This window comes from Perognathus longimembris, chromosome 11 (genome assembly GCF_023159225.1).
Source record: "Perognathus longimembris pacificus isolate PPM17 chromosome 11, ASM2315922v1, whole genome shotgun sequence".
Lineage (NCBI taxonomy): Eukaryota > Metazoa > Chordata > Mammalia > Rodentia > Heteromyidae > Perognathus > Perognathus longimembris.
In genome coordinates this window covers 43406372-43459023 of record NC_063171.1, presented here as the reverse complement: position 1 = coordinate 43459023, position 52652 = coordinate 43406372, and the positions used below count along the sequence as shown (strand labels likewise).

At 43.8% G+C, this 52652-nt stretch overlaps 2 protein-coding genes across 7 annotated transcripts in view; both read left to right on the top strand.

The window, feature by feature from the left end:
• Positions 1-300: 300 nt before the first annotated feature.
• Positions 301-42388, top strand: Pip5k1a (phosphatidylinositol-4-phosphate 5-kinase type 1 alpha). 5 transcript variants are annotated; one of them, XM_048356575.1, is made up of 16 exons: positions 301-786; positions 11085-11123; positions 18746-18783; positions 23263-23343; positions 26034-26164; positions 26704-26821; positions 26972-27124; positions 28427-28726; positions 32432-32637; positions 34206-34289; positions 35095-35143; positions 36835-36919; positions 38104-38250; positions 38447-38618; positions 40257-40302; positions 40769-42388. In XM_048356575.1, the coding sequence occupies exons 1-16, from the start codon at positions 705-707 to the stop codon at positions 40769-40771; spliced, it is 1734 nt and encodes a 577-aa protein (XP_048212532.1). In that variant the 5' UTR covers positions 301-704; the 3' UTR covers positions 40772-42388. The 5 variants fall into 5 exon arrangements, with proteins under 5 accessions (XP_048212532.1, XP_048212535.1, XP_048212533.1 ...); XM_048356577.1 differs by lacking the exons at positions 301-786; positions 11085-11123 and adding exons at positions 1208-1520; positions 17074-17077; XM_048356578.1 differs by lacking the exon at positions 38104-38250.
• Positions 42389-48448: 6060 nt separating this feature from the next.
• Psmd4 (proteasome 26S subunit ubiquitin receptor, non-ATPase 4) overlaps positions 48449-52652 on the top strand; it is a 6370-nt gene continuing 2166 nt past the window's right edge. For both annotated transcript variants that reach the window (XM_048356581.1, XM_048356580.1), the window contains exons 1-3: positions 48449-48558; positions 50886-51026; positions 52283-52397. In XM_048356581.1, coding sequence (XP_048212538.1) covers positions 48533-48558; positions 50886-51026; positions 52283-52397 — 282 coding nt within the window. In that variant the 5' untranslated portion in view covers positions 48449-48532. The remainder of the gene's footprint in view (positions 48559-50885; positions 51027-52282; positions 52398-52652) is intronic.

The following is a 52652-nucleotide window of genomic DNA, read 5'->3' as shown; positions in this document are numbered from 1 at the left end:
CTCTTAGCTTTGGAGTTCTTTCCCGGCGGGTCAAAGTGTGAAGGAACCGGCTCGCTCAAAAGGCCGCAATGAGAATGACCTGTCGAGCCACCGTAGGGGAGGTCCGCCCAGCGCAAGGCTTCCGCCCGGGGATTCGTTAGGACCCGAGCGACCCGCGTCACGTGACCAACGGCAGCCTGCGGATTGGCTCCGTTTTTGCTCCAGTGGCGTGAAAGGAACCATGAGAAGGAGGGGCGCATGCGCAGTGCGGGGGATTTCCTTAGCCACCTGGAGCGGAGCGGTGGGGTTGGGCAATAAACTGGTGGTGACTAGGAAGGAGGGGGAGGGGGGCTCGCTTCTCTTGGACTTCGGGTGCTTCATTTTTCCTTTCGGTGGGATTAAGATCCGACGCCGGTTTAGGGAAGCCAGTTTGAGCCCTAACACCGTTCTGAAAGGAGAGAACAGCTTGTGTGGGGAGCGGTTCAAGTTGCGGAGGGAGTGCGAGCCGGGAGCTCCCCCCCCCATCCCGGCGAATGGTGCGGCCCTGAGCGGGTCCCGGAGCCAGCCCGACGTGTCTAGGAGAGGCCCCGGAGGGGGCGGGAGGGTGGCCCGCGGGACGCGGGTTCTGTGAGGAGACGCGGGGAACCTTGGATTCCGAGAAGAGGAAGAGCGCGAGTGAACGGGAGCGAGCCCGCTGAGAGGGAGGGAGGGAGGGGGCTGCCAAGATGGCGTCAGCCTCCTCAGGGCCGTCGTCGGCCGGGTTTCCAGCCTTTGATCCTGGGGTTCCCACCGGCACCTCGACCTCAGGTAGGTCTGCCAGGGGTGGTGGCGGGCAGCGGGCCGGTGAGAACACTCCGCGGGGGGAGGGGGCTCTGGACCTGAGGGGGCACCTGTGGGACCGACCGACCGGCCGAGGGGGTTCGGATAACGAGCTGGGTGGGAAAAGACTGTAGGCTCTCATCAAACCGCAGGGATTCCTGAGCAGGCAGGGGGTTGGCGGCGAAAGAGGAAACGGTCAAAATACAGTCGTCGAGGAGACTGGGGTTGAGGACCTCGAGGGGGAAGGATGGAGAACGAAGGTTGTCGGGGGGGGGGACGGAAACGAGGGGGCAGAGACAGTAAATGGAGGCTCGGTTGAGAGGAACTACGTGGTGTGAGGGGCAGGTAGAGGAGTTCACTGGGGAGTTCCAGGTGTTGAAATCATGGGACCTGAAGGTATCGAGGAGTTACGGGGTGCTTTTGAGGGTTGAGAGTGGGGATTGTTGGAGCGGTTTTTCCGTTCAGAGACTCCCCCAACTGCGTCATGCTTTCTCGCTTGGCCCCCTCCTCCCACGCGCGGGGGTTGGGTGGGGGCGCGAGGGCGCGCACATGCACACACACTTGTAACAGCTCCTTGGATGACTGGGGAGGGGGGCGGGCGGAGGTCTCTATACTGCACAGCTTTGGAAAGCAAGGGAAGTTTCAAGAGCGAACCTAAGGAACGTGGGGGGAGTTAAGGCCCTAATACTCTTAAAACAAATTAAATGGAGCCTGGACTGGTAGTGCTCCTCTCCCCCCCCGCCCCCCCCCAGGGCAGTGATGTTTGGAGTTAGGTATCAGGAAGAATGATTGGGGTGGCGAGGGTTCTAATTGCTGTGGCTGAATATTACATAATACGAAATAAACTGGAAGGAACGTTTAAGAAATTGGAACTTGGAGAATGGAGCCAGGGAATATAGAGCGCTCAGGATAGCTCAGAATTGGAAACTAATGAAGATTAGGGGAGGGTTGAAGAGGCCTACAAGAAAAGCAACAGATTGTGTGTAGGAGGGAAAATGCGAGTTGGAGTGTGTGAGTCAGAAACTGTTCTAGAGCTTCTGTCAGAAATATCTGGGGATCCACGATCCCTGTTGGCTTTACACTGTGAATAGGAGATGTTGGATGCTTTACTTGAGATTTTGACATTTCCTTAGGTCTGGGATTGCAATCTTGCCGTTTTGAATTGGCTTAATAAAGAGTTCTGCCTTGAGCCCTCCAGATTAGATGAGAAAATACGTAGTCATAGATACCTTCTTCATAAGCCACAGTTTTATTTATGTACATCTATTTTTAGTTTCTTGGAGAGATGATTTTTGCCTTTCCTATAAAAAGCATTAGAGGGGCAGGAGGTGGCATGTGTTTATAACCCCAGCAATCAGGATATCTGAAGGGCAGGAACACCATGGGTTCAAGACTAGTCTGAGCTACCTAGGAAGTCCCTGACTCAAAAAAATAAAAAGTAGTAGGCCAGAACAAATCATGTTTCATTCTAAGCATGAACCAAGGAAAAGTACAAGTGACAGTTTTGTTTTTAATACAGTAGCTTCTTAATTTGAAACCTTCTCTCCATTGTTCTTAACCCAGAAAGAAGAATGGTTGTGTGTGTTCCTTAAGCAAGTTTCTCAACTGTCAACTCAGTCCCTCCATTAGAAATCAGGTTAATTGTCCTGAGTATGGTGATACAGGTCTGTAATCCCACAACTCAGGAGGCAGAGACAGGAGGATTATGAATTACAGGCCACTCTAGGCTACATAGTAAGACCCTGTCTTAAAAACAAACAAAAACCCAAGCAAGCCAGATCACAAAAACAAGGGCTAAGTGTAAGAGCTCTGCATATCATGTACCAGGCCCTGAGTTTAATCCCTACCACTATACCACCAAAAACACCACTGGAAGTAAATCTTAAAAGCAGTATGTTTATAACCTGGAGTTGGGTTCAGCCTTCATCTTATGGAAGTAAGTCTCTTTTTCACTTATTAACACAGCTTTGTCTTTTTCTATCTTTGCTTCTTGTCCAAATAACCCTAATATCTATTTTAGATGCTTCTTTTGGATGTTATTGTTTGACATTTTTGCAGGTTTAAATTTTCTGGCAGATCTTAGGTGTAGCAGTTAATACAGATTGTGTAAATGTTTTTCTGTTTTCACTTGAATATCAAATATTAGGCTTCAGTGGACTTTACAGGGGCTTACATGTAAAATCAAGGTATAAAAATGTCTTAAAGGTAAATGATCTTAGATTACTTTTTTGTTTTTAAGCTTTTCTTTCTCACCTCTTTTTCTTTGGCACATACATATGGAAACAGTTGGGTTAAGAAATATTCTGGTCATAAATATACCTGAAAGCATTTTGGCATTTTTGTCTGCGTCTATGTGTTCACCTAAGTTCAGGTTTGGTGAATTTAATAGAAAATTTCCTTTCAAGGATATGTTTTTGAAAAGAATAAAATATTTGGTTGAGATTCAGAAAAAGACTTAAGAAATGGTTTTGTGATCAGAGAAGAATAATTCTCTGGGTGGTATCAGAAGGATTAGGAAGTTGAGAAGTGTAAATTATGGTTTATGATTTCCTAACTTGTTAAAGGTGTGTTTGTGTTTCAGCCATCCTAAAACCAATGTATTAGATGTTTAGCTGAACTCCACCTAAGTTTTGGTGAAACTCTGAAATCCTAAGGACAAGGTTTCCTAGTAATGTTGAAAATGGGTATAAAATAAGACTGTCATGTTTCAGGGACAGATTGGTGAGCATAATTTTAGATAAACAATTCATAATCTTTAGAGGTTCATATCTTGGTTTTCAAGAGAATAGTTTTTGAGAATAGTTTTTCCCTGCCAGTAATAAATGCCTTATGTAGATTGTTTTACCAGCCAGAGCTGGTCTTTTATACTGGTGACAAGTGAAATAAAGAGCAGCACAAAAATCATCAGCTCTAAGTGATGTTAACATCTTTTCCCAGTGGAATAGTTGCCATGTTTGGATCTGGGGGAGGTAATTTTAAGTGAATATCATTTTAACAGTAGCTATCATCTTGTGCTTGCCCTTATGCTTTGGTTATTAGTAAAATGTGATGTATTTTGCTCTCTGGTCTCAACTGTTGGTATGTAAAGAGAATTTATTCCCTTTTTTAAAGCTCCATCTTTATTATTTGGATAATAGCACCACTTAATAAAAATCAACCCTGAGATATTGTTGACAGTGTGGCCTCTGTCCAGTCAATGTTCAGAGAGCCAGTTGCCCTATCTTTAACTTACTTTTTTTCTGTTATTATAAAGTTGATGTATGGAAGGTTACAGTATGTAAGTCAGGTAAAGAGTACTTACTTTTTAGACAGTGTCACCCCTTCCCTCTTTGATCTCTCCCAGTTTTTCCCTCCTGTCCCCACCCACAAGTTGTATAGTTTATTTTCAACATACTGTCTACCGAGTACCACTACTGCATTTAATTTAACTTCTTATAAACCATCAGTAGCTGGAAATTCAAGTCTACTTTTTACTAGAAAAGTTTCTGTTTTTGAGTCTTTATTTGAAGTTAGTGGAGAGGTTGGAAAGGAAGTTAAGATGCTAAGATATATACTGTTTCCCTGAAATAAGAGCTGTGTGATAAAATCCCATGTGACTCCCTGAAGGAAAAGCACTTGAAACCTTAGATGATCATGAACTGTAGCTTCTTCTGCTTCATACCAGAAAATATTGAAGTCACCCTTCACTTGTATGATTTTTGCCAGGAACACAAATGATTTTGGGGTAGCTTTCCTGACGTTTCCCTCTTGGATGCTGAGCACACAGGACTGGAGCATATTTGTTTATAAAGTGGGGAAGTCTCATGACTGGCTTTGTTGTTCCTTAGCAAAGCCCCGCTAATAAACTATGCTATAGTCTGGTAACTTCAGTGGTTGGAGTTATTGTTGGTTTGGGGGAGGAAGTGTTAGCTGGAAGCCATTTGTAAGGGTTATCTGTATCCCTTAAATTCTTTCACACTAGTGAAATATTACACCAATTTAGAGTTCTAATTGAGCTTAGAGTTGAAATCTGAAAATGTAAAGTAGAACAATACAGTGTTATATAGTCAGAATATCAGCAGATACCATTTGAATTATACTTTGTAAGTAGAGATTTTTCTTTTTGCTCTATACTGCAGGGTTGTAACCTCCCCCTTTTTCTTATTTCTATCCTTGATAAGGGTCTCATGGACTTTTCTCCCCAATCTAGTTTTGAATTGTGGTCCTCAGGTCTCAGCCTCCTGTGTAGCTAAAATTATAGTTACGAGTCACTGGTGTCCAACTTTTTCTTTCTTTTTTTTTCCTTTACTGAGTCTTGCTCTCAGGGCCTCTTGCTCTTACTCAGTTGTTGTTGTTGTTTTGTCAGTCATGGGGCTTGAACTCAGCTCCTAGGTGCTGTCTTTGAGCTTTTTTGCTCAAGGCTCTGCCACTTGGAGCCATAGCTCTACTTCTGGTTTTCTAATGGTTAATTGGACATAAGAGTCCGACAGGGGAGTTTTCAGCCAGGCTGGCTTAGGACTGTGATCTTCAGATCTCAGCCTCCTGAATAGCTAGGATTACAGTGATGAGCCAGTTTTTTTTTTTTTTTTTTGCCAGCCCTGGGGCTTGAACTCAGGGCTCGAGTACTGCCCCTGGCTTTTTGCTCAAGGCTAGCACTCTATCCCTTGAGCCACAGCGCCACTTCCGGCCTTTTCTGTATATGTGGTGCTGAGGAATGGAACCCAGGGCTTCATGTATAGGAGGCAAGCACTTTACCACTAGGCCATATTTCCAGCCCCGTTTGTTTTTTCACTCATAGCTGGTGCTCTATCACTTGAACCGTGCCTCCAGTTCCCGTTTCTGCCTATTATATCATTAACGTTGAACTTTTTTTTTTTGGTTAAAATATGTGCATTATAATTCAGCCAAACTCATGGCTTATTCAAAATAGAGTCAGAGTTGGACAGATTTGGGTAAATAGAGCCAGAACTGGGAGGTGGTAGTCTGACAAAAATCTGAAATGAGCGGACACTGGTGGCTCACACCTATAATCCTAGCTACCCAGGAGGCTGAGATCTGAGAATTGAAGTTTGAATCCAGCCCTGGCAGAAAGTCTGTGAAACTCTTTCTCCAGTAAACTACTCAGAAAAGGCTGGAAGTGGTGCTGTGGTTCAAGTAATAGAGCACTAGCGTTGAGTATAAATAGGTTCAGGGATAGTGCCCAGGCCCTGAGTTCAAGCCCCAGGATTTGCAAAAAAAAAAAAAAAAAAAAAAAAAAGAAAGAAAAAAAGAAATGCCTCTTGGTCATGAGTGACATATTCAGGAGAGACTCTGGTCTTTTTAAGGAAGGACTTTTTTTTTTTCAACAACTTCAAATAAAGTTATTGATGTCAAGGAATATCTGTTTGAGGCCTGAGAATCATGAAATTTGCTCTCATGGATTTCGAAGCCAGAATTAACTAGAAAGAGTTATTTTAATTTAGTTCCCTTATTTACCAGTTTAGGAAACTGAAGTTACAAGGGATGGTTATTGGGTAGAGATATTGCACAAAGGCTGTACGTTATTAAGGTAGATCTGAATAGATTTGTGACTCATTTCTTGCTGCTGGCTCTTAGCTAAGATGACCTCAGGACTGTAGGTTAGACTGTTTTTGAGCTTTTCTTTTTAAACACAAAACAGTTTCCTGCTAGGAAACAAGATTTGGCTCTTCTCTGAAATGTGTTTGATTTAAATTGGCTTATTTATGTCACTCCTGAGGATATGGTCATGGTATCATTTTCATTGGAGACAAGGCTTTGTGTTTGGTTGCCCAAGCTGATTGACCTTGAACTCAGTATCCTCCTGTCTCAAGTCTCTTGAGTGTTGGGATTTAGGTATGCACTACCATACTCACTGGTATAGGTGTTGTTATTATTATTATTGTTGCCAGTCCTGGGCCTGAACTCAGGACCTGAGTACTGTTCCTTGCTTTTTTTTGCTCAAGGCTGGCACTCTGCCACTTGAGCCACAGCGTCACTTCTGGCCATTTTCTATATATGTGGTGCTAAGGAATCGAACCCAGGGCTTCATGTATTCGAGGCAAGCACTCTTGCCACTAGGCCATATTCCCAGCCCATAGGTGTTATTTTGTATTTATATTTTTAAAATATTGTCTCATTGGGCTTTATGTTCAGAGATACTTGTTACGTGGTGCATTTTTGAGTATTTTCATTTGGAGAACATCCTGTGCCTTCTACTTATTGGGGTATGGTTGAATGATTTTCAGCATTTCCAAGTTAACTAGGACCAGAGAAATGCACTCAAATAGCACAGCACACGACGAGCTTGATTTTTTTTTTTTTTTTTTTTGCCAGTCCTGGGGCTTGAACTCTGGGCCTGGACATTGTCCCTGAGCTCCTTTTGCTCAAGGATAGCACTCTACCACTTGAGGCACAGCACCACTTCTGGCTTTTTCTGTTTATGTGGTGCTGAGGAATCAAACCCAGGGCTTCATTCCTGCTAGGCAAGCACTCTACCACCAAGCCACTTTCCCAGCTGCTTTTCCTTTTTTTAAACAATACTGAAGGGGCTGGGAATATGGCCTAGTGGTAAAGTGCTCGCCTGGTATACATGAAGCCCTGGGTTTGATTTCTCAGCACCACATATATAGAAAAAAGCCGGAAGTGGCTCTGTGGCTCAAGAGGTAGAGTGCTAGCCTTGAGCAAAAAGAAGCCAGGGACAGTGCTCAGGCCCTGAGTCCACGCCCCAGGACTGGCAGCAAAAACAAAACAAACAAACAAACAAATAATACTGGAGTTTGAACTCAGCACCTGTGCTTGCCAGCCATGTGTACTACCACTTTAACCACACCCCAGCTTTGTTATTTTTGAGTTGTATCTCATGTAACAATCTGCTGGCCTGACCCCAGTCATCATATTTATGCCTCTTTCTCAGCTGGGGTAATATGTATGCATCTATGCTCAACTTTTTATTAGTTGAGAAGAGTGTCTTGTGAACGTTTTGTCCTGGCTGGCTACAAACCTCAGTCCTCTCTATTTCTGCCTTCCCAGTAGCTAGGATTATAGGCATGAGCCACCAAAACTGACTTTTTTTTCTTTATTTTTTTGAGACAAACTATCACTATGTAGACCAGGTTATCCTAGAGCTCATAATCCTGCCTCTCCTTCCTGAGTGCTGGGATTATAGGTTTGGGCTAACTTGATTTTGTTTTTTGTTTTTGCCAGTACAGGGCTGAACTCAGCCTGAGCACTGTCCCTGAGCTTCTTTTTTTTTTTTTTTTTTTTTGCCAGTCCTGGGCCTTGGACTCAGGGCCTGAGCACTGCCCCTGGCTTCTTTTTGCTCAAGGCTAGCACTCTGCCACTTGAGCTGCAGCGCCACTTCTGGCCATTTTCTGTATATGTGGTGCTGGGGAATCGAACCGAGGGCTTCATGTATAAGAGGCAAGCGCTCTTGCCACTAGGCCATATCCCCAGCCCCGCTGAGCTTCTTTGCTCAAGGACAGTGCTCTACCATTTGAGCCACAGTGCTACTTCTGGCTTTTTCTGTTTATGTGGTACTGAGGAATCAAACCCAGGGCTTCATGCATGCTAGGCAAGCAGTCTACCACTAAGCCACCTTCCCAGCCCCTGTAGGTGGTTTTCCTTTAAAAAAGCAACAACAACAACAAAACCTCTGGCTTTCGTTTTTTTGTGTTTTTTTTTTTTTTTTTTTTTTTTTTTGGCCAGTCCTGGGCTTGAACTCACAGCCTGGGCACTGTCCCTGAGCCTCTCTGTGCTCAAGGCAAGTGCTCTCCCACTTGAGCCACAGTGCCACTTGGGCTTTTTCTGTTTATGTGGTACTGAGGAATTGAATCTAGGGCTTTATGCTTGCTAGGCAAACACTATCACTAAGCCACATTCCCCGCCATGGTTTGTAATCTTATCAAAAAAGCTCAGTTAGTAATTTGCTTTAAAAAAGGCTGCTTAATCTCTGTGCTATGTAGGGATTATTGATACATGTATGTAGTAGTATTGGTAGATCTTTACATTGAGCCTCTGAGATTGCTTCTCTCTGACCTGTTCAGGCAAAACTCTAGTTGTCTGAGAGGAATGCACATCCGGCTAGCCTCTGGCGTCCCCAAATTATATGTGTACTTCAAACATTGAAGTCAGTGACACACTGCCTCTTAGTTTTTCTCATCTGGTGAATGATGTCATCTCATCTCCTACGGAAATGCTTCTGCTCTGAAAGTTTAGGGAGAGGCTCTGCTATTAAAACCAACTTTTGTCCCACAGGCTGGGGGTTGGTGGGAATGGCAGGACCCAACTCATTTCAGAGCTATTCACTCTCTGAAAATATCTTTTTTTAAATTGTCTCTTCTCTTAAGGCTGGCTCATTTCCCATCTGAAATTTTTCTTTTCATGTTTCTCTGGATTATATTGGTAATTTTTTTTCTTCTTTGATATTTTTCGAATACCTCTCAATAGTGAATTTTAGTCTCTAGTGACTTAGTAATAGCAAGCAGATTTATGGACAGTCTCAGTGGTGTTTTGTCAAGGGACTAGCAACCTGCCCTTCCAGTACCCTTTTCTCTACAAACAAGATAGGGTGGGGCCAAGGACCAAAATGGAATACTTCCATAAGACTGGTACAGAGTTGCCCAGAAAAAACTTTCTATGACACAGTACGATGATTCAACTTTGTCTTTTAACAAGAATCGGGGCTGGGAATATGGCCTAGTGGCAAGAGTGCTTGCCTCCTACACATGAAGCTCTCGGTTCGATTCCCCAGCACCACATATATGGAAAACAGCCAGAAGGGGCGCTGTGGCTCAGGTGGCAGAGTGCTAGCCTTGAGCCGGAAGAAGCCAGGGAAGGTGCTCAGGCCCTGAGTCCAAGGCCCAGGACTGGCCAAAAAAAAAAAAAAAAGAATCGACTGGTTCAGTGGCTCTGAGATTATTTTAGTAGCGTTAATTTCCTAGTTTATTTTCATAATTTATTTTTTATTTGTGCTGTTCCAGCAGCTTGAACTCAGGGCCTAGGTGCTATGTCCCTTTGTTTTCATACTCAAGGCTAGTGCTGTACTACTTGAGCCACAACTCTACTTCTGGCTTTTTGGCATTTTACTTTTGCTGGTCTTGGGGCTTGAACTCTGGGCCTGAACACTCTCTATGAGCTTTTGTGCTCAAGGCTAGTGTTCTAACACTTGAACCACAGCTCCATTTCCAGCTTTTTTGAAAGGTGGTTAATTGGAAATACAAATCTCATAGATTTTCCTGCCTGTATTGGCTTCAGTCACCAGCGCCCAGCTACTTTCATAATTTAAAGGCTAGCTTAAAATTTTTTTTTCAAGTTTTAACATCCATAAGTTAGGCCAAAATTAGGTATTCCTGTTTTGCTGGAGATCATTGATACTCAGAGGGATATGGCTCTATTTTTTTAGAAGAATCTCTTATCATCTGCCTTTTTGTTTGGTCAGTCGTGGTGCTTGAACTCTGGGCCTGTGCACTGTCCCTTAGCTCTTAAGTCCAAGGCTAGCACTCTACCACTTGAGCCACAGTGCCACTTCTTGTTGGATGGGGTGGTTAATTTGAGATGAGTCTCACAGACTTTCCTGCCCCTGCTGGCTTTGAACTGCCCATCCTGAAATCTCAGCCTCCTGAGTAGCTAGAATATAGGTATGAGCCATCACTTGGGAAATTTGAGGATCGAGGGTCAAAGTCAGCCTAGGCAGGAAAGTCTGTGAGAATCTTAACTTCACTTAAAAGCTAGAAGTGGAACTGTAGCTCCAAAGGTAGAGAGCCAGTCTTGTACAATAAAGCTTGGGGACAGCTCTCAGGCTTTGAATTCAGGCTCCAGTATTGGCACGTAATAAGTTTTAAGAAAGAAAAAAAAAAAGTAAAATTTCAAGTAATGGTATTATATTATTTATACATTTACAAGTATAGTATTCCATTTTAAAATACACTTTGACTAATATCACCAATCCCCTTTTGTTCACTTAGGTTCTTCTCAATAATGGTACTTATTAATATATACTGGCTATACATATAATAATACTGTAAATATTCTATGTATTTATATAAGCCTCTATTAGATTCAATTCACTTGATAGTGAAAAATGTTTTAGGTACAAATCTGTTTATGACTACTGGAATACTGTGCTAGAGCTACTCTTTCTTTTTTTGGATGTTTACCTAAAGATAATAAAAAAAGAATTATACATTTCATAGTATGGTGCTAGAGATGGAGTACCATACTGTGTGCCTGTGTGCTTTTAATATACTTACTCTGCTAAAAGCAAGTAGAATGATAGAAGTAAGTGATAACTCTCTGTTTTTCCTCATTAGGTTTCAAGTATCTGTGCTGTGGGGTCAACCGTAAGAGAGGTAGATCTGATGTGTATCTGTGCTGAAGAAGCATGAGCTCCTCGCAGTAACTGACAGCCAGCTCCTCCTCCTTTTATGAATACACATTTTTTTGTAGTGGTCTTCTCAGAAGACTGTACACACCACACAAGCATTTAACTATAGCTCTGTAAAAGATGTTATCTTTTTTTCCCCTAGTATTGGGGATTGAACCCAAGAATGCATACCAGGCAAGCGCTCAACTATTTGAGCCATGCTCCCAGCCCTTTTATTTTTTTTGTATATGTGTACAATACACATATATATGCATATATGCACACACATATACATACACAAGCTTTCTTTGCCCAAACTGGCCTAGTACTTGAGATCATCCTGTCTCCACCTCCCAAGAGCTGGGATTATAGGCCTGCTCCCCTACTGTAGGCTGAAAGATGCATTTTAATATAAAATGATAAAGTATCATTTTCACAGTTACTTTGGATTAGCAAATTAGTCTCAGCACTTCCCTGTTCCACTTCTCATTTCTCCTAATGTATTCCATCCTACAGAAGGGATTTCATTTTTTTTTTTTGGCCAGTCCTAGGCCGTGACTCAGGGCCTGAGCACTGTCCCTGGCTTCTTTTTTGCTCAAGGCTAGCACTCTGCCACTTGAGCCACAGCGCCACTTCTGGTCATTTTCTGTATATGTGGTGCTGAGGAATTGAACCCAGGGCCTCATGTATATGAGGCAAGCACTCTTGCCACTAGGCCATATTCCCAGCCCGGGATTTCATTTTTCATGATTATATTTGCTAATATATAGAGAGCATTTAGTACATGTTAAATCAATATATGACTTAACTAATTTATTTCTTATAATACCCTATGGAGGTTCATTTTAGTTTTTTACCTAGCTGGCTCTGTTTGTTTATTAATTGGTTGTAGTGCTGGGATTGAACCCAAACATAAGAGCAGACACTACCACTGAGTTATACTCAGTCTTTATTTCTGCATTTTATAGATGAAATAACCAAGGCCTAGAGAACTTTTAACCAACCTGCTCTGCTACCTATTTAGTAAATGTTGTGCCTTATACATACTCAAAGGTGTCTGATTCCTACCTACTGAATGCTAGACAACCACTTGGCTACACTCTCAGCACTCCCCATTGCTAATCTCAAAGTCTTTGTGTGAATTAATGTGACTTTAATCAGTAAATATTTGTTGCTGAGTGGATTCTGTCTGGACCAGAAGTCAGTCCTTGGTGAAGGAGAGAATTGGCGCTGAAAAGACTTTGCTTTCTTACTTTAGCTCTCCTAAAAAATGGCAACAAAATGCTGAGCTTCTCTGTGCATAGTATTTGGAATTATTGAGCATTCTTTCAGAAACTTGTTTTTTTTTTTGTTTGTTTGTTTTGTTTTGTGGTCAGTTATGGGGCTTGAACTCTGGTCTAGGCGCTGTCCCTAAGCCCTTCAGCTCAAGGCTAGTGCTCTACCACTTCACCCATAGCACCACTTCTGGTTTTCTGGTGCTTAATTGGAGATAAGAGTCTCACAGACTTTTCCTGCCTGAGCTGGCCTTGAACTGCATTCCTCAGATCTCAGCCTCCTAGTAGCTAGGATTACAGGTATGAGCCACCAGCGCCTGGCTTTTTGTTTTTGTTTGTATGCCAGTCCTGGTTCTTGAACTAAACTCAGAGCCTGGGCACTGTCCCTGGGTTTTTGTTGTAATTTTTTTCCCTCAAGGCTAGTGCTCTACCACTTTGAGCCACAGCACTACTTCCAGTTTTCTGGTGGTTAATTGGAGGTAAGAATCTTAATGGCCTTTTCTGCCTGAGCTGGCTTTGAACCATGATCCTTGGATCTCAGCCTTCAGAGTAGCTAGAATTACAGATGTGAGCCACTGGTACCTGGCAGGAAGCAATTTTCTATTGAATATAATATTCTGGTCTTACCCATGAGGATGAATTTTATTCTCTGTAAATATTGGCCAGTATTACTAGGCCAGGTGTTACCATGCTTAGTTGGTTTTCTTTTCCATGTTTTTCTTGTTCTCTTCTTTGTCCCCTCCCCCCTTTCTAGACTTCTCAATGAGAAACTTAATTATAAGATGGACTTATGCAATGCCTCAGGTTCATTTTCTTCCTCAACAGATGAGTTTTTGTTGGCAGACCCTTGGACCAAGTGGTGGTAGATGGTATCTGTTTTCCTGTACTCTGTCAACTATGCTTTTTGTTGGGTTTCTGGACCAACTTAGAGTCTTTTTTTTTTTTTTTTTTTTTTTTTGCCAGTCCTGGGCCTTGGACTCAGGGCCTGAGCACTGTCCCTGGCTTCTTCCCGCTCAAGGCTAGCACTCCGCCACTTGAGCCACAGCGCCGCTTCTGGCCGTTTTCTGTATATGTGGTGCTGGGGAATCGAACCTAGGGCCTCGTGTATCCGAGGCAGGCACTCTTGCCACTAGGCTATACCCCCAGCCCTCTGGACCAACTTAGATGTTAAAGTAATATTGGTAAAATTTTGTAGGCATTTTTGTTTTCTTTGCCTTTCTTTGATGGATCTCTGATATGTACAGCAGCAATTTTGGCAAGGAAAAGGGTAACTGTGTGTGTGTGTGTGTGTGTGTGTGTGTGCACCCGCGTGCATGCGTGTGCATACACTGTTGCGGGGTTGTGAACAAACACATGACCTTTTTTCTTTTTCTGTTGATTGTGGGGCTGGAACTCAGGGCCTGGGTGCTGTCCCTGAGCTTTTTTACTTTGAGCCACAGCTTCACTTTTCCATTTTCTGTTGGTAAGTTGGAGATAAGAGTCTCACTGGACTTTCCTGCCTGGATGGCTTTGAACTGTGATCCTCACATCTCAGTCTCTATAGGTTTAAGCCACTAGCATCTTGCTCCTTTTTATTTATTTATTTATTTTTGTGAGTCCTGGGGCTTGAACTCAAGGACTGAGCACTGTCCCTGGCTGCTTTTTCCTCAAGGCTAGCCACTTGCGCTAGAATAACTAGTTTTCAATTAGATTGCTAGAGAGGCTTTGCAATCAAAATTGGTCTGTTCTATCTTTAAATTGTCTGGGTCATTGCAGCATACTTCCTAGCAGATAGATGGTATTTTTCTTTCTCTGTTTCTGAGATGAGTCTTATAAACTATCCATTCCATTTTTTTCTACCCTGCCTCACTGTGGGGAAGAAAATTTTGTTGTTCTTTTTTTTTTTTTTTTTGCCAGTCCTGGCACTTGGAATCAGGGCCTAAGCATTATCCCTGGCTTCTTTTTGCTCAAGGCTAGCACTCTGCCCCTTGAGCCACAGTGCCTCTTCTTGCCTTTTCTATATATGTGGTGCTGAGGAACCAAACCCGGGGCTTCATGTATACGAGGCAAGCACTCTTGCCACTAGGCCATATTCCCAGCCCCCTTGTTGTTCTTATTGATACTATAAATATTTAATCTGTAGCCTTTTAATTACTGTGCACTATCACAACCACTTAGCTGTCCTATATTCTGAACTTTAGGAGCCCTTGATCCTTTTTTTTCTTAGACAGTCACAGTTACTTGATTTGTCCTTAGTCTTAAGTGTTTCTGTTGCTACTTCACTATTAATCCTTACATGTGCATTGAGGTCTTCTGACTCAGTATTAATATATACTATTCCATTTGGACTTCTATTTTTAGTTTTCTTTCTCTCTCTTTTTTTGGCCAGTCCTGGGGCTTGGACTCAGGGCCTGAGCACTGTCCCTGGCTTCTTTTTGCTCAAGGCTAGCACTCTGCCACTTGAGCCACAGCGCCACTTCTGACCGTTTTCTGTATATATGTGGTGCTGGGGAATCGAACCCAGGGCCTCATGTATACGAGGCAAGCACTCTTGCCACTAGGCCATATCCCCAGCCCAGCACTCTACCTTTTGAGCCACAGTGCTACTTCTGGCTTTTCTGTTTATGTGGTGCTGAGGAATCGAACCCAGGGCTCCGTGCATGCTAGGCAAGCACTCTACCACTAAGCCACATTCTCGGCCTCTGTTTTTAGTTTTCTTTAACGTGGCTAATCTTCCTTTGAATTTTTAAAAACTAGGTCAAAGTGATAGTTCAGTAGTATTTGAAGATAAAGGAGGACAACATTCTCTGAATATGAGGTGGAGGAAGGCCTGCCTTTGAGTTGATCATTTGTCTCCAGTGTAATCATGAGTGGAAGTTGTGGGATGCCAAACCCTTAAGAGTTTAACTTTTCTGAACAGATTTTCTATAGCTATGATGGGGGGTGGGTACTGGAGCTTGAACTCAGGGCCTCATGTGTACACTTGACTTTTTTGCTCATCAACAATTAAGTAGCAAAAAGCTGAAAATGGAGATGTAGCTCAAGTGGTAGAGTCTCAGCCTTGAGTGAAAAAGCCAAGCATAACTATGAGCCCCAGTATTGACACTTAGCAAAAAAAAACAAACTTCACACTAGATCTCACTAATTTGCTCAAACTGGTCTTGAACTTGCAATCCTGTCTCGGCCTTCTTCTTTTTTTAGCAGCTTGAAACTGGGACTCAAATTCTGTACCTGACACTGTGGCTTATTTGCTCATTGGCTGGCGCTCTACCAACTGAGCTAGTCCTACTTCAGTCTTTTTGTGTGTGTGCTGGTCCTGGTACTTGACTTCAAGGCTTGAATGCTGTGTCCCTGCCCAGGCTGGCTTCAGATGATAATTGTCAGATCTCAGCCTCCTGAGTAGCTAGGATTATGAAGCATGAGCCACTGATGCCCGGCTGTAAGTAAATCTTAAACACCAAAAAATTCCTGATCATAGAAATCAAGATTGGGATGTAGTAATGCAGATTCAAATTTCTACCTACATTATATGCTTTTCAATCCCATCCTTAGCCTCCTCACTACCATCAATCAGGTCTTTACCTTCTAAAATAGTAAATACAGGAGAAAAACACCATAGATGGTGCTAAAAGTTCTTAGTCTTCTACCTGTGAAAGAAAAAATTGTTTCTGGACATTATGGCATATGCCTGTAGTCCCAGTATTTTTGAGACCATGTCTCAGTAAATTATATATATATATATATATATATATATATATTTAAAAAAGAAGAAACAAAAAATTGGGCTGGAAATGCGGCTTAGTGGTAGAGTGCTTGCTTAGCATACATAAAGTCCTGGGTTCGATTCCTCAGCACCACATAAACAGAAAAGGCCAGAAGTGGCACTGTGGATCAAAAGGTAGAGTGCTAGCCTTGAGCAAAGGCCCTGAGTCCAGCCCCAAGAATGGCCAAAAACAAAAAAGAAACAACAGATTACTACTCAGGTCTTAAGATTTCCAGTGAGTTTTGGGTATCTCTTAAGCCCTTTCATCCATGGTAAACAATGAGGCCCTCTGATTCCAGTGTGTTATATAAATGTGTTAAGAACTAGGCACAAGGTGACATTGTCCAAAAAGAAATGTACTCTTAGCTGTTGTTCATACCTGTAATCCTAGCTACTCAGGAGGCTGAGATCTGAGGATCATAGCTCCAAGTCAGCCGGGGAGGAAAGTCCATGAGACTCTTAGGTCCAATTAGCCACCAGAAAATCATAAGTGGAGCTGTGGCTTAGATTGGTAGAGTGCTACCTCTAAGCACAAAAGCTCAGAGACAGTGCTCAACTCAGAGATAGCACCCAGACCCTGAGTTCAAGTTCCACAACCAAAAAAGACAAAACAAATGTACTCTTTACCTGACATATAATTTTAACTCCTCTGTACATCACTCTCATAATAACAATAAAAAAAAACTTTTTAAAAAAATGAGGCAGGGCTGGGGATATGGCCTAGTGGCAAGAGAGCTTGCCTCGTATACATGAGGCCCTGGGTTCGATTCCCCAGCACCACATATACAGAAAACGGCCAGAAGTGGCGCTGTGGCTCAAGTGGCAAAGTGCTAGCCTTGAGCAAAAGGAAGCCAGGGACAGTGCTCAGGCCCTGAGTCCAAGGCCCAGGACTGGCCAAAAAAAAAAAAAAAAAAAAAAAGGCAGGTGCAGTGGCTTACCCCTATAATCCTAACTTCTTAGGAGGCTGAGATAGGAGGATATAGGTTCAAAACCAGGCTAGGCAGAAAAGTCAGTGAGACTCTTATCTTTAATTAACCAGCAAAAACTGGAAGTGAAGCTGTGGCTCAAGTGATGGAGCCACCAGCATTGATTAGAAAAGCAAAGTAAGAGCATAAGGCCCTGATTCAGCCCCAGTATTGGCATACACACAAAAAATATTAATAATTACGTTTTCCAAAGAAATTATAAATATATTTGTTAGAAAAAAGATTGAGGAGCTGGGGGCTTAGTGGTAGGGTGTTTGCCTTGTATGAATGAAGCCCTGGGTTCGATTCCTCAGTACCACATAAACAGAAAAAACTGGAAGTGGTGCTATAGCTGAAGTGGTAGAATGCTAGCGTTGAGCACAGAGACTCGGGGACAGTGTCCAGGCCCTGAGTTCAAGCCCGGGACTGGCCAAAACCAAAAAGGGCCAGGAATATGGCCTAGTGATAGAGTGCTTGCCTCACATAACATGAAGCCCTGGCTTCAATTCCTTAGCACCACATATATAGAAAAAGCAAGAAGTGGCGCTGTGGCTCAAGTGGTAAAGTAGCCTTGAGCAAAAAGAAGCCAGGGACAGTGCTTAAGACTTTATGGCAGAGAGAGAGAGAGAGAGAGAGAGAGAGAGAGAGAGAGAGAGAGAGAGAGAGAGAGAGAGAGAGAGAGAGAGCACCTGTGGCTCATGCATGTAACCCTAGCTACTCAGGAAGCTGAGATCTGAGGATTGAGGTTCAAAGCCAGCCTGGACAGAAAAATCCATGAAATGGGCCAGGAATGTGGCTTAGTGGTAGAATGCTTGTCTAGCATGCATGAAGCCCTGGGTTCGATTCCTTAGTACCATATAAATAGAAAAAGCCAGAGGTGGCGCTTTGCTCAAGTGGTAGAGCACTGTCCTTGAGCAAAAGAAGCTCAGGGACAGTGTCCAGGCCCTGAGTTCAAGATCCAGGATAGGCAAAAAAAAAAAAAAAACCAAAAAAATTCAAAGCCTGGGCTACACAAAAGAGACCTTGTCTCAAAGGGGAAAAAAAAATCCATGAGATTCTTATCACCAATAAACTACTCAGAAAAAGCCAGAAGTGGTGCTGTGCCTCAAGTGGTAGTGTACCCCAGGACTGGCAAAAACAAATAAATATATAAGCAAAAAATATGCATAAGACCTTTGTGGTATGGAGAGAATACTTTTCAAAAGGCTCTCATACCAGTGAACAAGAGGCATAGCTCATTGTTTTGTTTTGTTTTTTTGCTTTTTGGTCTTGGGGCTTGAACTCTGGGCCTAGGTACTGTCCCTGAGTTATTCAGCTCAAGGCTAGCGCTCTATCACTTTGTGCTATAGCACCACTTACAGTTTTCTGGTGGTTAATTGGACATAGGAGTCTCACGGACTTTCCTGCCCTGGCTGGCTTTGAACTGCGATCCTCAGATCTTAGCCTCCTGAGTAGCTAAAATTACAAGCGTGAGCCACCTGCCCTGCTAGCTAATCGTTTTGTTGAGTTGACTAAAACTTTGCTTCTTTTGTTGTGCTTGATAGACAGTGTATGTGTACATTTATCATTTATTATTATATATGTATATGTGTATACATATATACACACATAATTTTTTTTTTCTTAGCAGCAGCACCTGGAGTCAAGAAATCCATGGCACCCGAGGTGAGTTGAATATTCATAACCATGGTTACTAAAATTTTAATCCTGGGATGGAAGGATATGTTTACAATATCTTTATTTTCTCCATTCTTAGGTCTTGGAAAACTAGAAAGGATTTTTTATTTTTTTGCTGGTCCTGGGGCTTGAACTCAGGGCCTGAGCACTGCCCCTGGCATCTTTTTGCTCAAGGACACTGTCTCTTAGCTAGTTCACTCAAGAGTAGCACTCTACCACTTGAGCCACAGCGCCACTTCTGGCCTTTTCTATATATGTGGTGCTGAGGAATCGCACCTAAGGCTTCATGTATTTGAGGCAAGCACTTTACCTCTAGGCCCATATTCCCAGCGCCGATTTTCTTTTTTTTTTGAGTGGGAATGCTGAGATCATATATGCTAGGCAAATGCTATGCTACTTGAGCTACACTCTCAGTCCTAGATCTCATTCTTTGTTCTTTTGGGAAATTCTAGAAATTGTTTACACTCAGATCTACATTGCATTTGGTACATTAAGTACTCAAAGCTGTTTGGGTTGGAAGTGGTGTGGTGGCTCAAAGTGGTAGAGTGCTAGCCTTGAGTACAAAAGCTCAGAGATAGTGTCCAGGCCTCAGTTCAAGCCCAGGATACACACACTCACACTCTCTCTCTCTCTCTCTCTCTCTCTCTCTCTCTCTCTCTCTCTCTCTCTCTCTCTCTCTCTTTCTCTCTCTCTCTCTCTCTCTCTCTCACACACACACATATACACACACTCAAAGCTGGGCATACTTGTAATTATAGCTACTTAGGAGGCTGAAATCTGAGGATCTCAGTTCAGAACCAGCCTGGGCAGGAAGATCTATGTCCAGCTAACCACCAGAAAGTTGGAAGTGAAGCTATAGCTCAGGTGGTAGAGTGCTACTCTTGAGTGAACTAGCTAAGAGACAGTGTCCAGACCCTGAGATCAAACAGCACTTAATGAATATGAGATATTGTCAATGTTCATAAAAAATAAATTTTTGAGGGGGCTGGGGATATGGCCTAGTGGCAAGAGTGCTTGCCTCATATACATGAATCCCTGGGTTCTGTTCCCCAGCACCACGTATACAGAACATGGCCACAGGTGGCACTGTGGGTCAAGTAGCAGAGTACTAGACTTGAGCAAAAAGAAGCCAAGGACAGTGCTCAGGCTCTGAGTCCAAGGCCCAGGACTGGCAAAAAAAAAATTTTTTTTTTTGAACATTTCTTTTTTCTTTTCTTTCTCTTTCTCCCTTCCTTCCTTCCTCCCTCTATCTCTCTCTCTCTCTTCTTCCTTTCTTGGGGCTTGAACTTGGGGCCTGGGCATTGTCCCTGAGTCACTTTGTGCTCAAGGTGCGTGCTCTACCACTTGGGCCACAGTGCCACTTCCAGCTTTTTCTGAGTAGTTTATCAGAGATTATAGAGTCTCATAGACTTTCTTGCCTGGGTTGGCTTCAAATCGTGATCCTCAGTTCTCAGCCTCCTGAGTCCCTAGAATTACAGGTGAGAGCCAGCAGTGCCCAGCTTAAATATTTCTTAATATACCATACTCAATATATGGCAAAGAGTATACTTTTTTTTTTTTTTTTGGCCAGTCCTGGGCCTTGGACTCAGGGCCTGAGCACTGTCCCTGGCTTCCTTTTGCTCAAGGCTAGCACTCTGCCACTTGAGCCACAGCGCCACTTCTGGCCTTTTTCTGTATATGTGGTGCTGGGGAATCGAACCCAGGGCCTCATGTATACGAGGCAAGCTCTCTTGCCACTAGGCCATATCCCCAGCCCGAGTATACTTTTTTGTAAGTGTTCTTTACAGATATTGTTATTTAATCCTGAAAACAATTCAAGTAAGTACTGTTGTTATTAATGTTTTACCTATGAAATGAGGATTCCTGAAAAGGCTTATTAAAGACTAGGATTAAAATCCAGATAGTCCAGTAGTCTTGTTTTGCTGTTACTGTCTGTTGCTTGTGTATGGTTTTGTTTTTTGCTTTTTTTTTTTTGGCCAGTCCTGGGGCTTGGACTCAGGGCCTGAGCACTGTCCCTGGCTTCTTTTTGCTCAAGGCTAGCACTCTGCCACTTGAGCCACAGCGCCACGTCTGGCCATTTTCTGCATATGTGGTGCTGGGGAATTAAACCCAGGGCCTCATGTATACGAGAGGCAAGCACTCTTGCCACTAGGCCATATCCTCAGCCCTGTTGTTTGTGTATGTTTAGTTCATAGGATCAGTGTATGTGTGCACACGCACACATGTGCTGGTACTAGGGCTTGAAATTAGGGCCAGGACACTGTCTTGTAGCTTTTTAGCTCACGGCTGAAGTTCTAGCACTTGAGCCAGAGTTCTACTACCAGCTTTTTGGTGGTTAATTGGAGATAAGAGTCTCATGGACTTTCTTGCCTGGGTTGCCTTTGAACCGTGATCCACAAATCTCAGCCTCCTGAGTAGCTAGGATTACAGGCATGAGCCACCAGCTCCTGGCAGTCAAATTCTTTTGATCAAAAGAAGACTATTAATTTTCCAAGTTTCTCTTTTCTGTGCAAAATATCTTGTTTACTTTCTCCTCGTGCAGTTACCCCGAATCTCTCTCACCTCTTTCCTCCTGCATTTTATATCAGAGATCTAAGACTAGTCCTATGCCTTAAGACTTTAGGCTTTTCTCAGAAAAAATTTCTAAGATCTCCCAGGATATATATTATATATTTTCCAATAAGAAGAGTAGAACTTGAATATAAGATCTTAAGGTTTTGACATCCTGTTTTTCCTAGCTTAGTAACTTTTTGGAGGTACTAGTGCTCAAACTCTGAGCCTTGTGCTTTGTTAGACTTTGCCTCTTACTTAAGCTGTGCCCTAGTCCTTTTTGCTCATTAGTTCTTTCAGTCTTGAACCTTTTGGTTATACTGGCCTCAGTCCTCTTACTTTTATTTCTCCAGAAACTAGTATTACAGGTGTACACTGTGCCCAGCTTATTTGTTAGTTACACTGTGGGTGTGGTGTTGGCTAGACATTGGTTGGCTAGGCTCATGCTTGTAACCCTAGCTACTCAGGAGGCAGAGACCTGGAGATTGTGGTTTGAAGCCAACCTACGCAGAAAAAGTCTTTGAGACTTCATCTCCAATTAATCAGCAAAATGCCATACTGAAAGTGTGGCTCAATTGGTAAAGTTCTAGTGATGAGCAAGAAAGTCTTGCAAAAGTTTGACATCCTTAGTACAAGCCCTGTCACACACACACACACACACACACACACACACACACACACAGATGCACACTTGTTCCTGGGTTGAATGGGTTGGCTTAAGTGGTAATATACCTGCCTAGCAAATGAAAGGTGCTGGGGGGAGAGGGAAGAAAGTTAAGTAACTTTTTGTCTGGGCAAGGCCTGGAACTTCAGTCCTCAATATCTGTTTCTCACATAGCTGGAATTACAGATATGAGACCATGGCTTATTAATTTAATGACTACTAGCAAAATGCAGAACATTTTAATGTTTGTTTCCCTAGTACCTCAACAGTATTTTCAAGGCACTATAGCCCCTGTCTTAAGAGAATTCATTTTATTGCCTTAGTTTTAAAATTCCTAGTCTGTAGAATTACTCTATGCCAAGGGCTAGATTATTTATTATTATTTTTTTTTTTGGCCAGTCCTGGGCCTTGGACTCAGGGCCTGAGCACTGTCCTTGGCTTCTTTTTGCTCAAGGCTAGCACTCTGCCACTTGAGCCACAGCGCCACTTCTGGCCATTTCCTATGTATGTGGTGCTTGGGAATCGAACCCAGGGCTTCATGTATATGAGGTAAGCACTCTTGCCATTAGGCCATATTCTCAGCCCCCAAGGGCTAGATTCTTTAAACTGGAGAATTTAGTTTGAGTAAACAGTAGTGATATTGGATTGAAGGTTAGAAGAGTTAGTGATTTCTGAAAGGAAGCTGGTGAAAAAGGAAGGAAAACAGGAACTGTGGTCAGTACGTATAATCCCAGTTACTTGGGAGGCTGAGAAAGGAGTTCAAGACCAGCCTGAGCAACATTAGGAAACATTGTTGATGGTGGGTTTTGTTTGTTTGTTTGTTTCATTTTATTTTTTGAGACATTGTCTTGCTATGTATGTAACTCAAGCTAGCCTTGAATTGGCCGTCCTCCTGCCTTAACCTCTGAGTGCTAGAATTACAGACATGTACCTGCTTTTGTGAATTCCATAGCGTGTTTTGTGTTTTCATAGGGTGGGACTTATGAAAAATATTTATAAAATGTTTTTAATACAGAAAGAGTGTCGAGTGAAAATTTTTGCTTTGAAAAACTATCACTAGAGGGAGGGAGGCGGGAAGAAATGAGGGAGGACGTAACAAGTAGAACAAGAAATTTACTCACTGCCTTTCATGAATCTGTAACCCCTCTCTATCACAATTTGACAATAAAGAAAAAAGAAAAGAAAAACTATCACTATACCTGTTTATTATGTTACATTGAAATCATATGTTAATCTTAACTCTTCTTTTCTAGGTGCCTTATACCTCTACTATGCCCATCAAGAAAATAGGCCACAGAGGGGTTGATCCCTCAGGAGAGACAACATATAAAAAGGTAGGTTGAGTTGACCCTCTCATCTTATTTGGTAACTCCGCAAGGGTAAACACCGATAGTACTTATTTATTTTTACAGTGGGGCTTGAACCTTGGGGCCTCCGTGCTGTCCCTGAGCTCTTTTGCTCAAGGCTAGTCCTCTACCACTTGGAGCCACAGCTCTACTTCCAGTTTTCAGGTGGTTAATTGGAGCTAAGAGTCTCACAGACTCTACTGCCTGGGCTGGCTTTGAACCACGATTCTCAGATCTCAGTCTCCTGAGCAGATAGGGTTACAGGCATGAGGCACCAGCACCTGGCTCTTTTTCTTTTTCTCTCTCGCTCTTTCTTTTTTTCTTTCTGTCTCTTTTTCTTTCAAGTTTTTTTTTTTTTGTGTGTGTGTGTGTGTGTGTGTGTGTGTGTGTGTGTGTGTGTGTGTGTGCCAATCTTTGGGCTTGAACTCAGAGCCTGGGCACTGTCCCTGAGGGTTTTTGTTGTTGTTGTTGTTGTTGCTGCCAGTCCTGGGGCTTGAACTCAGGGCCTGAACACTGTCCCTGGCTTCCTTTTGCTCAAGGCTAGCACTCTACCAGTTGAGCCACAGTGCCACTTCTGGCCTTTTCTGTTAATCTGGTGCCAAGAAATCAAACCCAGGGCTTCATGCATGCTAACTAGGCAAACACTCTACCACTCAGCCACATTTCCAGCCTCCATCTCTGAGTTTGATCCACTTGATCCACAGTTTGACTTGTAGCTTTGAGTGATTAGTTGGAGATGTGAACCTCATGGGCTTACCTGGGCTGGCAAGAAAGAACTGATTCTCAGATCTCAGCTTCTTGAGTAGCTAGGATTACAGATGTGAGCCACTGGCATCTAGCCATACATCCCATTTCTTGATATCCTTGGCCTTTGAAAAATAATCATATAGCTTGGACTTTTAGAATTTATTTCAGAAAGGGTAGATTGCTTTCTATCATCTATTTGTATGTTTAAAGGAGAATATTGTTTGTCTTGTGTAGTTCTGGGAATGGATCCCAGGACCTTGTGTATTCTGGGCAAATACTCTACCATTGAGGTGTACTCCTAGTCCTAGATGAGAATATTTGTGTGCTGCCACGGGGACTTAAACTCAGGGCCTCATGCTCTTACTTGGCTTTTTTTGCTCAAGGCTGCCACTCTACAACTTGAGCCACACCTGTACTTCTTTGTTTTTATTGAGTAATTGGAGATGAGAATAATTCAATTTGTTGTCTTCAGCTGACTTTGAATCTTGATTCACAGTACTCAGTCTCTGCCTGGCAAGAATATTCATAATGAGCAGATCTAATGTTGGTTGCTGTTCTACTGAGCTTAAGAAATTGAATTTCACTGTTAAGAATAAACATATAACGGGGCTGGGAATATGGCCTAGTGGCAAGAGCGCTTGCCTCCTACACATGAAGCTCTCGGTTCGATTCCCCAGCACCACATATATGGAAAATGGCCAGGAGGGGCGCTGTGGCTCAGGTGGCAGAGTGCTAGCCTTGAGCGGGAAGAAGCCAGGGACAGTGCTCAGGCCCTGAGTCCAAGGCCCAGGACTGACCAAAAAAAAAAAAAGAATAAACATATAACTACTCCGGGCTGGGAATATGGCCTAGTGGTAAAGTGCTTGCCTTGTCTACATGAAGCCGTGGGTTTGATTCCTCAGTACCCCAGGACTGGCAAAAACAAAACAATAAAACCAAAACCAAAACCATGTAACTAGTCCCTAAAGGCCATTCTTACATTAGGGAGCCATGTTTCCTGAAGTCTCTCTCTTTCTCCCCATTTTTTTCTTGAAGACTTCCTATCTGTCTTATGTTGGATGTTTATGAAGTAAGGTTCAGAGTCTAGTGTGTTAATATAATAGATTAGAAGAAGGTCAAGCATAAAGCCAGTGGCTCATACCTGTAATCCTAGCTTCAGGAATTTGATCTCGGTTTGAATCTAGCCCAGGCAGAACAGTCCATGAGATTTATACTTCAATTAATGAACCACTTGAGGCATACCTCTATCCTGGCATTTTTGCTAGCTAATTGGAGATTGAGTTTCCCAGATGTTTCCTGTATAGGCTGACTTTGAATCTTAGTCTTGCAGATCTCAGCCTGACTTAGCTAGAATCCAGGCACCAGTGGCTCACACTTATAATCCTGGCTACTCAGGTAAGTAGTCTGAGGACTGAGATTTGAAGCCAGCCCTGATGGGAAAGTCCATGAAACTCTTATCTCCAATTATTCATTAGAAAAGCTCGAAGTAGAGCTCTGGCTCAAGTGGTAGAATACTAGCTTTGAGCAAAAAAAGTTCAGAGATAGCAACCAGGTCCTGAGTTCAAGCCCCAGGAGTGGCGCATACACATATATGCAAACACACAGAGAGAAAAGAAAGCTAGGTTAGAGTGCAAGGCCTGGTGTTAAGCCCCAGTACCAGAAAAAGGAAAGGGGGGTGGGCGGGAAATAAAAATAATTTTCTGGGCTGGGAATATGGCCTAGTGGCAAGAGTGCTTGCCTCGTATACATGAGGCCCTAGGTTCGATTCCCCAGCACCACATATGTAGAAAATGGCCAGAAGTGGCACTGTGGCTCAAGTGGCAGAGTGCTAGCCTTGAGCAAAAGGAAGCCAGGGACAGTGCTCAGGCCCTGAGTCAAAGGCCCAGGACTGGCCAAAAAAAAATTTTCCTTGTTTCTTTTCTGTTTATTAGACAACCTCATCAGCTTTGAAAGGTGCCATCCAGTTAGGCATTACACACACGGTGGGAAGCCTGAGTACCAAACCAGAGCGGGATGTTCTCATGCAAGACTTCTATGTGGTGGAAAGCATCTTCTTCCCCAGGTACAAACACTTCTAAGGGTTCTGGTGTGATTTAGGATGTATCAAGACCTTGGCCTTGTTGTAATTAGGTGAATAGGACTGTGCCATTGGAGAATACTTGATATTCTTTAGATGTGTCCATGAGCTTCTGGCATTTGGAGTGAGTCTTTAAAAAAACAACAACAAACTCAGTTGGTGCCAGTGGTTTCCGCCTATAATGCTGGTTGCTCAGGCAGCAAAATTTGTAACTCTTATTTCCAATTAGCCACCAAAAAGCTGGAAGTAGAGCTGTGGCTCATATAGAGAGCAGTAGGCTTGGGCACAAAAGCTCAGGGACAGTGGCCAAGCCCTGAGTTTAGGCTCCAGGACTGGCATGCACACACATACACATGTGCATGTACACACACATGCATACATACAAAACCCAAGTTAGAATGATACTATGCCTTTGTCCCAGTCCCTCTGTCTCAGGAGGATGTTTTTTGCCTCTCTCTGAGTGTGTCCTTAGGGATGGATGATAGAAACTGGGAAATTAAGGTTTCTTTTATTTAACTCCACAGTGAAGGAAGCAACCTGACTCCCGCTCATCATTACAATGACTTTCGTTTCAAGACCTATGCACCTGTTGCCTTCCGCTACTTTCGGGAGCTGTTTGGCATTCGACCTGATGATTACTTGGTAAACTTCTAATCTCCAGTGTTAGAGGGATAGTCCCAAAGAAAAGCTCCTTTCCACAGGCTTGCTCAGGTTTTTCTTTAGGACAGAAATGCATCTGTACTATGTCTCTGGTATGTCTGAATACCTTACTGTCTTCTCTCTTGGCTTTAGTGCTCTCTTTGCAGTGAGCCTCTGATTGAACTCTGCAACTCTGGAGCTAGTGGTTCCCTCTTCTACGTCTCCAGTGATGATGAATTCATCATCAAGACAGTCCAGCATAAGGAAGCAGAATTTCTGCAGAAATTGCTTCCAGGATACTACATGGTAAGCAGAGGGAGAGAGGAGCACCAATTCATTCCTGGGTAAGGCTGAGGGGGCTGTCCTCGGCAAGGTAGCATAGTGTTCAAGTTTTGTGGGTGTTTTTTGCCAGTCCTAGGGCTTGGACCCAGGGCCTGAGCACTGTCCTTGGCTTCTTTTTGCTCAAGGCTAGCACTCTGCCACTTGAGCCACAGCGCCACTTCTGGCTTTTTCTATATATGTGGTGCTGAGGAATCAAACCCAAGGGCTTCAAGTATACAGGGCAAGCACTCTACCACTAGGCCATATTCCCAGCCCCTAAAGTTTTTGTCTAAAGAGTATTTTTCCTTTTTGCTCTTTTTGCCCCATCTCTTTTAACTCAGGGATTTGTTTTTCTGCCTTGTTTTAAATTGTGTTTGGCTTAAATTTTGCCCAGAGTTAAGATTTAAGATGTTTTTGTTGTCAACCTTGTAGTTTGGAAAAGAAGTTCATTTCTTTTCTAATCTCACTCTGATAGATAGCTCTTGTAGGTTCTAGAGAATTTAGGGAACTCTTTGTTTTTAATTTTTTTTTCTTATTTATTGTCAAAGTGATGTACAGAGAGGTTACAGTTTCATATGTTAGGCATAGGATACATTTCTTGTACTGTTTGTTACCTCCTCCCTCATTCCCCCCTCCTCCTCCCCCTTTTAGGGAACTTTTTTTAGTCTTCCAGTAATGTACTACAACCAGGGCTAAGGGTTAAGATCTTTTGTTGTTGTTTGTGGTGTTGGCATTGAACCTAGCACCTTATACTATATACATGCTAGGCAGGTGCTTTTACAAAACACTGAGCTATACTGTACCTCAGCCTTCTAAATTTATTTAATTAATTAATTTATTTATTTTGCCAGTCCTTTAGCTTGAACTCAGGGCCTGGGTGCTGTCCCTAAACCTCTTGGTACTTAAGGCTAGCACTCTACCACTTGAGCCACAGTGCCACTTCTGGCCTTTTCTGTTTATGTGGTACTGAGGAATCGAACCCAAGGCTTCATGCATGCTAGGCAAGCATTCTACCACTAAGCCACATTCCCAGCCTTTTTTTTTTTTTCTTTAAACCTTACTAAGTGTGAATACACCCATCATAAGTTTGATATCCTAATTACTCTATTGGATAATCTCTGGCTTGGTGGTGATATCATCACTAAGGTAGATGTATTAGGATATTCTGAACAGAATATATGGTAGACACATTGTGTCTGAATCCCATGTAGGAAACAGGAAGGAGGATGGCAATTTTTGCCCTTGAGTTTTTCTCAAAACTTATTCTACTTTCCTTTGTGTCATCAGAACCTCAACCAGAATCCTCGAACTTTGCTGCCTAAATTCTATGGACTGTACTGTGTACAGGCAGGTGGGAAGAACATACGAATTGTGGTGATGAACAATCTCTTACCACGATCAGTCAAAATGCATATGAAATATGACCTCAAGGGCTCAACCTACAAGCGGCGGGCTTCTCAGAAAGAACGAGATAAACCTCTTCCCACTTACAAAGACCTGGACTTCATACAAGACATGCCTGATGGTCTTTTTTTGGATGCTGACATGTACAGTGCTCTGTGTAAGACCCTACAGCGTGACTGTTTGGTGAGTTTTTATTTGCCTCTCTCAGACATTAAAATTTGCAGTCAAATTCCAGGAATTGTAAACATTTTTTTGTGGTGGTGTAGTGGTAGTGGTTTTATTTTTGTTGGCGTTGTCTTCTTGTGGTGGCAGTAGGGGGACACAGGAATGGAGGGAGGGAGGATAAACAAATGCACTTATGGGGGCTGGGGATATGGCCTAGTGGCAAGAGAGCTTGCCTCATATACATGAGGCCCTGGGTTCGATTCCCCAGCACCACATATACAGAAAATGGCCAGAAGTGGCGCTATGGCTCAAGTGGCAGAATGCTAGCCTTGAGCAAAAAAAAAGAAGCCAGGGACAGTGCTCAGGCCCTGAGTCCAAGGCCCAGGACTGGCCAAAAAACAAAAAACAACAAACAAATGCACTTATGGTATTCAATATATACTATGTAAAAAATCGACTATGCAACTTGTGGGCAGGGACCAGATGGGAAAAATGGGGAACAATGAAGGAAGGGGTGATATTGTCTAAGAAGCATCGTACTCATTACTTGACTTAAGGAATTGTAACCCCTTTGTACAACTCCTTAATAATAATAATGTTTGTTTTTTTTAAAAAAACACCTAAAAATTCTCAGTCACTGAAACAGCTTGGTTGTTCTTAGGGATTTTTTTTTTTAGGACCTGGGCTCTGTTCCTTAGGTCTATAGGTCCTAGATGTTAAGCTTAAGATTTCTAAAAGGTTTGGTGCTCTGTTCAATTTTTTTTTTTTTTTTTTGGTGGTACTGGGGATTGAATTCAGGTACTTGTACTTGGTAGGTAAAAATTCTACCACTTAGGCCACATTTCCAGTACTTTTGCTTTGTGTGTGTATGTGTACACACTGGTACTTAAACTCTGGGCTCCATCTCTTAGCTTTTTCTCTCAAGTCTGGTGCTCCTACTACTTGAGTCACAGCTCCACTTCCTGCCTTTTGATGGTTAATTGAAGATAACAGACTCTAATCAGCCTACAAGAAGAAGACAAGAGCTGACTGTCTTCAAACTGTGATCCTCAGTTCTCAGTCTCCTGAATAGCAAGGATTATAGGCATGAGCTACTGGTACCGAGGGCAGCCCTTTTGGTTTTGTTTTTCAGAATAGGGTACCACAGCCTGGTGCTAGTGACTAACACCTATAATCCTAGCTACTCAGGAGGCTGAGATCTGTGGATCACAGTTCAAACCCAGCTTAGGCTTTTACCCTCCAGAAAATCAGAAATAGCACTGTGTCTCAAAGTGGTAGAACACTAGCCTTGAGCAAAAAAGCTCAGGGACAGTGTTCAGGCCCCAAGTTTAGCCCTACTACGGGTTAAAACACACACACACACACACACACACACACACACACACACACACACACACACACACACACACACACACCAAAAAAAAAAAAAAAAAAAAAACAACTACATTTAGCCTTGGACTAAGATCCTTCTACCCCTGCCTCCCAAGTATATGAGACCACAGGCCTACATTACCATGCATCTCTGGATCTACTAAAAATGCTTAGTCTCCTTCCCTCTTTACCCTCCTCCCCTCACCTCCTGGCTTATCTCAATCTGTGTTTTGTGCTCTAGATCCTCATGACTCTAGATCTACTGCATCAATTCTTTTTCTTGAGATAGGCTGGCCGAGAGAACTCTTGCCTCAGCCTCCCAAGGGCTGGGATTACAAGTAGATCCATCCACACCATTCTGATCTGTGGCAGGACTACATGCTTCCTTTCCTTCCTCTTCTTCTTTCCTTCTAACTGCAGCCTCTTTTGGCTGTTCTCTTTCTACATCCAAGCAGGTTTATCTCTTCTAGTTTAAGTTTAGATAATGCATTAAGTTCTAGCACCTTCACCTAATGCTTCCAGTTCTCCTTTTCTTTTTTCATCTTGTACTTTTGCTTCATCCTACTGTTTCCTCACTTTTATTCTCACCACCTCAATAGACCTCTCCTAAGTGATGCTAAATAGTCCTTCTCAGTCTTTCCTTGAGGTTTCTGCAGTATTCAATGGTTATTTACATTTTCTTAACACATCTTAAGGCTTTTATTGCATCTTTCCCACGAGTTTTTCTATATCTGGAGGTTATTCTCAAACTACTTTTTGCAAGATCATCTTTCTCCACTTAGTCCATAATGTCATCTGTCTTTGCCCTTATTTTGCTCATTCTGTATTTATTTCCAGGATACTGGAAGTGAATTTAATCATCTCCTAACTTTTTTGTTTGTTTGTTTGTTTTTTTGGCCAGTCCTGGGCCTTGGACTCAGGGCCTGAGCACTGTCCCTGGCTTCTTCCCGCTCAAGGCTAGCACTCTGCCACTTGAGCCACAGCGCCGCTTCTGGCCGTTTTCTGTATATGTGGTGCTGGGGAATCGAACCTAGGGCCTCGTGTATCCGAGGCAGGCACTCTTGCCACTAGGCTATATCCCCAGCCCTCATCTCCTAACTTTTATTTCAAGGGCTAGAGACAACCAATGGGACTGAGAGGGTTTCTTGTTTTTGTTTTTTTTTTCCAAAAAGAGTCCTAGGTCTCTCTTCTTTTTATTTTTTCTTATATTTTTTTGTTAGCATCAATTAATTAGACAAGAGGGTTTCATTTTGACATGTCCATAAATACTTATAAGGTACCTTAATCAGACTTGCCTCTTCCATCATTCCCTATCAACAAGCTTCATCGTTCCATTTTCTCATATGCACATGAAGTATTTTGACCATATTTGTTTCTTCCTCCTCTATTCCACCTGCTTATCAAGATTCCTTTGTTGAGCTGCACTGCCAGTGTGAGCTTCAGGAGAGATTCTAAAGTGAAAAAGGGTTTAGAAGCAGTGGGGTGCTCTCCAGCTCCTTATTGTGACATAGCATACCTGATGTCTTGCTCCTACCAGCCTCCTGTGTGGCACACCTTCCCTTTGCATCCTATCTTCCTATATATATAGAGCATGTTGTTTAATGCTATGGGTATTTTTGTTTTATTTACACAGACTTTTTTATCTCCAGTTTATTACTTACAAATTATTTAAATGAAATTTCTTGGCCATCTCTATTCTCTTTCATCACATAACCAGTTACATTGTTGTACATATTAGACTGTATTGCACTTATTTTACATTTGTGTACCTTTCTTAATTTAAATTTATAATATCCTTGATGATGAAAACTTTTTGCTTGCTATTGTTTAATTCCAAGGCATTTGCTCTTTGTAGGCAAGCATTCTACCACTGAGCTATATACTTCAGCGCAGAAACTGTCTTAAATATCTTTATATCCCTATAATCAGGCACAGTACTTATATATGGTGGGGATTCAGTGAATGTTGAACTGAATTGAAGTTAAGATCAGATAAGGTCATGTCACAGCTCTGCTCTGACACACAGTGTACTTCTGTTAGGTCCTCATTGTGGTTTCTTTAAAACACAGATACTTGTTCCTTTGAAAATATAGTGTTATTTTTTTCATGAAGAAAGAAAAGGAAAGAATGGAATCTGTGATCTAAGCAGTGGGACTGAGAGAAAAATAAGACTGTGTAAATAGAGCTTGACCAGAGGAGGTTAATAGAATTCTTTTCCAAGGACTAGGAAGACCAATGGATAAGACCTGCCAGTTCACTATCAAGTAAAATTAGATCATGGAAGCTGTGAGAGCCTGAAAAAGTCCTGATACATCCCCAAGCTTAGCCTATGCTTTTTTTTTTTCCTCTTAGGTGCTACAGAGCTTCAAGATAATGGACTATAGCCTCTTGATGTCAATCCACAACATAGATCATGCACAGCGAGAGCCCTTAAGCAGTGAAACACAGTACTCAGTTGACTCTCGAAGACCAGCTCCCCAGAAGGCTCTCTATTCCACAGCCATGGAATCGATCCAGGGCGAGGCTCGACGGGGTGGCACCATGGAGACTGAGGACCAGTGAGTGGGCTCACGCAGGAGGGAGTCAAGCATAGGTCATAGCAAGTTCTGGAAATGAGTAGCTTTGCTTTAGCAGTTAGATCAGCTGCATTAAGACTTCTAGAGCCTTTGAATAAGCTTTTTGTTTCTGTTTGAGTTTTTAATTTTTTTTAGTTATTATTGACTTTTGTGGTGGTACTGGGCTTGAACTCAGGGCTTTATGCTCTTGCTGGGCTTTCTTAGCACTCATAATGTTCTACTCTTGTTCTTTTTTTGGTATGTTAATGTTACAAGGCTTGAACTCGGGCCTGGGCCCTGTCCCTGAGCTCTTTTGCTCAAGGCTAGCCCACTTGGAGCCGTGGTGCCACTTTGGGTTTTCTGGTAGTTAATTGGAGATAGGAGTCTTTTGGGCTTTCCTGGCCCAGGCTTGCTTTGAACCAGATCCTCTTTATCTCAACCTCCTGAGTAAGTAGGATTACCAGTGTAAGCTGCTAGCACAGGCTGGTTTTTTTTTTTTTTTTTTTTTTTTAAGTTTTGTTTTGTTTTGTTTTTGAGACACAGTCTCATTGTGGTCCTGCTTCAGCCTCTGGAGTGCTGGGACCTCAGAGTTGTGGGATTACTGGTGTGATTCACCATACCGTTGTTGTTCTGGTGGCCTTGCTCTAGCCATCTTGCTCTGGGCAAGTACTGTACCACTGAAGCCATGACCCACCCCACCCCTTGATTAAGCTATCTTAAAAATATATAAAGAGTGCCATGTGCCGGTGGCTTGCACCTGTATTGCTAGCCACTCAGTAGGCTGAGATCTGAGAATCACAGTTCTGGGCAGTGGAAGCCTGTTAATTTCTCATTTCCAACTAACTAACAAAAAAAGCCTGAAGCCAGGTGCCGGCAGCACACACCTATAATCTTAGCTACTTAGGAGGCTGAGATCTAAGGATTGCATTTCAAAGCCAGCCCTGGCAGGAAAGAGACTCTTATCTCCAATTAACTACTAAAAAGCCAGAAACAGCTTTATGGCTCAAAATGGTAGAGCCTTGAGCATCAAAGCTCTGCATCAGCTCCCTGGCCCTAACTCAATCCCCAGAACCAGCCCTAAAAATAAAAAAGGAAGAAAGAAAACAAGCTAAGTTTCATTAGAACCTAAACCCTAACATACAATTTATTGTATATTTCTTTGCAGATCTTTCTTACCATCATGCATTTATCTAGTACATATATTTACTCAAATGTAACTGTTACATAGTTTCATTTTTTAGGTATCTTGTAACATGATTTATTAAAAGTATCTAAATGAGAACAAATGAATCTATAAATATTCTCAGACAGTTTCCCATAAATTGGTGAAGTATTCCGTTGATAAGTGGGAATGGTTATAGTCTTGTCAGTAGAATCTAGGGTAGGAGAAGGTAGCAAAGAAATTGGAGAGAGGATGACAGTACATATCCCAAAAAGATTTCTATGGTTGGAAAGACAATCTCAGTCTCTCAGTTTGTGGAGAGTAAGTCGGTCATGTTTCTATGTTCAAGTTCCGTGTCCTATACTTGCTAGCAACAGATTTTCTGATCCTTTGCTTTCTGTCTTCCCAGTATGGGTGGCATCCCTGCCCGGAATAATAAAGGGGAGAGGCTCCTCCTTTATATTGGCATCATTGATATTCTACAATCCTACAGGTGAGGTATACATTTGTATCACAAAATAGGACACAGAGTAGATGCAGATAACTAGTCACATTGTTGTCAAGATAAATTCATTTCCTTGATTTTGCCTATCCTCCTTGGCTTTCCTACCCCACACCCTCCAATGGAAAGCTGAGTCAGTGCTTGGAAGCTTGAGAATAGAATGTGCCATCTGCCTAGCTCTGTGAAAAACCTGTGAATTGATTCACGCATCACATTGGGAGCAGCTGCAACCACGACTGCGTTTCCCCAGAGAAAATACAAGAGGGTCACTGTGTTCTATAATGCCTATTAACCTGTGGATCTAAGAGGCAGCAAAGAGGGAGAAATTAGGAATATTAGATCCCCATTTTGTTCCTATAATATTTCAGATTGAACGAGACTTGAATTACTGACTCAGCACCTAATTTTAGCTACCCTTTCCCAAGCTTGTCCATCCGTTCCTCCAGTTTTCATTTTATAATTAATATTATTTTTACTTTAGTTGTGCTCTGCTGGGAGACTTAACCCAGATTCTCATGCATACTAGGCAGGTGTTTTGCCACTGCATTTGCAATGCATATTCTTGTCCCTGGGATAACAGGGACTTGAAAGCTCCATTTTCTCATGGGCGAACAATTGACTTTACTCGAAACATGTCAGTCTCCAAGTAGAACCTACACTGCCATGCCTGTTCTTTGGAAAGCTACATCCCCAGTGGATATACTTTCCCAGCTGTTGCCTTTCCAAGGTGTCTATTATCATTAACTAATAAAGTTACACATTCAAAAACAGTGTGTGATCAAATTTCCCTTGGCAGATTCGTTAAGAAGTTGGAGCACTCTTGGAAAGCGCTGGTACATGATGGGGTGAGTGTAACACAAAACTAAAGGTTTCCTCTCCCTTTTTTTCCCCTTCGGTCCTGGGACTTGAACTCAGAGCTGAGGTGCTATCCCTGAGCCTCTTTGTACTCAAGGCTAGCTGTCTACCACTTGAGCCACTGCCAGCTTTTTCTTTTTTGGGGGGGAGGTGGGTGGGAAGGGCAGTCCTGGGCCTTGAACTCAGGGTCTGAGCTTCTTTTTGCTCAAGGCTAGCACTCTGCCACTTGTGCCGCAGTGCCACTAAAGGCTTTTTCTATATATGTGGTGCTGAGGAATCGAACCTAGGGCTTCATATATATGAGACAAGCACTCTTGCCACTAGGCCATATTTCCAGCCCCCACTGCCAGCTTTGTCCAAGTAGTTTATTAGAGGTAAGAGTCTGATGTGCTTTCCTGCCTGTGCTGGTTTCGAACCATGACCCTCAGATCTCAGACTCCTGAGTAGCTAGGATTATAAGTATGAGCTACCAGTGCCCAGCTTAACCTCCTCTCTTTGTCTTTTATTTCTAATTTGTCCCCTCAAGTTCTTATACTGTTCCCCTCTCCCCCAACCATGGGGCTTGAACTCAGAGCCTGGGGGCTGTCCCTGAGCTTTTTCACTCAAGGCTAGCATTCTACCACTTTGAGCCACAGCACCACTTCCTCTTATCTTTCCTTCCTTCCTTCCTTCCTTCCTTCCTTCCTTCCTTCCTTCCTTCCTTCCTTCCTTCCCTCCCTCCCCTTCCTTCCCCTCCCTTCCCCTCCCCTCCCTCACTTCTTTTTTTGTTTGTTTTTGTTTTTGCCAGTCCTGGGCTTGGACTCAGGGCCTGAGCACTGTCCCTGGCTTGTTTTCTCAAGGCTAGCACTCTGCCACTTGAGCCACAGCGCCACTTTTGGCCGTTTTCTTTTCTTTTTTTTTTTTTTTTGGCCAGTCCTGGGGCTTGGACTCAGGGCCTGAGCACTGTCCCTGGCTTCTTCCCGCTCAAGGCTAGCACTCTGCCACTTGAGCCACAGCGCCGCTTCTGGCTGTTTTCTGTATATGTGGTGCTGGGGAATCGAACCTAGGGCCTCGTGTATCCGAGGCAGGCACTCTTGCCACTAGGCTATATCCCCAGCCCGCCGTTTTCTATATATGTGGTGCTGGGGAATTGAACCCAGGGCTTCATGTATATGAGGCAAGCACTCTTGCCACTAGGCCATATTCCCAGCCCCCCTCCCTCACTTCTGTCTGTCTTTCTTTTTGTCCATCCTGGAGCTTGAACTCAGGGCCTGGGCACTGTCCCTGACTTTTTTGCTCAAGGCTAGCACTCTACCACTTGAGCCACAGCAATACTTCCGGCCTTTTCTGTTTATGTGGTACTGAGGAATCGAACCCAGGGCTTCATGCATGCTAGGGAAGCACTCTACCACTGAGTCACATTCCCAGCCCTTGCTTCCAGTTTTCTGGTGGTTAATTGGAGATAAGAGTTTCATGGACTTTCCTGCCCTGGCTGGCGTTGAATTAGATCCTCAGATCTCACTCCTGAGTAACTAAGGTTATAGGTGTGAGCCACTGGCACCCGGATTTTTGTTGTTGTTGTTTTGTTTTTTCCTGGTTTTACCCTTCTGTTAGAGTTACAGTCTAGGGTAACATGACCTTTTGATTATAAATCCTCTTGTTGATTTCTCTTTAATTCTGGAGCCATCTCTTCTTTTTACAGGACACTGTGTCAGTGCATCGTCCTGGCTTCTATGCTGAACGTTTCCAGCGCTTCATGTGCAATACAGTGTTCAAGAAGATCCCCTGTAAGTGGCTTCTACTGGATGACCCCTCAGTGGCTCCTTTACCCCCAGAGATGGGGGGCAGGACACTTCTGTCGGGGAGCTGCAAAGGCCAGAGGCCTCTACTGCTCTACCTACATCCTGTGAGAGCTGCTTTTCGTCCCTGTGTCAGTCACTCTGTCTGTCCCAGTTGTTTCCGAGTTGCTGCTTTTCCCCTGGCTCTCCCTACATGTATCACTGAGGTGAGGGCCATTTCTGGGGAATTGGTTTGATTGAGGGGAGAAAAACAGTATACTTGTGAATAGATATACACCACAGGTTGAGTTAGACAGAGCCACAGACTTGTGTTGTTGTTTTGTCTTTTCTTTTCTTGGTCCTGGGAATCGAACCCAGGACATTGCCCTTTCTAGGCAAGCGCTTTGCCACTGAGCCCTTGAACCACAGACTTTTCTGTACAGAGATAGACAAGGTTGTTAGTCTTCTTACACTCTAGCTATGTCCCGGGCACCAGTTTTCAGACTAGTTCAAGGGGTTGAAGCATGACCAGTTTTTCTTAAATCTTTTCCCTCAACTTATTTAGTTTGCCTGTGTTCTTTTCCTCAAACCTTTCGTGCTTTTGACATTGGCATCTTCCAGCTCTTCCTTTTCCTCACACCATTGGCAGCAGTAGTCCCTTAGGAAGGCAAAGAGGACCTAGGCATGTCACAGTCTTAACAGGCATGGAAAAATTCTCGTACGCACCAGTACTGGGGCTTGAACACAGGGCCTTGCATGCTCCCTTATGTTTTTTGCACATGGTTGCTGTTGTGTTTTCAAAGTGACATTTAACATAGTGCTATGTCCATAAATACTTAAGAAGATAGAATGAAAGGGTCTTGGAGATACTATTAAAAAGCAAGGAACTATGGAATGGAGGGCATCTCTCATTGGTTGAAGCAAAGCCATGAAGGGTTGCATGTGGGAAGCAGGGGAGGGGGATATGTGTTACTTTTCCTCTACGTTTTTCTGTTACTTTGCAAGGTGAAGAAGACCTCTGCTTTGAGTAGTATGTTGTAGAACTTACCGTTGTTGACATTAACCTCTCTCTTCCTGCTCTGCTTTAGAAGAACAACTTTGGGTCTGTGTTGGGGCACTAGCAGTTTGTATCTATGTCTTGGTGATGGTTTCTGAGGTGGGTGCTAAGTAGGCTCTCTCTTTCCCTTTTGAAGTGAAGCCCTCTCCTTCCAAAAAGTTTCGGTCTGGCTCATCTTTCTCTCGGCGAGCAGGCCCCAGCGGCAACTCCTGCATTACTTTCCAGTCATCCATCTCTGGGGAGCACAAAGCACAAGTGACAACAAAGGCGGAAGTGGAGCCAGGTCAGCGCCAGGGCTGGGGTCCCCATGTGATTGGGCACTCCCCTCCTCCCTAAGTCCTCATCATCTCTGACCAGCACCTCTATTCCCCATTTCTATCCAGGAAAAAGTCCAGTTGCTACATAGTTTCCCCTGTATTGCCCTGATCCCATTAAATCTTGTTCCATTTATTCATGTTCTTCCCTGTTTCCCTTTCCAGACATCCACCTCGGCCGTCCTGATGTCTTACCTCAGACTCCACCTTTGGAGGGAGTCAGTGAGGGCTCACCTGTTCCTGGCCCCAGTGTCTCAGCTGTAGCTAAAACTGAAACTGAAGCTACAGCTACAGCTGCAGCTGCAGCTGCAGAGTCTCTACAAGTACTAAATACAAGGTTAGTTCCTTAGCCCTTCTCCATATAATCTTACCTTCTATCTTCACGTCCTTGGGAACTTTGAGAACCTTTCCTCTTTTTCAAGGGTTTACTGTGCTCATTAGTAGATCTGTGCACTTTTGTGTGTGTGTATCCTTACTGGAGCTTGAACTTGGGACCTGGGGCCTGGGTGCTGTTCCTTAGTATCTTTTGCTTAAGGCTAGAACTTACAACTTTCAATCACAGCACCACTTCTGAATTTTTTTGTTTGTTTTTTGTTTTTTGGCCAGTCCTGAGGCTTTGACTCAGGGCCTGAGCACTGTCCCTGGCTTCTTCTTGCTCAAGGCTAGCACTCTGCCACTTGAGCCACAGCGCCACTTCTGGCCGTTTTCTGTATATGTGGTGCTGGGGAATTGAACCCAGGGCCTCATGTATATGAGGCAGGCACTCTTGCCACTAGGCCATATCCCCAGCCCCCACTTCTGAATTTTGGATGGCTAATTGGAGCTAGTCTCATAGACTTTTCTGCCCAGACTTTCCTAGTCTCCTGAATAGCTAGGATTATAGGTATCAACCACTGGTGCCTGGCCTCTTTCTAGGAGCTCAAAAGGGGCCAGTTTAGCCAGCACCTGTGGCTCATGCCTGTAATCCTAGCTGATACTCCGGAAGTTGAGATCCGAGGATCAGGTTTAAAGCCAGCCCAGGCAAGAAAGTTCATGCGACTCTTGCTGGGAGCTGTGGTTCACATGGTAGAGTGCTAGCCTTGAACAAAAAAGCTCAGGGATAGTGCTCAGGACCTGAGTTCAAGGCCCAGGACCAGCACAAACACACGCACAAATTATATATATATATATATACACACATACATATATATATATTATCCTATTTCTTAAGTTATCGCAAAATGGAGTAGTTGAAGACAACAAACATTATTTCCAGTTTCTGTGGCTCAAGAGTCTAGAGCATGTCTTCGCTGGATGCCATTGTCTCAGTTTCTCCAGAAGTTAACTGTTTTCCAGGCAGTAGTCTGACTTGGAAATTTGCCTCAGGGCTGGAGGTTCAAGTGTAACCAAGTGGTAGAATGCCTGCCTGGCACTCAGATGGCCCCAGGCTCCATCACAGGGCCCACTGGAGGGAGAGGGGGAAAGAGGGAGGGAGGGAGAGAGAAGGATCAGCTTCTAAAAGCTCTCTTGTGTGATTGTTGGCAGGATTCATTTCTTTGAAGGCTGTTGGATTGAGAGCTCAGCTCCTCAATGGCTGGCTATTGGCCAGTGACACTCTCCCAGTTCCTTGTCATATTGCCTTGTCTGGAGGGCGGCTTACAACATGGCAGTAGCTTCTTTCCGCAAACAAGCAGACAACATATGACCAAAGAGGAAGCTACAATCTTTTTGTAATCTAGTTCAGAATTGACATTTCCATCGTTGAGAGCCACTTTAGAAGCTGCTTTCCACACCTGGGGATTGAAAACAGAAGAGCAGAGTGCTAGAACTAAAGAAACCACTTACTCAGCACAATGAGCTTCTGATTCTAGTATCTTCCAAGCCTCCTGTTTCTGAATCTTAATTCTGAAGTAAAATATGGAGAAGCAATCTGAGATTTGACCTCAGAGGAGAGTCTTGTTATCTTCTAATCCTTTTCCTCTTTTTTTCCTTTTAGTACAACCTTGGAAAAGCTTGAAATTACAGAGCCAGAGTTGACCAATGTAAGTGTCTCAGATGTAGGGGAGGTGAATGCTTTGAAGGGTATAAAATGGATCACGGGTAGGATGGAGCAGGAAAGTAGAGGGTCTTGAATCTTGCTTTTTAAAAATTGTGGTTTGGAGCTGGGAATATGGCCTAGTGGTAAAGTGTTTGCCTCGCATACATGAAGCCCTGGGTTCGATTCCTCAACACTTATGTAGAAAAAAGCCAGAAGTGGCGCTGTGGCTCAAGTGGTAGAGTGCTAGGCTTGAGCAAAAAGAAGCCAGGGACAGTGCTCAGGCCCTGAGTCCACGCCCCAGGACTGGCAACAAAAACAAGACAAATTTAAGAAAATTGTGGTTTGGTGCTTCATATTTGGGATCTGAGACAAAAATGTCAACATAGCAGCCAGGTTAAAATTAACTTAAATTCTATTCCTGTCTCCTTATCTCATATTCTGCTTGCTTAACTTTATACTCCTTTTTTCAGTGAACAGCAGACCTCAGAAGACCCAAAACAAGATCCTACTGTCTCTGTGATCCCAAGATGTCAGCCCTTGCCCCGGGAATGCTGAATTTTCTTCTCTTCTTGGTCATCAAAAAAGGAGTAGAAATTGGAGTCTAGGGGACATCTCCATCTCCTTTCAGAAGAAGATCTCGTTCCCTCTCCCTCCCTCTAGTGGGCAGCAGTGCCTTGGACAGCTGAGGACAGCAGCGTTTCCTCCACTCCACAGTTGGGGGACATGAATTTTCCAGTGGCTAGCCATTGCTTCCACACTGAATTTTTTTCAAATCCCCATTTTTCATGTTGGAAGTGGGGTTACTGGACTTGGTAGTTCTCTTTTCCCTCCTTTAATTTTACCAGGAGCTGGACTCTTAATTTCCTCAGGACAGACTGCCTACCACATTATTCCCACCGTAGCTCTTTCTTTCTGATCCTTAGAGGAAGACCCCTGTAATTTTTTTAAAGTTGTTTTTTTTTTTTTGCAGGAGGGGGGTGTTAATGTTATTTAAACCACCTCCCAACCTTTTTTAGATTTCCTTAACAAAGGAAAAGAATAAACAGCACACAGCACAATTTCAAGCCAGTTTCAGATAAAACTCCAGTAGTGTCAAAAGAGGTGCCTCTCAGTATGCAGAATTAGTTCTGCCAGCAGCAGCTCCTTGTAACTCCTCTTTTGATGAGTTTAAGGCCGAAAGAATGAAGCAAAGGAGACATGGATTGTCCCCTCCCTTTTTATTAAAACACTGGGGCAGCCATGGGGCTGGGAGATGAAAGCTCCTTCTTAAGAAGAACTCATTCACTGCCAGGCCATAATGATTAGTACTGTTTTGCAGTTTGAAATGTATTCTGATTCTTTTTCTAAATATGAACACCTAGCAAATGAATTTTTGACTATTCTCCAAATGAGATTGCTTCTTTGTTCTTCCCATTTTTCCAACAATGTTCCACTCTCCCTGGAGCTAAAGTAGAGGGAGACACTTGCATCTGTTGAACAGGCAGTCCATATCTCTGAGGCTAGAGAATATTCTCTTCAACACTTGGGGAGCAGCAGACTCTTGCCTTGGTGAGGTTGTCACTGTGTCAAATGGCCTGCCCCCTCTCGTCGCAGGGAACTTAGAAACGGGGCTGATAAGTCCTTCCCTCCCCATGTCTGAGAGTTGTGGTTGTCCATCTCTGTTGATCCGCCACTCTTGTCAGGGAAGAAGGGGGCGTGGTGTCTCAGGCAGATCGTTAAAGTTACACTATCTCTTTTCCATCCTACCCTACCTTGATAGTAGGCTAGCCCATACCCAAGTAACTGTCTATATTAGACACCCCCAGCCAGTTTTTGGCTGCCTGTCTTTGTTGCCATGTTCTTTTTTACAAGAAGGAAAGAAACAGTTCTTGCTATTTTTTTCATAATTTACTATTTATGATGTATTTATGTGTTTTATTCAGGACAGAGTTCTGTAAGGGGTGGGAGGGACTAAGTCTTAGGGAAAGGAATGGGGACTCGACATTTTTATGAAGTGTTACTACTTGCCTCTACTTTGTATTGTTCAGAAACGGCAAATGCAATATAAAAGTAATAAATACAAATATCTGGTTTTAATGTATAAACTTTCATCACTTATTTAGACCTTTTATTCCGTTTCATTTTTTTTTTTTAATGTTGGGGATTGAATCCAGTATCTAACACATCCTCTCTGGCTGAGGTATAGCCCAGCTCTCTTTGGACCTTTTTCATATTGCATCTGCTCCAGCCTCCTCCTCAACCATCCAGTCTCACTTTTATTCAGGTTGCCATGAACAAAATGCTTCTTGTTTTCCACTTGCCCTCACTCCAACTTCAGTCTAACTGCAGCCAAGCGAAATGGCTACATTCCCTGCTTTCCAGCCACCTCACAATTCAAACCTGACAAGGAAAAGCTGTTTACAGCACGGATTGCAATCCAGTTTAACTGAAGGATCGATCCATGGATCTGAAGCTCACTCAGTTTACTCAGGCGCAGAGGAAGGGAGAGGAACTGAGGTGAGCAAGCCTCCTGTCAGTTGCCCCTAGGATTCCCTCCCTTCTGAGCAGGCCCCAGGGTGTCACTCAAAAGCATCCATACTACCTCCACTCTTTCTTCTGTTCGGTTCTACTACTTGAGCCATGCCTCCAGCCCTTTCTTTAGCCCTTTCATGAGGTTGCAGTTAGGTTCTTATGTCAAAAACTAGACAAAGGGACAAACTTGGAGGTGGGAAAGCTTTAGAGAAAAGCAAACATTGTTCTGGGTTTTTGTTGTTTTCCAAATAGCATCTCACTAGGTAGCATGGCTAACCTTGAAAGGAGGAGGCGGCCTTGACTCCTGAATGCTGGGATTTTTGGCCTGTGTCCCCATGCCTGGATAATATTGTTCTTTATCATGCCACTGTTCTCTATCTTAGGATCAACTTACAAGTGTTTATATAGCAGCTAGTGAGCAATACCTGCGGTAGTTGGAGATCAGAAGAACTGGGGTTTATGCTGGCAGCTCACCCCTGTAATCCTAGCCACTCAGGAAGCTGAGAGCTAAGCAGCACTGTTGGAAGCCAGTGTGAAACTCATTTATTTTTTTATTGAGTTTAAGTACATATATTTCACAGTACACATTTTAATCTTCACAATGATGAAAATCATCATTCTATGCTACAAAACTTACGAACTCTATGAACCTTAACAATAAAATCATTCCTTCCAGATCGAATGATACGTACATTGGTATATTGCTTTCCTTTTATTTAGTATCATCTGTTCCCCCTCGTTCTCACTCATTCCCTCCCTCCTGTGAAACTCTTTACCTCCAATTAATCACCAAAAAGCTAGAAGTGGAGCAATGGCTCAAGTGTTAGAGGACTAGGCTTAAGCAAAAAAGCCTAGGAACAGTGCCCAGACCCTAAGTTCAAGTCCCACAAACCACACACACAAAAAAGTAATTTGTCGGGGCTGGGGATATGGCATAGTGGCAAAGAGTGCTTGCTTCATATACATGAAGCCCTGGGTTCAATTCCCCAGCACCACATATACAGAAAATGGCCAGAAGTGGCACTGTGGCTCAAGTGGCAGAGTGCTAGCCTTGAGCAAAAAGAAGCCAGGGACAGTGCTCAGTCACTGAGTCCAAGGCCCCAGGACTGGCAAAAAATAAATAAATAATAATTTGTCTGGAGCCAGTGGCTTTTGCGAGTTAGCTACTTGAGAGATCAGGAGAATTGCTTGAGACCAGCCTAGGCAGACAAGTATCTTTTTTTTTTTAAGTTAAGATGATGTACAGATGGGCTGGGAATATGGCCTAGTGGTAAAGTGCTCACCTCTTATACATGAAGCCCTGGGTTCAATTCCTCAGCACCACATACATAGAAAAAGCCAGAAGTGGCGCCGTGGCTCAAGAGGTAGAGTGCTAGCCTTGAGCAAAAAGAAGCCAGGGACAGTGCTCAAGCCCTGAGCAGGGCCCCAGGACTGGCAAAAAAAAAAAAAAAGATGTACAGAGGTTACAGTTACATACTTAAGGTAGTGAGTACATTTCTTTTTTTTTTTTTTTTTTTGGCCAGTCCTGGACCTTGGACTCAGGGCCTGAGCACTGTCCTTGGCTTCCTTTTGCTCAAGGCTAGCACTCTGCCACTTGAGCCACAGCGCCACTTCTGGCCTTTTTCTGTATATGTGGTGCTGGGGAATCGAACCCAGGGCCTCATGTATACTAGGCAAGCTCTCTTGCCACTAGGCCATATCCCCAGCCCCATGAGTACATTTCTTGTCATACTTGTTACCCCCTTCCTCATTTTTCTCCCTCTAGCCCACCCCTCTGCTTTCATCATTTTTTTTAACCTTTCCAATGATGGATGTCGTTATTCTAGTGTACAATGCTTATTAACTTTCCTGGTAATATGTATATTTCTTTCCTTTTGCTTACTATAATATGTTCCCTCTTTTTCTCTCATTTCTCCTCTCCCCGCCCTGCTGTTCTTGAATTGCTTAGTTCTCTTTCATCAGTGTCCACGCAGGAAGATAGGTTTATAGGGCACCTCTTTTCACCTAGTAGCTTGGTATGATGGCATATACCTGGAAGGTTGGGATTGGGAGGATCCACCGGGGCAGAAAAGTCTAGCAGACCCCATATCTGGTTATATCAGCTGTCATTGTAGCTACAATAGAAAGCCTAAAATAGATCATAGGTTGGATGGACTCTTGGGCAGGAAGCAAGATCCTGTCTCAAAATACAGCACATATGGCTCAGTATTACAATGCCTACCTAGTAAGTGCCCTGAGTTCAAATCAAAGGTGTTTGAGGAGTTTATAGTGCCTAGGGCTAGGGATATGGCCTAGTGGCATGAGTGCTTGCCTTGAATACATGAAGCTCTGGGTTCAACTCCCCAGCACCACATATACAGAAAACGGCCAGAAGTGGCGCTGTGGCTCAAGTGGCAGAGTGCTAGCCTTGAGCAAAAAGAAGCCAGGGACAGTGCTCAGGCCCTGAGTCCAAGGCCCAGGACTGGCAAAAAAAAAAAAAGTTTATAGTGCCCAAGTAAAACGCATATACAAGTATAATATTAGATTTGCCATAGCCAAGGATTTAAGTTCTCTTGAGTAATGCAAACTATCAGAGTGGAAGGAAACTAGACACTTCTTATGGGCTATAAAGTTCACAGGGATGTAGAGGTATAAGAGTGATTTACTTTTGAGAATGAGATGATGGTGAGAATATTCAAATATGCATAGGTAGAGACAACACTGGAAAAGGCTGGAGTGAGGAATTTTCACTTTGTAAACAGGGGAATCATGAAATATTTTTGGATATGACCAAAACAATTTGGGGCTGGGGTAGTTCAGCAGTAGGCACTTGCCTATGTGTGAAACCCTGTGTCGGATCTCCAACTGCAAAAAAAAAAAAAAAAAGTTTTTTAGAGACTGTCTGCTAACATGTCTATCAATGGTTATAAGTGGTATAGCTCAAGAGATAAGAGTGCTCAGCAAGTGGACAGCTATAAACTCAAATCCCAATATCAACCACCAAATTCAAAAGAAATGATAAAGAAGGCAAGACTGGTTAGATTAATAAACTGAGGGTCTTGGGGTAGTAGGGACAGCAATTGGAGAGCAAGGGAAATACAGTAAAAAGTGCTGTGGAGGGGCTGGGGATATGGCCTAGTGGCAAGAGTGCTTGCCTCGTATACATGAGGCCCTGGGTTCAATTCCCCAGCACCACATATACAGAAAACGGCCAGAGGTGGCGCTGTGGCTCAAGTGGCAGAGTGCTAGCCTTGAGCAAAAAGAAGCCAGGGACAGTGCTCAGGCCCTGAGTCCAAGCCCCAGGACTGGCCAAAAAAAAAAAAGTGCTGTGGACTTGCAGCTCATACCTGCAATCCTAGCTACTCAGGAGGTTGAGATCAGAAGTCTGAAACCAGCCTGGGCAAGAAAGTCTTATGAGCCTTATCTCCAATTAACCACCAAAAAAAAAAAAAAGTGACCGGGTGCTAGTGGCTCACACCTGTAATTCTAACTACTCAGGTGGCTGAGATTTGAAGATCACAGTTCAAAGTCAGCCTGGGAAGGAAAGTCCCTGAGACTTCAAGGCACTGTGGCTCAAAGAAGTAGAGTGTTATGCTCGAGAGAAAAGGCTCAGGGACAATGCCCAAACCCAGAGTTCAAGCCCCAGGACCGATAAAAGGAAAAAAAACCCAAACAAACAAACAAAAAAAAAACCAAGTGGAGCTGTACCTCAAGCAGTAGAGCACCAGCCTTAGGTGAAAAAAGCTAAGTACAGGCCCTGACTTCAAGCCACAGTACTTGTACAATACAAAAAGAAGCAAAACAAAAAAAAATACTGCAGAACAATCCTATTTTTATTTGAGTTTAACCTACAGGCTCAATTCTCTCTTAGGAGGAGCTGGATCTGAATGTGTTCTAGACTTTCTGCTGCCCCGATCTTTGTCACACACCCTTTTTAGTGCATCAGTTACTGCAGAGCAGGGATAGAGGCCACCTTTTGGTCAGGGGGTCCCTCTAGTGGTGAATGGTAGCTAGTGTTGGTAGTTGTACACTAACCTACAGTCTTACAAATGTGGTCTTGGTGTAAAACTGATAACTAAAGGGAAATAAAATCACACAATAATAAAACTGAAAATTCTCATCTGGCTTAATGTTTCAAATGTCAATCTTAGCTATTTGGAAAGATATGCTTATCAGTTGGAATCTCATTCTTTAAATATTTGTCATTTGAATAGATTAGATTGAACTTTCATTTTTCTTTTTTTTTTTTTGGCCAGTCCTGGGCCTTGGACTCAAGGCCTGAGCACTGTCCCTGGCTTCTTCCCGCTCAAGGCTAGCACTCTGCCACCTGAGCCACAGCTCCACTTCTGGCCATTTTCTATATATGTGGTGCTGGGGAATTGAACCCAGAGCTTCATGTATACAAGGCAAGCACTCTTGCCACTAGGCCATATCCTCAGCCCTGAACTTTCATTTTTCAAAAACAGCACAACTAGATCATCAAGTCTTAAAGTCCATTATAAAAGGTCTGTGTTTTATTTTTACTTCACATTTCCTAAGCAAGTGCTCTAGCACTTGAGACTTTTTATTTTTCTTACCCCTTGCCCTCTTTTTACTTCGTATTAGGTAAATTTCCAACCGAAAGTACAGTAGTATATACTAATGTACACATAACCCAGCTTTAATAATTAACATAAGTGCCAGTCACTTTCTACTCCACTCTATCTTTCTCTCTGAACCTTCAAATGATTAAGTTAAAATAAATTCCAGAAGTCCTAGCCTCAGATCCCCAAGTACTCCAACATATGATCTAACAGATGATAAGGGAAAGAAAAAAGTTAAGGATGCTTGATTTTAGTGGTGGAAGTTGAACCCATGATCTTGCAAACCATTCTCAGCCAGTGCTCTTGCCACTAAACTGTATCCCAGTCACTAAAATCTATGTTGTTCCCTCCTTCCTCTGTGGTACTGTGCATTGAACTAAGGATCTCACCAGCTATACCCCAATCTTTTACTTTTAGTTTATTTTCCAGATTGAGTTTTGACTTTTCAGATTGAACTACCCCTGTCAGCCTCTGACCTTGATCCTCCTCCGGCCTCCCTCCACTTCCAGAGTAGTGGGGATTATAGGCACACATGTCCCCTAAAACCTTTATTCTGCCATTCAGCTATACTGCTAGCACTGATGAATCTTTCAAAAAATGTAATTCTGCACCAGTGTCTCACACCTGTAATCCTAGCTGCTTAGGAGGCTGAGATCTGAAGATCCCGGTCCTAAGCCAGTCCAGGCAGGAAAGGCCGTGAGACTCTTATCTCTAATTAAACACCAAAAAGCTGGAGATTAAGTGGTAGAGGTCCAGCCTTTAACAAAACAAAACAAAACACCTAAAAGACAGCACTTAGGCACTGAATTCAAGCCTAGAGACGACAGGAGATAGTGAAGAGAGGAGGGAGAGGAGAGGAGAATGCTAGAACTGACATAACCACAACCTCTGGGATCTCACCTGAGAATCAGAATGGTTGGGAAGGTGGAGATAAGGTCCCCTTGTTTTGTGTGTCGCGGCGGTAACCTCCACCCACCTTCCCAAAAGCCAGACAGCCCTATAAGCGCGCTGCGCCTACAACTCCCAGAATACCACGCGGGGCAGGAGGCGGGTCCGTCGTGCATCACCGAGGTCTGTGATTGGCGATGATCTCCGGCCAATTGAAGAAGCTATTGTTCAGTAGTCTCCTAGAGCCGGTCGGGAAGGGAGCAAAGTGGCAAGATGGTGTTGGAAAGCACTATGGTTTGGTGAGGAGCTACCTCGGGGCCTGTGGGGGCGGGCCTGGGTCCGGGGGCGCGCGCAGCACTGGGGCCCGCGGGGCCTGGGGTCACGGGGCGGGAGGGGGTGCCGCGGCGGGCGAGCTGTGGCCTTGGGTGCCAGAGGCAAGGAGCCGGACGACTCCCTGAGTCATCCTAGGGCCCCGGGAAACGACAGGCCTGCCTAGCCGCTCCTGCAGCCCCTACCCGGGGACAGCCACCGGCCCGGGGACCGCCCCCGACCCGCGGGCCCTGGCTGCCTTTGCTCAGCCCCTGGGAGTTTGCCTTCCTCTCCTCTCCTCAAAATAATGGGTGCTAGGAAGAGAGATTGTAAACCACCCCGTACCTCCTTTCTAATTGCCACTGTCTTTCCCTGTGTCATCTTCACAGCGCGTAGAGATTGTTTTCTGTGTGTCAAGTGTTTATCTCACTTAGGTCTTTTTTTTTTTTTTTTTTGCCAGTCCTGGGCCTTGAACTCAGGGCCTGGGCACTGTCCCTGGCTTCTTTTTGCTCAAGGCTAGCACTATGCCACTTGAGCCACAGCGCCACTTGTGGCCATTTTCTGTTTATGGGGTGCTGAGGAATCGAACCCAGGACTTCATGTATATGAGGCAAGCACTCTACCACTAGGCCATATTCCCAGCCCTCTGCTTTTTTAAATTGATTTTTATGTATTGTTACTTTAGAGGTGATACACAGCAGGGTTGCATTTACATGTGTCAGGTGGTAACCTTGTTTTTTATGAATGGTACTGGGGATTGAAGTGAGGGCCTCTTGCTAGGCAAGTGATCTGCCACTTGGAGCCACACCCCCCAGTACTTTTTTTTTTTTTTTAATGTAGTAGATGGGATCAGGTAGAATATTGTGAGTTTCAAGATGAGGAGAGTGAACTCAGTTTTGTACATGATTCTGAGCATGGCAGATACAGCCCTGTATACAAATTGTCATTCATTTAAGAATGTTGACTTTACTAGACATAGTGGTAGCATGAGGTTTGTGAGTTTGGAGCCAGCTTGAGATACATAAATCCTGTCTCAAAAACAAGCAAACAACTACAACAAAAGCTGGTCTGGATTGTTGTGCAAGAAAAGATTAGGACCAGAGGAGCAAATTGCCCATTAGCTGTAATAGTCAGGCATAGAGTAACAACAAGGGCCACCTCTGTTTTTCCATAGGGCCTCATTCTTTGCCATGCATTAGAATTTTCTGGAGGAATTTAACAATGTGTTTTCTGGGTGTGGTGGCTCAAGCCTGTAATTCTAGCTACTTGAGAGGCAGAGATGGAGCTCATAGTTCAAAGCTAGCCTAAGCATAAAAGTTTTCAAGAGGGGCTGGGAATATGGCCTAGTGGCACGAGTGCTTGCCTCGTATGCATGAAGCCCTGCGTTCAATTCCCCAGCACCACATATACAGAAAACGGCCAGAAGTGGTGCTGTGGCTCAAGTGCCAGAGTGCTAGCCTTGAGCAAAAAGAAGCCAAGGACAGTGCTCAGGCCCTGAGTCCAAGCCCCAGGACTGGCCAAAAAACAAAAAAAGTTTTCAAGACTCCATCTCAGCCGATGGCTGGGCATAGTGGTCAATGTCTAACATCCTACTACAGAGGAAGCACAGTGCCTGGGCACAGTGGTCTATGTCTGTTATCCCCAGCAACACAGGGAAGCACAAGGAGGAGAATCCCAGTGCAAGATGTCCCAGGCAAGACCTTACTTGGAGAATAACCGATACAAAAAGGGGCTGGAAGTGTGGCTTGAGTGGTAAAGTACCTATCTGGAAAGATTGAAGCTCTGAGTTCAGTCCCCAGTATTGCTAAGAAATGTAGGTGTTTGACTTTACTCTTAACATGCTAAGTCAGGTTCTCCTAGACAGAGAAATGATGTGCCTTCTATTTCTTGCACCATGCTTTATCCCTATAAACCTAGCTACTCAGAGGGCTGAGGTCTGAGGACCAATGTTTGAAGACAGCCTAGGCAGATAAGTCTGTGGGGCTCTTATTTTATTTATTTTTTTTGTCAAACATAGGGCTTGAACTCTAGGCCTGGGTGCTGTCCCGGAGCTCTTCAGCTCAAGCCACTGCTAGTTAGTTGGAGATAAGACTCATGGACTTTGCTGCCCCAGGTGACTTTGAACTGCTATCCTCAGATCTCAGCCTCCTGAGTAGCTAAGATTATAGGAGCTCCTGGCTGGGAGGCTCTTATTTACAATTAACCAGCAAAAAGCTGAAAGTAGAGGTGTGGTGCAAGTGGTAGGTGTGGCACTAGCCTTGAGCAAAAAAGCTATGGAGACAATATTTTCCCTTTCCCCCTTTACTCTCTCTGCCAGTGTGGACAACAGTGAGTATATGCGGAATGGGGATTTCTTGCCGACTCGGCTGCAGGCCCAACAGGACGCTGTCAACATAGTATGTCACTCAAAGACTCGCAGCAACCCCGAAAACAACGTAGGCCTCATCACACTGGCCAAGTAGGTGGAGCAGAGGAGGTGGGGTGTGGAAAGGGGCATGGTTTTCCTTGTGTATCACTGTCACAGCTGTCCCTCAGACTTCTTTTGCCCGTCACCTTTCTATGACTGTATTTGCAAATAGCAGCTCTCTTCCCTCATGAGGATAATCTTAGGGTCTCATGCCCACATGCTGTACTACAGAGCTACACCTCCAGCTCCTGTTTTTAATGCTCATTCAATTTTTAAAAAATTGGGGGAGGGGGGGAGTTGGACTTGGCCTGAGCACTGTTCCTGGCTTCTTTTTGCTCAAAACTAGCCCCCTACCTCTTGAGCCACAGCGCTACTTCTAGCCTTTTCTGTTTATGTGGTGCTGAGGAATTGAACCCAGGTTTCGTGCATGGTAGGCAAGCACTCTACCGCTAAGCCACATTCCCAGCCCCTGCTCATTTAATATAGGTATGAAGATAAATCTCCTGGGGTGAATTTTTTTTTCTGCCAGTCATGGGACTTGAACTCAGGGCCTGAGCACTGTCCCTGGCTTCTTTTTGCTGAAGGCTAGCACTCTGCCAACTTGAGCCACAGCGCCACCTCTGACTTTCTATTTATGTGGTGCTGAGGAATCAAACCCAGGGCTTCATGTATGCTAGGCAAGTGCTCTACCACTAGGCCATTTCCCAGCCCCTGAAATTTTTTTTTTTTTTTGGCCAGTCCTGGGCCTTGGACTCAGGGCCTGAGCACTGTCCCTGGCTTCCTTTTTGCTCAAGGCTAGCACTCTGCCACTTGAGCCACAGCGCCACTTCTGGCCGTTTTCTGTATATGTGGTGCTGGGGAATCGAACCCAGGGCCTCATGTATACGAGGCGAGCTCTCTTGCCACTAGGCCATATCCCCAGCCCCAGCCCCTGAAATTTTAAAGATAATGAAAGGTGATTTTTCAGTCAGAGTCCTTTGGCATGTATCAAATATCCTGCTACCCCAAAAGTCATTTGTTTTAGGAGCTGATAGTTTTTTGTCATATATACTTTTAGCTGAAAACTAGATCTCCAAATGGAGAATGTGGGATGCTGTCTATCAGGGTTCAGTTATTGTGTCGTCACAGGGCCCCAGAGCAGGACAGGAGTTAGGAGGAAACCTTGGGAGGTGGAGGACAGCTTTGGTACAGAGAAATCCCTTCGTGCTGTGCATGGTATATACTAAACATTAGAGAGGACACGCGTGGTTTGGGGTCCTCCTACTGACGTGCACTCACCCAAACGCTCTGCCCCCTCCCCCTCCCAGTGACTGTGAAGTGCTGACCACACTCACCCCTGACACTGGCCGCATCCTCTCCAAACTCCACACAGTCCAGCCTAAGGGCAAGATCACCTTCTGTACTGGTATCCGCGTGGCCCACGTGAGTCTCCCCTCCGTGTCCCTCCTGCTCTTCGCCTGGCTTACAGCGAGCGAGTACAAGGCGAGACGGGTCGGGAGGAAGCTAAGGGTGGAAAGAATGTGGTGGGATGAATCCCAGGATCCCTGAGGACTGTAAAGGGAAACATCCCTCCAACTGAGAATGAAGCCTCCCTTTGTGGATCCAGTGGGGGGCACAGCAAGACTCCAGGGGTTTCTACCCTGTGTGAGCAGAATGATTAGACCTGAGATACATATA

What these genes read in the sequence shown, in the direction of transcription:
- Pip5k1a (XM_048356575.1), top strand. Translation starts at nt 705, where the DNA reads ATGGCGTCAGCCTCCTCAGGGCCGTCGTCGGCCGGGTTTCCAGCCTTT. An exon ending in AAGCGCTGGTACATGATGGG is followed by an intron (nt 35,144 to 36,834) that starts GTGAGTGTAACA and finishes TTCTTTTTACAG; the next exon opens with GACACTGTGTCAGTGCATCG. An exon ending in AGTGTTCAAGAAGATCCCCT is followed by an intron (nt 36,920 to 38,103) that starts GTAAGTGGCTTC and finishes TCCCTTTTGAAG; the next exon opens with TGAAGCCCTCTCCTTCCAAA.